The sequence below is a fragment of the Vipera ursinii genome (genome assembly GCF_947247035.1).
Source record: "Vipera ursinii genome assembly, chromosome: 1".
NCBI lineage: Eukaryota > Metazoa > Chordata > Lepidosauria > Squamata > Viperidae > Vipera > Vipera ursinii.
The window spans coordinates 335333922-335404137 of record NC_139512.1 but is presented as its reverse complement, the minus strand read 5'-3'; the positions used below and the strand labels follow the sequence as shown (position 1 = coordinate 335404137).

Here is a 70216-nt window from a genome sequence, read left to right as displayed (position 1 = left end):
TTGATCGCCTTGCAGTCCAAAGGACTTGCAGGAGTCTTCTCCAGCACCATAGTTCAAAGGCCTCACTTCTGTAGCACTCAGCCTTTCTTATGGTCCAACTTTCACAGCAATACATTGCAACTGGGAAGACCATAGCCTTGACTATACGCAGACCTATAATATATCTTCCTCCATTTCTAGATGACCACACCCAAGCTCTGCACACAGGAAATTATTGTCAAGAGTAGAAGTCCTACTTTATTCTTTTTCTAATGGAGAGTGGGTTCATTGTAGTAAAGAATATTTTGTAATTCAAACTGAAATCTGCTATAGTTCGGGGAAGACTTACTGTTTCCTCTGCTATCTGCTTGTGTGAATGAGGCTTGACAATGTGTGTGTGTATGTGTGTGTGTGTGTATGAGAGAGGGAGGGAGGGAGGGAGGGGAGAGAGAGAGAGAGAGAGAGAGAGAGAGGGAGAGAGAGAGAGAGAGAGAGAGAACATTCTAGGACAGAAAGCCTTGATTTGATATGTTTCTCCGGTTATAACCTCAAGATAGTCTACCTCATACATGCAAGCTAAATGGTACAACAAATATACCAGTTGTCTATTAATTGCTCTACTGGATCTTTCTTTCAGGATCTGGGCTGCTAGTGTCATAGTTGGCTGCCTTGGTGTGTAGACTGGCATACTTTATTACGAAAGATTTGTTGAATGTATCTCCCGCTGACTCTTCTGACTGCTGTTTTTGGCTTGCCCAGACAGAGTACTTTGCTCTGATTCCTTCACTCCCGGTGTGCAAGTTATCAACTCCACCCTGCCTCTGCTAATGGGCCTTTGTGCAAAAGACCAAAAATGTTTTTGGCTTGAAGGGGTTACAACTGGTTGCCAATATTTACCCTGCTTGGAAGCTTGCCAACTCTTGCTGGGTCAAGAAAACTTTCCTTGCTCAGTTCTGGACCTTGGACTCTGAGGTGACTAACTGAAGGTCAGAACACTGCATAGACTGAGCGTTTGTTGGAATTTGAAGTGAATGTCTCCTTGAACATTATATGCTGTGGCATTCTGTTCACTTGCATATTTGCATTTTCTTTTCTCTCCTCCAGATTGGCTATTCTTGAACACGCCAGCCTCAACAGGATCCTGGATGTAAAGTACTTGCTCGGTACTTTGGTGATGGACTGCTGTCTGCATTTCCAGCGGTGCTCAAAAGAGAGCCTGATGCTCCGACAGAATTCAGCTTAGCCATTCTACCCATGATGGGTGCTTCTACATTATGAACAAGAGTTATTAACAACACAGCTGGACTCTCCAACAGTTTCCACCAGCCACTACTTTTTCAAAAGTGTCAGCACTTGTACCATACCAACCATGAAGTTTACTGTGGCGGACTATGCTATTTTTGTGCTGCTGCTAGTCTTCTCTGTAGGGATAGGACTCTTCTATGCACTGACTGGTGGGAAGCAGCGCACTGTCCAAGAATTTCTACTGGCCAATCGTAGCATGACTTTCTTACCTCTGGCTCTTTCATTACTTGCCACTTTCCAGTCAGCTGTGGCCATTCTTGGCGTCCCCTCTGAAATATATCGCTTTGGGACTGAATACTGGTTCCTTGGTTGCTCCTATTTTCTGGGGCTTCTTATCCCAGCTCATATCTTCATCCCAATCTTCTATCGCCTGCGACTTACCAGTACATATGAGGTAAGTGCTGGACATAGACTCTGTGAACATAGCATATGAGAATTGGCAAGATCATGTTTAATATATTGTATTTTTTAGCTTTACAGAAACATAATATTTTTAAGAGTATTTCCCCAGGGGGAAAATGTTTGGAAAGGTAACATACAAGTAAAATGCATAAAAATACCTGCATAATGCATTAGAGTCATTGATAGCTTATTTTGTGTTTCCTGCTACAGTTGGAGGTGTTTAGGAGCTAGCTAATGCTTGTGGCTTAGTTGGCAACATCTACTGTTATAAATGTATTAATACAGAGTAAGGATACATCTATGGAGGTTTAGGCTTAACATGAAATATGGGGTGCAATTCTGTTGACGGGTATGTACTGCTTCCAGTTGCGCACCTCTGCTCTAACACTCATCCTTTTGCTGGGATGGCATTTAGAAATTCCCTGAAGGACCCGGCTGTGTGTCAGATCTGGGGATCCCATGGAGCTAGCAAAATGGTGGCATTGTCCATAAGTTATAGAGTGGCACTTCCTGCACTTTTATTTTTTTGGTTAATTGTTTTTATTTATATGAGTCTTATTGTTTTAACTTGTGAGTTGCCCAAAGTCATCTAAGTAAGATGGATGGCTAAATAAATACATAAATAAATAATAAGTGTAGCCATGTTTTAGAGCAGGGGTAGGCAACCTTGGCTCTTCTACGACTCGTGAACTTCAACTCCCAGAATTCCTGAGCCAGCAAGTGGCTCAGGAATTCTGGGAGTTGAAGTCCACAAGTCATAAAAGAGCCAAGGTTGCCTATCCCTGTTTTAGAGGTATTCTAAATATTCTAACCTAAAATGTTCTACCTTTATTGCGGCAGAAGTGATCGGATCTCAAAAATGGTCTATACTTACCTTTATTCAGCCTGGGGAAGGATGCCATGGGCTGTATGTCTAAAGATAAACTTACTTCCCTTCCCATCCTCACAAATATAGATACCCTTGCAGCCCATCCTATTATTCTATCCCAGCTCCCTCTCCCTGTAGGTAGGAAATATCAGAATATCAGAAGAAGCAAATTTGTAACTCGGGTTGGAAAACAAATATGGGGCAATAGCAGCTGCACCAAATGGCAAAAATTTAGCATAGACTAGGAGAAATGCCAGGAGATATACTTATATGCCCCCCCCGGAAGTTTGGCATTTGACCACTGATGCACGCCTGTGTTTTGGTCTTTTCCCACGAAGCCAAAGTCTTGACCAAGAATAATAATAATAAACCTTTATTGTCAAAGTACAACATGTGTACATTGAGATTAGCTGAGCCTCCCCCTGTGCTCTCTCCCCCCAACACACAGTGACAACAAACCCTCCATCCTACCACACCATGTGAACCAACTACACCACACACCTGCCTCCCAAGTCAATTCTGCATAAGATTATGTCCCATTTAAAAGCCTAACAGCCCACGGATAAAAGCTATTTTTCAGCCTGTTGGTACGGCTGGCTATATTCCTGTATCTTCTACCGGATGGTAGGAGAGTAAAGAGATACCATCCAGGGTGTGAGTCATCCCTGAGAATCTTCCTCACTCTTCCAAGGCAACGAGCCCTGGCGATGTCATCCAGTGGTGTCAGGGAACAGCCCACAATGTCTTGTGCTGTGCTCACTACCCTCTGTAATACTTTCCTGTCCGCGGCTGTCAGACCAGCATACCAAACCACAATACCATACGAGAGGACGCTCTCTATAGTAGACCGGTAAAAGAGGGTCATTAGCTGTTGTTCTACCCTGTTCTTCTGCAAGAGTTTATTAGGGTTGCATCTACCTGTCTTTCCACAATCCCATCATTTTGCCTGTTCTGTTTGTCCTCCTAGTACCTGGAGCTGCGTTTCAACAAGGTGGTGAGACTATGTGGAACAGTCACCTTCATCTTCCAGATGGTAAGTATAGAGATTATCTACATTGTTTTTCTGGTAATGAAAACAATATTTTCCTCCTTTTTAGATTTAGGTGCTAGACTTCCTGCTTTGGCTCTTTCCCCCTCATTTCTTATTTCTCTTTCTGCTTTGTAAATTCATTTGCCTCTCTAGCCAAGGGTGGGCTTCCTGCCCTATTCAACTGACACTCCTGCACATTTTTCGAGTCCAGATATCTAATTTTTTATTGCCTTGTGACATTTTTGGCTTCATCAAACTCTTTCTGGAGTACCAAGAACTCATCCTCTTCCTGTTATCTTTTGCTCCACAGTAGAGGGAGTATGTGGACTCAAATCTGCCTTGCTGTGAACATTATTTTGTTTGTTTATTTTATTTGTAGCCCACCTTCATTACTTTTACAAATTAACAGAGGAGGGTAACAAATAAAAGGAGCTGTGGTGGTGCAGTGGTTAGAATGCAGCATTGCAAGTTAACTGCCCACAGCCAGGAGTTTGATCCTGACCAACTCAAGGTTAACTCACTGTCCATCCTTCCAAGGTTAGCAAAATGAGGACCCAGACTGTTGGGGGCAATAGGCTGACTGTAAACCGCTCAGAGAATGCTGTAAAGCATTATGGGCTGGTATATATGACTAAGGGACGTAGTGGCTCAGTGGGTTAGGACGCTGAGCTTGTCGATCAGAAGGTCGGCAGTTTGGCGGGTCAAATCCCGAGTGCCGTGTAACAGAGTGAGCGCCTGTTACTCGTCCCAGCTTCTGCCAACCTAGCAGTTTGAAAGCACGTAAAAATGCAAGTAGAAAAATAGGGACCATTACGGTGGGAAGGTAGCAGGGTTCCATGCACCTTTGGCGTCTAGTCATGCCGGCCACATGACCACGGAGACGTCCTCGGACAAGCGCTGGCTCTTCAGCTTTGAAATGGAGATGAGCACCGGCCCCTAGAGTCGGAAACGACTAGCACGCATGTGCGGGGGAACCTTTACCTTTATATATGACTAAGTGCTATTGCTATTGCTAATTTGTAACTGTAGTGCAGCATATGTTTTTTTTAATCTCTCTTTTATGGCTTTTGAAGAAACTTCAAAGTATAATTTTTAAAAAATGACAAATATTTTCTGACATTTTGAGGTAGAGAGCAGATAAACATTACATAGTAAGTCCTATATAGCATAGTTGATAATTCCTGAACTCTCTCAGCAAAATTCACTTTCTCAGCCAAATAATTGCCTGGCTCTTGTGAAGGCAAAAAGTAAGACTATTTAATGGAAAAGTTGCATTAAAATCCATTACGTAATAATATATTTAAAATGGTCCCTGAGGTTTATTTTATTTTAATTCCATTTATATCCCGCCCTTCTCCGAAGACTCAGGGCAGCTTACAAGCTTAGCAGTAGCCTTCATTCTATGTATATGCCTGCTTATTAGGGCTTTCACACACACCCCAAGCGGCATTATTACAAAGTCAGCTTAATTGCCCCCAACAATCTGGGTCGTTTTTCCCTCTCCTGTTTCTAAATCTCAGGGGAAGATACACCTTGAATTTTATTTGAACAAAGAACTTGTGGAGGTATTGGAAGGAGAAGGCAATAGACATAGGTCTCCTTATTTGTCTTTCCTTCTACCTTACTCTGATGTGAGGATCATAGAGCCAGCTGTGGTCTAGCAACAGTGGTACTGATTTTGTCTCCATAGGTGATATACATGGGAGTGGTCCTTTATGCCCCAGCCTTGGCTCTCAATGCAGGTGAGTAAAGTGCCACATTCTTGAAGAACCAGCGGGAATTTAGGGTAGGAAGTTCTTCCGAGCTATGAATGAGGAACAAAGATCTGCTCAAAGAAAGCTAGAACTGGCTGACCCCAAAGCCTGGTTTGGCCTCAATGTGAACAGATGATGAACATTTCTCTCTTGCTAGGAAGAGGCCTTCAGCAATTAAGCCCTTCCCTGACAGTTCTTTCTTGGTTGCAGTGACCAAATTTGACATCTGGGCTTCAGTGCTGACCATAGGCTTAGTCTGTACCGTCTATACTGCCCTGGTGAGTACTCTCTTGAAAAAAAAAGGGATAGGACAGTTTCCCCCGTTATACCACCCGAACCCCAACTCCTTGCTATTTGTCCTTGTTGGAGATCCAGCTTTTGTGCTGTGAGGACTCCAGATTATTTTCATCTTGCTCCCCTTGTTGACAGCAGATTCTTTCTTTTTGTAGGGTGGACTGAAAGCTGTGATCTGGACAGACGTGTTCCAGACATTTGTCATGTTTGCAGGACAGGTGGCTGTGATTGTAGTGGGTACTGTTAAGGTTGGCGGCATGGATCGTGTTTGGAAGCTGGCTGCTGAGAAAGGCAAGATATCAGGCATTGAGTAAGTGAGGGACATGGTTTTTTTTTGCTGTCTACACAGTAGTTTCTGAAGATCTCCCTCTCAGAACTCACATTTGTGTTCCCATAACTGAAAGCAACTTACGGTAGTTCATGTGCACACGCATGCCTGATATTCCTATGACCCTTGACTTTTCTCTTCAATAGTCTGAATCCTGACCCTTATGAACGACACACTTTTTGGACTCTGGCTTTTGGAGGCGTATTCATGATGTTGGCTCTCTACGGGGTAAACCAGGCTCAAGTCCAACGGTATCTAAGCTCCCGTTCAGAGCGCCATGCTGTGTGGTGAGTGTGACACTTATGGGCTACTGGGAGGGTTGGGGAATTACAGTGATGGGTACCTCAAGATGCTCTACACTGATAATTTGCTTTGCTGAGTATGGAACCAGGAGTTGGGGTGGGGAGATGATACATTTAGCTAAGTGGAAGCAGATGGTTGAAATGTGTAACTAGTTAAATTAATACTGTCCCTTCTTTTCTTATTCTATTTAGGTCCTGCTATGCAGTGTTCCCCTGCCAGCAAATTGTGCTCTGCCTCAGCTGCCTTACTGGCTTAGTCATGTTTGCCTACTACCAAGACCATCAGTTGACACAGGAGCAGCTTAACGCTTCACCTGATCAGGTCAATCAAATTCTTACATGTGCAGAATTTGGAGCTAGCATGTGGGACAAGATTTACATTATTCTCTTACTCAAGCCTTCTTTTCTGCACTTGCTGAAGAGTATCTTCCTTCCATTCCCATATCCACACATGTGCATGCAGACCACCAGCCTAATGGGTAAGAGAAAATTTCTTGTTTCACAGAGATTGGCAGAAATCCATGCATGGTGAAAAGTGAATTTGTTCACCCTGAAATCTGATGATGTGTAATAGTGATATCTTCAGGTACTTTGCAATGCCCTTTCTCTTGTGTGCTATCCTGGAAACATTTTGCTTGCTTGCTTTGCATCACACAATGCCTGTGGCAGTCCTTTGCACCAATCTGATCCTCTGTCTTTTCATCTTTTTTTATCACCCCACATCCTCCTTTTTGCAGATGGTCCTCTACTTTGTGATGGATGTGCTTCAAGAAGTGCCTGGCTTGCCTGGTCTCTTTGTAGCTTGTCTCTTCAGTGGCTCCCTAAGGTAAATCCTTCTTTTTGGATGCAGGATCTGGGCTTGATGTAAGGGGGCCCTGGTTTACTTAGTCCTCCTAACTTTCCCAATCCTCTCATCTCAACAGCACCATCTCTTCAGCCTTCAATTCACTGGCAACAGTGACCATGGAAGACCTGATTCGCCCCTATGTGACCAACATTCCTGAGACACGGGCCACACTCTACTCCAAATTGTTAGGTGAGTGATGCCTGTCAAAGTTTGTGGTCAAATGCAGTCTTAGGGCATCGCCTATCTGCCAGCATTCAGTTTGGCTCTACTGTCTTGACATTTTCTCTTCCCAGCTCTGGGCTATGGTATTCTCTGCCTGGGCATGGCTTACATCTCCTCCATGATGGGTCCAGTGCTACAGGTAAGAAGTGATCATTAGACAGGAAAACATGTAGAGAAGAGGTTTCTCCCCCCGCAAAATATGTGGCATTATGAATTGTCCTCTTTACAAGGTAGACATGATCAGGAAAACTAGAACTATGCTTTACTAAGATAGGCTATTCGTGCAAGTCTGCCTGTGTTTTCTTCTCTCGTTATAATTCAGAAAGTCAGGAGGACGCCATTCTTTTTAAAATACTTTCTCCCCCCTACCCCCACCCCCTAACTCCTGCTTCTTCTGTACTTGTTGTTCTTCTGGGTGCCTTCTCCAAGGTCATCTCAATGACCTCAAAGCAGTTCATTGCTTTGAAGGTGTTACAGAAATATGGTTCTTTCCCTGGGATATGAGATTCCTTTGTGTGAATGAAGTAAGTTTTTTGTAATTATTGTTCACAGTCTGATAAAGGTTACATAATTGGCCATCTGCAAACTTCTCCATTATCAGTATGTATATACTTCATTGCAGTCAGTGACCACTCATACATGGCCAAAAGATATAAAACAATATGAAAACAATATTTTCATAGATACAAAAAATTAAAATTGACAGTGTTTTTCTTTGTGGTAGCTCTAAGAACTTGTAGCTCTAAGAAACATTTTTAGAGATGTTAAAGTTCCAATCTAATAATATAAAGCAAATTAAATTCTCAGAACAGGTGGAATCAGTGGTGGGATTCAGCCAGTTTGCACCACTTTGGCAGAACCGGTAGCTAATTTTTGGTTACCCAGGCCCAGAAGGGACTTCTGGAAGCAGCATCCACACCCTAGTTGTTCACATATTTGAATTCCACCACTGGGTGGAATATCTGTTAACGAATGATAAAATTAACTAACTCAACAGTAGACCCGTGCTTCTTTATGCTGCTGATGAATGTTAGTCTTAGAAATTTTCAGGCCCTGGCAGAGTATTACATGGAGGAAAAGTCCAGAATAACTACTCCAAAGCTAAAATCATGCTTTCTTCAAAGGGACTTAGGTGACCTAAATGTTTGTAACAGATGCACAATACTGTAGATCAGACATGTCAAACACAAGGCCCTGGGGGCCACATCCGGCCTGCGAAGTGCTTTCATGCGGCCGGCGAAGCCATCCTGGAAACAGTGAGGGAACGGCCCCCACCGCCTTGGCCCTGGCCCAGAGACCCTCCTCCTGCCAGAGACCCTCAGATCTGTCCCACTCCTGCCCAGGCCCCCATAGGCACCCTTGATGCGAACGATGCAGAGCTGGCCACGCCCACCCAGTAGGCCATACACACTGTAGCCATACCCACCCAGTAGGCCACGCCCACCCTGGCCATACCCACCCGGCCCCCTGAGGGCAACCGCAATGCTGATGCGGCCCTCAATGAAATTGAGTTTGACACCCCTGCTGTAGATCATCCAATAGTAGCGAATATCTGCAGCTTGAGTGTAGGATGAGGGTGAAGGTTCGTTCTCCGAGCTTGTCGGTTGGTTTCTGTTGTTACCAGGCTATACAACAACTTTAGTGGAGTTAGGGGATGTCAGTGTCAGTGTTCTTCTGTTGTAAGGGCTTCAGTTGTGGGTGGCAGCCACACACCCACATCTGGAGCCCTTATAAACGGAAAAACACTCAAACTGACATCCCCTAAACTCTGCTGAAGATGTTACCTAGCCTGGTAACGAAATATTCAGAAACCAACCCACAAGCTCGGAGAATGAACCTTCACCCTAACTGTAGATTATATAAATAATAATAATAATAATAATAATAATAATAATAATAATAATAATAATAATAATAATAATAATAATAATTATAATTAAGAAGAAGAAGTAGTTGGAAGGGACTTTGAAGGTCATCTATTCCAACCCCCTGCTCAGGCAGGAAACCCTATACCATTTCAGGCAAATGGCTGTCCAGTCTCTTCTTAAAAACTTCCAGTATTGGAGCATTCACCACTTATGGAGGCAGGTTGTTCCACTGGTTAATTGTTCTAACTGTCAGGAAGTTTCTCCTTAGTTCTAGCTTGCTTCTCTCCTTGACTAGTTTCCATCCGTTGCTTCTTGTCCTGCCCTCAGGTGCTTTGGAGAATAGCTTGACTCCCTCTTCTTTGTGGCAGCCCCTGAGATATTGGAACACTGCTATCATGTCACCCCTCACCCTTCTCTTCGTTAAACTACACATACCCAATTCCAGCAACCATTCCCTATATGTTTTAGCCTCCAGTCCCCCAATCATCTTTGTTGCTTTTCTCTGTACCCTTTTTAGAGTCACAACATCTTTTTTACATTGTGGTGACCAAAACTGGATGCAGTATTCCAGGTGTGGCCTTACCAAAGCATTGTAAAGTGGCATTAATCTTGATCTTGATTCTATCCCTCTGTTAATGCAGCCTAGCACTGTGTTGGCTTTTTTGGCAGCTGCAGCATACTGCTGGCTCATATTGAAGTGATTGTCTACTAGGACTCTGAGATCCCTCTCATGGTTACTACTATTGAGCAAGGTACCACCTATACTAGGGAGAAGGGCGGTATACAAATCAAATAAATAAATAACTAAATATTTCAATGTACATAATAATGCAGCCTTCAGAATCAAGCGTGAAGGAATTAAACATATTTCTAATAAGATCAACAATAATACTAAGATCATACTCTGGGCATTTTTTTCACACTAAAAGAGACAAGGGCGTGTCTGCTGCCTTTGAACTCTTTAAGATTAAATGCATTTCCAAGATGCTAATGTAGGTTTTCCTTGATTTAGGATTGTAGTTGAGCCCAGAAGTACAGTCATAAGTCATGGCAGTTACTAAGTGGGTCACCATGTGACTCTGCCTGATTTTGTGATTTTTTACGGTGGTCATTAAGTGAATGCCATGGTAGTTTAACACATCCATTATATCCAGTGGGTGTTTTTTTGCCCAAAACCAGAAGTAAATACTGGGAATTAGCAAAAACAAATTGCTGAAAATCATGCACATGTGACTGAGGGATACTTCAAATAGCCATAAATGTGAGCTGGTTGCTAAACACCCAAAATGTGATCATGTGACCACGGGGAGGAGTGTGTGTGTGTGTGTACACATGGCCATCAGAAGTTTGAAAACAGCTCATAAGTAGTTCTGGGGAGGTCTGTTATAACTTCAAAGGATCGCTAAGGAGATGGTTGTTAAGTGAAAACTACTTGTGCTGCTGTCCAGCATGTGCAGTATAATAATTTAAAGCTGATATATAATATCCACTCTAGATTTCTAAGTGTGCTATTTCAGGTACTTTTCTGTGTTCTGAAAATAGCAATTTCCTTAGAAATTAGAATGATATTTCTGAAATCAAGATTCTGTGTATGCCTACTTTTGGCTTAAACCTCACCTTTCAAGTGACTTCCCAGATGCTACAACCCTTTTTAAAAATTTTTCCTCTTTGTGGGAAACTAGAATGACAGCACAGCTTTCCTTGTCTAGCTGTGTTGGCCATGGAGATGTTAAGAGTTAGAGTCACAGTGTTGCAGCATGTGTTTGATATGCTCTTCAGGTAAATCAAGGTGATCTAGGTAATTGGCAGAATATAAACAAACCCTTCATGCCAACAAATTAACTGCTTATCATTACTTTTCCAATACACTGTAAAGCTCTCTCTCCCGGGTCCCCAATGCAATTTAGGAGTGAAGGTATAAAAATGTCCTTTTTGCAGAGCAAGCTTGCTCTTGTAATTTAAAGGAAGCTCCAGCCTGTGTGTTCCTTCTATAGCAACTTGCACCCTATCCCAATAAGCTATCTTTGTTAACATAATTCCAATTTTAATTAAAAAGACCTGCCTCCTCATTGGCTCATAAGAAGGTTGTAGAAATAAAATTAAAACATCTCCACCTTAATGTACATATGGATAAATTGGTTCCCTAGATAATGGGATTGTTGTAATCCCAATCTCTTCTTCTTCTTAAGAAAACTTGCAAAAGAGAACTGTGGAAACCATGTTTGGAAAGAATCGCTTCAGTTTTTAGGCACCTATCAAAGAGTGTGATACTTTTTTCTCTGTTGGCTTTCTTTGTTGGTGATATCATCTGCAGTGCAGAATCAAAATAAACTCTGGCTTCTTCATAAAGAGGATTTTATTGTAATGCAGTCCTACATCATTATCCCAGAAAGGAGAGAAGCATTTTAACCCTATCATCTGCTTTTTTTATAATATATTCTTCATTGATTTTCCTCTTGGGTGCTGATGGGCATTATCTTGTGAAAGTGACAAATCAATCTTCCTGGCCCCTTTTTTCTTCTCAGAACATAATTCTTGCCGCTCCTTCCCATCTTTCTTCTTTTCTTTTGCCTTCCTTTGTTACTTGCTTTTTTATTTCTTTTTCGTTCTCTTTTACTTTTAGTCTTGTTCTTCTTTGGCTCTCGCCCCTCTCTGAGTTGACATGAAGGACCAAGGGCTGAACAACTGGCCAGCTACTTGATGCTCTTCATCTTTTTCTTCCTCCTCTGTTGCCATTCCCTAAATTGCCCAACCACATCTTTACAATCTACTTTCTTGCAACTTTGGGAAACAACTACAGCAGCATGAGCCTATTGCCACAAAGCAAGTGCTTGCAAAATGTGTGGTTACTAAAGGTATGGAGGACTCTATCCCAAAGATACAACAGAAATGAAGCAAATTACATTGTTTTACATACTTTACACATTACATTACATACTTTTTCAGTGCAGTCACCACAAATTCATAACCTTTGTGCCCAGTATGCCAAATTGATATTTTACCTGGAGAATAATAATCCTGCCTTCTCTGCCTATATGGCTGACATTGTATAAAGATGATTTCCCAAAATTTGTTAGCCCTGACCCTTAATCCTAACCCCTAACCAGCCGGGCCACGCTTGACAGCTCTGAAAATTGAAGTTATATATTTGGAGGACACGTAACTTGGGGAAGGTTGCTGTATGGACCATAGATGACATCAAATGAATCATAATTAAATACAGCTCTCATAATTAAATATTAGTTGCCAGAGTTTTCAGGAGGTAATGAGGGAATTTTTCCTTCTTGATGCCCTAACAAAAACATTGTGCATTGAACAATTTTTCTTGCTCAGCCATTAGAACTGGAGTTTGTGGGCCAAACAGGATTTGCTTATTTTAACAAAGGTATAGCATTTTTGTGCTTCAGATACCTTATCATATATTTACTGAGGATAAATAATAAAGGGAAGAAATAGAGGTAGCTCAGTAATCTGCTTTTCGTGCAAGTCCCAGATTCAATAAGGAGCAACTGCAGGCAGCACTAGATAGACCAGTGATCTGATTCAGCAGAAGGCAGATTTTCATGGGAAAATCCCCTAATCAAACCCCTCCTTTTCCCCCCCTCTTCTAAGGCTGCCATCAGCATCTTTGGCATGGTGGGAGGACCATTGCTGGGACTATTCTGCCTGGGCATGTTCTTTCCTTGTGCCAACTCTGTGGTAAGTGTTGCTACCCCAGCGGCTGGGAAGATCCTCATACTATTCCCAATGTCAGATTCAGCACATACATGCACCCTTTGCCTGGCAATGCATCCGGTGGAGGATAGTGACAAGATAGGTTTCTAATGGTATTGCAAAGAAAACCAAGCTTACAAAAGTGCTGGCTTTGGTGTATATTGTGCACAAATAGTATACGCAGAAAACCTGTTTGGATGAAGTTAGTGTGTGATGCAAAGAAAAAAAGCTGAGTCAGCAATGGGGCAAGAGAAGACCAGTATTTATCTAGCTGGCTTCGATGAAATTGCCCTGTCTGAATGGAACTGCCCTGTCCTTACAGAGGACATTCACCTCCTGTCCCAGCTGCTGGTCACAGAGACAAGAGCCTAGAGCAGCTGTACAAAATTGAGCTTGTCTGGGAACATTCTGTTATTTTTGTTGTTGTTGTTTTCAGCTCCTGCAGGGAGAAAAGAGGACAGAAAATGAATGTCTTCTGCTATCTGATTTGATTATTTTATTTTCATTTTTAACTGTAAACAATAAACTGGGACTTGGTCAGCCTCCTCAAAGAAACTGGTGAAGATGGCTGCCCCCTATTTACCCAGGCCATTTTTAATTCTCTTGATCATCTGCCCCTGCTTCATAGGACTTATTTAGAGATTGGAGTAGATTCAGCCTGCCATGTTGGGTGAACCCAGCCAGTATATGTTCAGACCTTTTGGGGATAAGCCTTTCTTTGCATGTGGGAAAGCCCCTCATACTTTACTTCTTGTTTCTCTACAGGGTGCTGTAGTTGGATTAATTGCTGGGCTGGCCATGGCATTTTGGGTGGGCATTGGGAGCATGGTTATCAACTACCAGTCTGCGTCTCCTAATCCCACTGTTTTAGCAACTGATGGGAATCTGACTACTGCTGTCATGACAACATTGTTGACCTCAACAACAGCTCCAGAAAGGTAAAAACAAGGAAGATGTTCTGTGGTCCAACATCTTCTGGGCTGAACTAATAGGATGGGAACATGTTGCAAAATCCAACTTTCATACTCAGAATTCCTGTCAAGTAGGATTTGCCTGACTCCGACCTGGCAGAGATGGCGAAGATTTCGGCTTATTTGAAAGATCACTCGCAAGAACGTTATATTATGGAATGGAGAAAATGGATTGAATTTATCCAGAACAAGTATAGGGTCAAGAAGTTTCATGTAGCATTTGAATAAGTCTTCTTTCTTTTTTTTCTTTTTCTATTTTAGCTTTTCTATATATATTTAATATTACTAAGGTTTGTTTTATCCTATATAAGCTAGAGAGTGATGGATTTTAGAGTTTATGGTTTTTAGTATATGGTTGTTTATGATTGTTTTTTTATATATATATACCTTGTATTTAGCTCTGGGAAGTCGGGGGGGGGAGGGGGGAGAGGGAGGGGAGAGGGGAGGGGGAGGGGGGATTGTTAAAGATAAACTGTATGTTAAAACTTTTTAATAAAAAAGAAAGTAGGATTTGCCTGACTCCAAGAATCTTAGGTGGCTTACTGCAAAATTCTATGTCGTTTTGTTAGGATGGTAGTAGTAGAAGAAACCTTGCCTTGAGAAGCAAATGTTTAGGACATGTAGGGAGGAGATTCCTCTCCAAAGTGTTACTCAATTTCTTAAGTTTCATCAAAGGTCACAGCCTGAACTTTAAACTTACTTTCCTTTTGATGCTTTCTCCAGGAGAAAGTTCTCGCCTTGCCCTGCTTCTTTTCTAGAAATTACTTCAATTGTTGACTTATTCACAGTTCAGAACATTTTCCTATGTTTGTTTAACCTAAACACTGCTTCCACAAGATGTTTAGCTGCCCTGTGCATATGCAGTATCCATTGTATGACATGTTCCTCTTGGACTTTTAACAATGCTCCTATTCCTCCCATGAAAACATGTTCCCACAAGTGAATGCTTGAATTATTGGTAGGTTCAGATTAGCTCGGACCCTAAACTTATTTGCCTGTTACAAAAAATAACATGTTTTTTACTTCTCCAAGCAATGTTTCAACTCTTGAACGTGCTTCCAAATATTGGGTACTTCTTACTTCATTCTCTAGCTAATTCTTTCTAGTTCTTATCACCTCTTTCTCTCACAAGCCCATTTTTATCTTTTCAGTGGGTCTTTTTAATTATTTTCTTCTTTTATAACTTGGGCTGTCCATTTATAGATAATAATTAAGTACTGATATATGTAGCTCAGAGAGGATGCCTTGTGAGCAACGTAGTTCCTGGTTTCAAACCTTCTTTATTTATTTATAAAGCATAGGCAATGTAGAACCAGGATAATAAATTATCAATATGGAATTGCATTTAACAGAATAGCAGAAAAGAACAATGAAAAGTTTCTTTGGGGGGGGGTGGCTTGTATAAGTGAAAGTATCATGAATTGCAAAAATCTCTCTTACCACCATTATCATAATTACTGTCCATTTACCCTCAGGCTTGAGAGGCCAGGATCAAATGAGGAGATCTGGAAGATAATTGTATTGATCAAGCTATATGGAGGAGGGGAAGCCTTTGATTGCTTTTCTTGCAATATATAAGTGTTAATAATGGCCAATTTTATAAGATTATTATAAGAATTGGAACAAGTTATTAAAAGCCACAGTTGGACTAGATTAAAGAGTCATCTAATCCAACAGTTTGCTTTTCACAATAGCCAACTGAGAAAAATTCATAGATAAGATGGACCACTGCTTTTTCATGTATTTGCTCTGCAATAACTGGTTTCAAAACATTTCTCAACTGGAGACTGCATCTATCATTTTAGCTAACAGCCTGTGATAGATCCATTCTTGTTGAGCTTCTTTCTAATTTTTTGGTTAAATCTGTGATTTTTATTGAGCATGTTGTTTCTGCTCCCCTACTGCATTTCAAAACCTTCTTTGAGCTAATTGCTGCTAATGTTGGTTTCTGGAGATTAGTTCTTGAGGGACAGAAAACCAGGGGCTGCAATGAGACTGAAGTAATGCAGTGATTGGTATATAACTTAAAAGAAGCTCGTGGAACTGCCTGTTTGGGAATTTGCCTTTGTTCCACTAGTAGCCTGAGGAGATGTTTGAATGGAATAGCTCTTGAAATGTATGTCTTTGCATTTTTTTTAGGCTCACAGGGTTGCGGAAGTTTTACAATTTATCATACATGTGGTACAGCGCACACAACTCTACTACGGTTATTGTGGTAGGGCTGCTAGTCAGTCTTCTCACTGGTACGTAACATGTTTAAATACAGAGGATCTAGAAATACCATCCAGAACATAAAAGCCAAGCCCCAAGTGTGTATGGTGCATATACATGCAATTTGCATGGAGAGGCCATCAAGGGTAGGTCTTGTTGGGAAATTGAGCTTGGATACTCAAACATAGCTTTCCATTGTTTTACACATATCACTACATCTGCAGAATGGAGAACTTGAGAAGAGAGTGAGAATGTGTCCCTTTTTATTTCCATTGTAAACGCCATGAAAAGAAAGGATGCAAACGTCAGGAATAAATAAAATGAGTAAAATCAGGTTTTGATATTGGTATAGATGGGAGTCAAATGGTTGCAGTGCTAAGAGATGGCTGAAAAACCAAGGAAAATGGGTTTGGTCTTTCAGCCAGTACTTCTTGTTACTAGTCTATTCCCACAATTCCCACAAATTCTTATAATTGGTCATGCCACTGAATCTGCTGGGAATAGAAATCCAAAACATCAAAGGAAACTAGGTTGTCTCAATCTTGTCTTACAATGTTAGATTGCCTTGGGATAACATTCTATTTAGTCCTTAACCCAGTAATGTTAAGTTTCCTTTCTTTTACTCAGTAGGAGATGTAAATCTAAGTTCTGCAAAGAGTTGCTTTTCATTCCTGATGACATTACTATTGCTACTCCTGGACTCAGCAGGCAGAGGAACTGCCCTACAAGATTTCTGCTTCCCTTCCCTTCCTTTGCTAATGCCATCTTCTTTCCCTCACAGGCCCAACACGTGGAAAGGATGTAAATCCAAAAACGATTTTTCCAGTGCTGCCGCGATTACTTTGCTGTTTGCCTGCAAAGTACCATGAAATGCTCCGTTTTGGAGTACGTGACCCTGCAGAGGTGAGATTTAAGTTTATTAATCCAGAGGACAAGGAACAGTGGCCATTATGGAGGAGCAAATCTTAGTTCCATACTAGGAGAAATATCCTATCATTTAAGCACAATTTGGCAGTCAAAGCAAGGGAGAGCTTTCCTTTACTGAGAAAGCATTTAAGCAGAGGTTGGATGGCCATTAATGAGGATTCTGTAATTTCAGATGATGCATGGAAAACAGACTTGATTATAATTACACTAAGCGACCCAGGCGTTTGGTGTATTGATGGATACATTTGGAATTCTGAAAATGTACTGTGGGTGCTCCCACAAAATGGCTGTCAGTTGAGTTTCCTTACTAGGAAATAAAATAATTACAAAATATCAATTTATCAGAATGTGGGCTGTAGCAGTGACGTGCCTTGGGTGTCATCTCTTTTAGAGTCCTGAACACAATGAGGCGTTTTTCTTTTACATGACCCCGTTAGTGGACTGAAGGTTAAATAAAGCACTCATTGCAGAAAAGCTTTAGAGTTTGTCTCCCAGTAATGCTATTCTAAATGAAGCTGTTGGGAGATAATTAACTTTATTGAAAATAAATAATTTGGTACCCTGGAGAGATTCTCAGGCTTTTTCACTCATGAACTTTGTTAGTTTCACATTTTTAGACTTGTTCTTTAATACTGCCAAGCTTCCGTCTTTGCTCTCCCTGGCCTTCTATACTGTGCAGTACAGTGTCTTTTAGAACTACAGATACTCCTCAACTTTCGACCACAATTGACCTCAAATTTTCTGTTACTAAGTGAGATGGCCATTAAGTGAGTTTTGCCCCATTTTATGACCTTTCACGCCACAGTTCTTAAGCAAATCGTCACAGCTGTTAAATTAGTAACACGGTTGTTAAGTGAATCTGGCTTCCCCATTAATTTTGCTTGTCAAAAGGTTGCAAAAGGCAATCGATCACATGACCGCAGGACACTTCAACTATCATAACTATGAACCAAGTATCTGAATTTGGTCATATAACCATAGGGATACTGTAATGGTCATAAGTGTTAAAACGGTCATAAGTTACTTTATCAGCACTATTGTAACTTCAAATTGTCACTAAACTTATGGTTGTAAGTCAAAGAATATCTCTATAGTCTGATTTTGTTCTCTCTTAAATTGCTGCAATGAGGACAAGCAGAGATAATTTCCTGGGAGTTTCCTAAGGCAGCTTTTCTGAAAATAGCGGGGTTCTATCCAAAAACGAATCTTCCTTGGTAACTTGGACAACATCTCCTGTTCCTCACCTGGTTTCCCTTCTAGGCTGTCTCTTCTCCTGCATGCTGTAACGCCCTCCTATTCCTGCAGCCTTTCTGTACTGACCCATCCCAGCAAACTCTTCTCTTGAATCCTCAAGCAATTCCTATCTCCTCAGAGCCTCCTCCTTTCCAGCAAATCCTTTTCAACCCTGTGACCTCTTGACTCAGTGGCTGCATACCTCATTGGTCAGTCTCTGCCTCTCCTTAGCCTTGTTTCTTCATATTTGATCAATTCCTGCAATTTTTCTGTGCCAGGGATAGAATCTTCAGGATTTTTAAAATAGTTACGTATGAGTTGGAGGGTGGGGTGTGATGGTATAGTGGGAAAGTTGTGATACTAGTGTGTTAAAAAAAGCAGTGTTACACAAGCCTTGAGGATAGTTGACCTGTGGCTTCTTATTTTTTTTTAAAGGATGCTAGTTGCTCAGACCCAACCTTTTTGGGAGTGGAGAAAAGCAACAATGGTGTGGTAAATGGATTGCCAAAAGGCCTGCCTACCGGAGTCAACACTGAGAAAGCTGAAGCATTTGAAGGATTCTCCCGGGTAGATGGAACTCATACTTATGTCTTGCAGGAGACTACCCTGTGAACTATACGGAACAAAGAGACTAGTGGGGAGGCACAGCAGGGTTCTGTTTTGATCCAGGTGAGGAATCCCAGAATTCCTGGTACTAAAAACATTCCTTGTCATCTTGGCATATCATCTTCTGAATCCTGGGTTGGATGGTTGCCAGGCCAGTCAGTCTACCCCTTTTGGACAATGTTCTCTCCTGTTTGTGGAATGTTTTTTTTCCAGGCTTTTTCTGCTGCTCTTTCCATCTCACGTGCGTGTGCCAAATTCTCTGAGAGATAGCTAGGTACTTCTTCCCCCACTGGATACTTCATGTCCAATGAACCATGGTTTATTTTCATGGTTTGTTGACCCTACTATTATCCTTAAAGATCAAATCTCTTTTTTTCCACCTGTATTTATACCTTTTGTCAGGTGTAAAGTGGGGCTAACAGAAAAAGCCATTTTATCATGTAATAGGATCAAGCTGCTGTTGGGATCCCAGTCCCATCTTTCTCCCTTGAAATGTCTTGCAGCATCAGGCTACCAAAGGAAGGGCTGGATCTAGCCAACATAGGCTCTCCACAAGTCCAACCAGCAGGGACAGAGGAAAGCCTACATGGATCCATTCCTAACTCTAGCACTTGTGGGGGTATTTTGGGAGCATTGACATTCATATGTTCCTGGTGTCTGTTGTCACAAAGAATGTGACTCTTGTTCTCTTTAAGGCTTTGCCTAAAAGCCAGTTTGTTCTGTTTCTGTACTCTGTATTTTATGTTTGTGAGAAATGTCTATTTTCCTAATCCTTGTCTTTCTGACATTTGGCAGTTATTTTTGCTGTTAGTAAAAAATGGTTATTGTTTATGTTTGTTGCTTCATATTTGCAGTCTGCAAATCCACTTTGTCATCTCACTTGCCCCCAGCTTTCTCAATCCCCTTTTTCCATCTCGGGGAGGAGTCACTGTGCTTAATAAATACCACAAAAAAGGGCTACATCACACATATTTTATCTCCTGGTAAAAGATCTTTTTGAAGCTCTTCACTAAATTAGTAGCATCCATTGCAATGGTGAGAAGTTTCCTAGGCAGAATTTCTAAGAAAAGGCAAAGCAGTGAGAATTCTGGATGGATCCATTTGAAGGAGGAAGGACATTGAGAATGCTGCATCTTCCAGACACCATGCCTTCCACTGGGACTTCATTCACTGGTGCTAGCTAGTTGAAGAGTTGTCCTTCTGTCGACGCTTTGCATTGCTATGCACGTACCTCAGGACCACTTTATACACTAAACCCTAACAAAATCCAGTTGCTGTTTTTATATATAAAAACCCATATTATGGCTCAGTATGATGGACTAGTTCATTCACAGCATATTAAGACAACAGCTAAGTTCTCTTAGTCTAAGTTAGCACAATATAGAAACCTAGTTTTTGAATTATTTGGATAAGGTTGAATTGGCTATAGTGAAACTCCTTTAGGGTGAGAAACAGTGAAGATGCTTGGATAAATGTTATCTGTTCTAATGAAATGAAGTCAACAACTGATCTTTTTGTTGACCTATTGCTGTAGGCAGTGTGAAGATTATAACTGGATCCTGTACATGAGAGATTGTGTGCTCTAAAGTACTTCCAATAGGAGAGTGGTGGCAAACCTTAGAAATCGAGTGCCCAAAACCTGCACCGCCCCCTGGCCCCCCACCTGCTCTGCTGCCTGCCTCTGCTCCACCCCCTCCTCCAACCTGCCCACTCGCAGGGCTACCCATCGCCTCCATGACCCACTGATCATCCAGACGGTCCTGTAGCACCATGGCAGACATGCCCTCCACCCGCACCCAGCAGCATCATCTGCGCGCTTCAGGGCGTGAAGGTGGAGTCTTGTCCCTGCTGCCTGGCTGCCATGTTCTTGGCTGTGCTGCTCCGCACAGGCCATGCTCGACTCTCCAGGGGGGCTTCTGATGAGGCGGCCGTGGGGGGAGGTGGGGCTGGGGCAATGGCCCACGTGCCCATAGAGAGGACTCTGAATGCCGCCTCTGGCATGCGTGCCATAGGTTCGCCACCACTGCAATAGGATATTTCAGACTTCTGTATCGGTACCTAGAGGACTTGAAGCTGCTAATACTTGTTCTTCATTATCAAATGCTCCTCAAAAGTTTAGATTCAGTGTTTCAGCTTCTGTAGATCCTGGCTGATTTTGGAAAGCTACCTGGAGTCAGACCTGTTTAATACTTCAGTGGAATGCCATCAGGACTGTAGATTAAATTGAGAAGAAACTTGCCAGAAAAGAGAATTCTATTCTGTATTCTTTCCAGGAAACTTACACAAACACATCCATAGAATCACCTAAAAGTCAAACTCCAGTCAAATGAGACTTTACTTTTAGATTCACAAAAGCAGAAAGAAGCAGAGGGTGATGAATTGTTTCACAGTAAATGTCTGGATCAGCTTTCCTCAAACAATTCCTTTTCTTTCCTTCCAGCACAGCCATTGAAATTAATCAGTGTGATAAGACACTGTGTAGGTGTTTGTTGAAACAGTTCTTCCTATATCAAGATACGCAAGAACGGTTTGGTACGAATAACCTACAGGAATATTCCTGTGACCAGGAATATTTTGATGTTAGAAAAAAGTTCCAAAAGATCAATCTTAAGCAAGGGAGATTTATTGGAATATTGTGAATAGAATAGAAGAATAGAATAGAATAGAATAGAATAGAATAGAATAGAATAGAATAGAATAGAATAGAATTCGTTGTCACTTTAAATGTACACTAATCAGCATACATTAAAATGAAAATTTGTTGCATTCAGGTCTCAAAAAATACCATTATGCATATATCCATATACATACACATGTATATGACACAGACAAACATCACAGTCTAGTTCGAATGTATGCATATACATGGCAAAAAAAAAGAGAATCCTGCGAATTTTCAAGAACAAAGTTGTTACAGAATCTAGTAGTTCTGCTATAAATACTTTGAAACCTCCTCCCAGAGGGGAGCAACAGAAATCTTGAATTCAGCAAAGCATTTGAAAAAGTGCCCCATGGCATTCACATTAGTTTACTGGTTGGATGGTATTAGGGGCATTTGCCAGAGGAAATGATTTTCTGAGTCTTCAGAGTGGTCTCCAGATTACCTAGGAAAAAGGTGGATAAGACCTAGCTGGGAGCTGAGAGAAACGCAGCAATGGTTGCTCTGGAGTTCAGTCTGAGTGCCATGGCTCTCTCGGAGCTTGTCATTCTGGACGGTAGCCATCTTGCTTCCCACATGTGACAGTGGGACTTGAACACAGAGGAGTGCTTATCGTTTTTATTTAACTTCCCATTTGCCACAGCAGAAGAATTTTTATTTGGATTGGAAAGGATTTCTGAACTGTGGGATTGAGTGGGTTATGTTGAGTGTTTTGGGGCCAGGTGGTGATGGAAGTGATGGTGTTTGCTGTCCTTCTGGCTAGGTACTAACAGCATGTTAATGTACTTAATTTTGTGTTGGTTGAAGTCACCCAATCGATTCAGATGGCTTCAACCCTCATAGCCTTTGTGGGTTATTAAAACCTGGCTTTCCCCCTGGGCAATAGGCCAGGAAGTTAAGTGACCCTGTTTTGAGGGGTTATTCATGTTGATATGTGTGCTGCCCCAGGGGAAAAAAAAGAATGAGGGAGTTGGAAGTTCAGACAGGAGATTCCCAAATGCAATTGGGAATAGTTAATCCTAAAAAGATTGAGAAGAAATAAAATAGATAGTACACATCAAGTAACAAGACCATTTGGTCATTGTGAGATTTATTTTATTTATTTATTAGCTGCCCAACTCCGGCTGCATTCAGCACTTCAATTTAGATTCTTGCCAGAAGCAGAATACTATATTTAGTGGCCTAAAATAATGTTTCTGACTTATTCTATTCCAGGCTTCAACTATAGAAGCAATTTAATCTATCTAGCAAAGCTTCAGGATTCTAGCCTGCCCCTGTAGAATTCTTTCTTCTTCACTTACTCCACAATCCCATGGGCAGTAAGAGTGACTTGACAAATCTATGAGAAAATAAAAGGTGATTAATCCTTTAAAATAACCTTAGAATGCGAGGATGGAACATTGAAATATAGCAGGTATGGCATACATGTCAAACACAAGGCCCGGGGGCCGGATTCGGCCCACGAAGTGGTTTCATGCGGCCCGCGAAGCCATCCTGGAAACAGTGAGAGAACGGCCCCCACTGCCTTGGCCCTGGCCCAGAGACCCTCCTTCTGCCAGAGACCCTCAGATCTGTCCCACTCCTGCCCAGGCCCCCATAGGCACCCTTGATGCGAATGATGCAGAGCTGGCCATGCCCACCCAGTAGGCCATATGCACTCTAGCCACGCCCACCCAGTAGACCACGCCCACCCTGGCCATACCCACCTGGGCCCTTGAGGGCAACCGCAATGCTGATGTGGCCCTCAGTGAAATTGAGTTTGACACCCCTGAGGTATGGGCTTCCCCTCCCTACAAAAAGTTTTGTCTGCATTTCGGTGAGGTTAGTGTTGCAACAGGCTCTAGTCTAGTCCAGCCCAAGATGGATTTATGAATATAAGTTTGGCTGCAGCTCCTTTCCCAAAGATGCTCCATTATTAATTCTTCATTCTTTTTTCCGCACATTTGAATAGTGAAAAGCCTTTGTCCCTTGCAGATATTTCTTACCTTCTTAGTCACTAAGAAAGAGAAGAAAGAACAGAGTTGTAAACTGATATTCAGAAGCCCCACCAGGTTTAATCAGGGAGTCCAGGATTTTTTTTTTAACAAGCAGATTTCATTTCACAGCCTGACAAAGTTTGAAAAACTTTGTAGGGGAGAATTTTATGTAGGTCTGTTAATATGATTTACATTAAATGAACTGTATTTTTATACTATGTAGGAATTGAAATTCTTTGAGCTATTCTACATGTTCTCAAATCAGCATTTTTGTAAACATGAGAAATAAATACTGAAATAAACAACACATTTTATAATTATAGTATGCATTATAAAGTCATTGAAAAAGGCAAAATAATTTTAGTAAAATAAAACACAATATCTTCAACAAATCTAAAATTGCTGTATATTACACAAATCTGGGGAAATTATTTGCCTGGAACTAAAAACAGACACATGGATTCAACCTTTGAAGACAGTATTTCATTGAAAAGCTTCCATTTCCAAAAGCTCTCTAGTAATCTAGATTTGCATACAAGGGCTTCAGTAATTATCACAGGATGGTGAATACTAGGAATACGTATGTGGAAACTACTGTTCATTTAGGATACATAATCTTAACTATATAGAGTTTTCAATTTTTTTAAAAAAAAATCAACACTTTTAATTGAATTCTGAAATGGACTAATAACCAATAAAGATGAAGAAAGAGTTTTACAGTGTCTGACCTTGCAGGAAACAAAAAAAAAATCTGTTTTCACACATAGGGAAAAAAAAGCCCAGAAATCATCAAATAAGGCAATCAGCATAGTTTCTTTTAATGAAACTTTTTAATTTGAGGTTGTTATGTCCCTTTAGAGAATTGAAATTGCTGTGTGAAATAATAAGATTTAATAGCCATTAGGAATAAATAACCCACTGATAATGCTGAATACACATATAAAACGCATCCAACTGTTGGATGTGAACAACCACGGATGTTTTCTTACAACAGATCAGGCTGTTGTATATCTAAAGGGATTCTGTGCCAGATTCCATCAAAATAAATTTAGTTGCTATTCATTTCCCCATCACATTCTTATAACTGATGAACAGATGGATAGAAAAAACAATCAGTAGTGTGTTTGCATCTTGATTCTCCAGTAGATTTTATTCATTCACATTATTCCTATCACATCATCCATTTGGATGATGACAGCAAAGCTATTCAGAGGCAAATCATTCCAGGCATGTGGGCTAATCACCAAACTACATGACCAATCAGATTTACCAGATACATGATACATATAAGCTGTCTAGTATCTTAACCCCTCATATTCAATAACAGAAGAAACTTCAGAGACTTGAAACGGATGAATCAGTTGTTTCATTACAGAAATGAAAAAAGTCATATTGATCCAGAAGTGGTGAATGCTCCAACACTGGAAGTTTTTAAGAAGAGACTGGACAGCCATTTGTCTGAAATGGTGTAAGGTTTCCTGCCTAAGCAGGGGGTTGGACTAGAAGACCTCCAAGGTCCCTTCCAACTTATTACTATTATTATTATTAGATGTATGGTACCTAAAATGCAGGAAGCTATCCATATATGCCCATATGTCAGCAGATGCTTGGTTATTCTTTTTAAACTATTTATATAATAATTTTGTCTGGCTTGAGAAGCAATGATTTCTGCTTCTTAATATCAGCCCTTCCATGGCTGGATACTTACTGAGGCCACCCAGCTGAAGTTCACCAAGGGAACTGTTGAGGCCAAAGCAATTTTTAAGGAAAGATCTCCAAAAAAAAAGGCTGGATCCCCATGGGCCATTTCTGCACAAGATAAACTAATTGCAGAGCAGAAGCAGGATCCCAACAATCCAGTAACATCATGTACTTGGGGAAGGGAGCTGCTTTTGTATTGAGAAGGGACAGATGGCTATGTGTAGAAACCAATTTATTTGGTTTAGTGGTTAAGACACTAGGGTAGAAAACAGGAGACCAAGTTCATCCTGTCTTGGCCATGAAAACGAGCTGGGTGATTTTGGGAAAGGCAAGATATAAATAACATTCCATATGCATTGGGGTATAGCTATGCTGGCCATTTGCTCACAGAATGTGTCTTCAGACAATGCTGGCTCCCTTGACCAAGAAACAGAGATGAGCACCGAGCCTTTGAGGTGGACACAATTGGACAGGGAAACCTTTAGGTCAAAAATTGGTAATTTCTTCTCAGAAATTACAGCGTCACACTGCATACACTCATTTCTCAATTAAATTTGGGAATAAATTAGTATAGTTGCTAGTATCCCACAACGATAAAGCTTCTCTTTTAAGCTGTCCATAATCAAATTATGATTAAATATTTTCCTTTCCCCCCTCACTTTATAGCCCCGCATAAATAACAATATATGCCTCATTTAGTGACTCAAAGTATTGGAACAGGACTAGGGAGATTCAGGTTTGAGTCCATCCTCCGTCATGGAAAATCACTGGGTGATTTTCATTCACTTGTAGTATGAATCCCATTTTGTGCTCTGAGAAGGAAGTCAGGATATAAATCAAATATAGATAAAAGGTAAAGGTTCCCCCGCACATGCGTGCTAGTCGTTTCCAACTCTAGGGGCCGGTGCTCATCTCCGTTTCAAAGCTGAAGAGCCAGCGCTTGTCCGAGGACGTCTCCATGGTCATGTGGCTGGCATGACTAGACGCCAAAGGCGCACGGAACGCTGTTACCTTCCCACCAGAGTGGTTCCTATTTTTCTACTTGCATTTTTATGTGCTTTCGAACTGCTAGGTTGGCAGAAGCTGGGACGAGTAACAGGCACTCACTGTTACGCGGCACCCGGGATTCGACCCGCCAAACTGCCGACCTTCTGATCGACAAGGTCAGCGTCCTAACCCACTGAGCCACCACATCCCTAAATCAAATATATGGACCTCTTATTCCAACTGAACTTGGGCCCTGCTGATACCTTGGAGGCTGTTGGCGATTCTGACTTTTGGTTATCTACTGGGGTTTTGGAGCTCTCTGTGGGAGAGCTTCCTTGGGCTCTTAGGATGGTGTCTCCTCGGAGTGTATCGTTTTTTAAAAAAATTCAATAGCTACATCTTTCTAAGGTCCAAAACCAAGAAAGTTTACAGTCTAAAACAGAACAGTCATAATAACATCAGAAAGACTGCATGGAAACACTGCGGAATATGCTCCAAGATTCATTATATAAACCTACGGCCATGCAACAGAAAACATGCGTCTCTCAAATTCTACTTATGAGAACCTTTCCTAGTATAGATGCATTTTACAAAATGCACGATCCGCACGCACAGAAATTAGCATAGCGATAACTCCAGTAATCGCCCCTTCACTTTAAGACGTTTTAAGCCTCGCCTAGGGAAGAAAATGGAGCACAGCTCACTAACATGCTTCCGCCTCTTAAACAACGTGATTTGCCCGGCTTCCGCCCTAACTACAGACGCCAAGCGGCGGCGGCGGCGACGTGGATGTTCTTTTGAGTCTTATGCGACCGAAGGTTTTTCTCGCCGGCCGGTCCTTCTTGTGCCGACGTGTGCTGAGAGTTCTGCGCCTGCGCTCTGTCAAGGAGGCCGGATCTGCGCATGCCTAGTCGAGATCAAAGCGCTGTTGCACAGAGTTACGCTAGAGAGGAGGGGGAGTCGAGGAAAGAACAACCTAGTGCGGAATTGGCATGAGCTGACCTTTGACCCCGCTGATCCCGGCTTTGCTGATCCAGACATGCCCCCTCGTCGGCCGCCCGAGCTCTACCGGGCTCCGTTCCCGCTCTATGCCCTGCGCGTACACCGTGAAGCTGGACTGGCACTGATCGCGGGGGGAGGCGGCGCCGCCAAGACGGGGATCACGAATGGCTTGGTATGGAAGCTCAGGGAGTAGGGTACACCCATCCCTCGCTCTGCTCTCGGATTCGCCTTCTGTGCGTTGGCCGGGAGCTCTCCTCCTGCCCCTAGAGCTGTACCCATCACCCGGCTAGGGAGATGGGGAGGATGGTGGTGTTTGCGGCAACTGTCAGAACAAGGTTTGTGCAGCATTGGATGAAGCTGCTTTTGGAAGTGCACAGGTGTAAAATGTCCATGAAGAAAATCACGAACCCGGATCGTTAAGCTGGCCTCCTTGGGGGCCGGGGGGGGGCATTAGGCTCCAAAGGAAAACTTGAAAAGGACCAGGTTTGGGAAAAAAGAATGGCTATGCAGGAACTGTGGTTGGCCTTTCAGGCAAGCACCAAACCATATTTGAAGAAGGGGGGAAATTGTGCCCTCTATGCACATATTCATTGGTACAATGGTAAGGCAGGGCAAATCTTGTCATCCCTGGCAAGATTTGCTCTTGGGCAGATAAGGCCATTTTGCAGGTATTTTTGGTGCTTTATCCTTCCTTTTTCCTATTTTGTTCCCCAAGCATTTCTTGCAGCTGGACTGGAGAGAAGGAAAGTTATCTGCCTCACTGCTACATGCTCATGACACAGAGACCCGGGCCACCATGACTATGGCACTAGCAGGAAATTTTATTGCTGCAGGGCAGGATGCTACTTGCCACATCCTGAGTTTCCAGCTCTTTAAATCCGGGCAGAAAACAGGTGGCAGCAGCGGTGATAGTGCTAAAGCAGGTGAGAACCTAACATTTATTTAGCTACAGAATTGAATTCCTAATACACTAAAGCCCAGAATAATAGCAGTCTACAAATAAATGTAAAAGTGGAAACAGCAATAGTTAAAAAATTTGCTAATACTGAAAATGGACAAGATCTGCAGAAGAGACAGGAAACTTGGGGTGTTTCCTCAGACAGGTTTGTGGAATATTTCCTTATGTGCCATTATGCCCTTAGGTGCCGGTGATAAAAATCTACGGAGACGCAAGCCCCCCATTCCCAGTGAGAAGAGCAATGGCAGTACACGCACAGAGATGACAGAGGTGGCAGTGGAAACTTTGCACCGTGTCCAAACAGACACCAGCCCAGATAAACTCCAGAAGGCTGTGTGCTTCAGTGATGATCACACCCTCCTGGCTACCGGTGGCGTGGATGGTTTCCTACGAGTCTGGGAGGTACACCTGTTTGAAGAGACGGAGAAATGGTCTATTGTGTGTTGGGGAGCAAGGTTTTGGTCTGGTGCTACAATGGTGGATTGCAAAGCACTTCTTTCGTAGATTGGGAGTGTGTACATGGAGGTGATGGTAAATATTTTGTTTCTTACATCGTTCACAGTTTCCCAGCATGAAGAAAACACTTGAATTCCAGGCACACAATGGTGAGATAGAGGATATAGCACTGAGTCCTGATAACAAGGTGAGAAGGCTGAAGGTATTTTTTTTTAATTATTTCTACTGCTTGTTAAGGGAAGTGATCTAAGATGCCAATGGAGAAAGGCAACACTGCACATTTTTCCCAGATTATATTCTAGCAGGAGGAGGGAGCAAGAGGGGAGAAGGATTTGGGAAGTGCAGGTGAGAAGCAGAACTGAAGATGGCCTAGGAAGAGGGACAGAAATAATTTCTGGAGATAGATGTGGTAGGCATTATCAGGACGTAGATAATTTACACAAATAAGTACAACAGTTTTTAAAAACCTATTTCTTTTTAAAGTTATTTAATAAAAACTAATTTATTTCTTTGCTATAAAACCCCCACATTTTGCCATTACCTTCAAGTCAGAAAGGCTTTCTAAATTCTAAGGAGTTTAGTAGTGGTAGTGGAATAATAGGATAATTAGCAAAAAGATTGCCACAAGAAGGGAGCATATTGAAATCCTCCCCTGCATCCAAAATAAAAAAAAATTAAAAAAATCTTACCTTTCTCCAGTTTGCCCAAAGGCACCCAGCCAGCTTTTATGCTGATGTGAATCCAGGCAATCATAGTTTAGTGGTCAAACAAATAATGGCTTAGTGTTATACATGAATAGTCTTTTCTTGAAAGAGTAATGTGAAAGACAGTATGAAGGAATAGTATATCTTTCTTATCTAGGCTAGTCGAATAGCCTCAGAGTACAGTGTCATTGAATTATGTAGCTGCCTCTGGTAGTCCATAGTATTTTCTGTACTTTCTGGAGTAAGGAAAGGCTAACAAAGAAAAGACACAGGGGAAAAAAAGGCACCGAAAGCAAGAAAATGCAGTATTTCCATAACGACTAGGCAGCATTTAAAGTCTTTGGAGCAACCTTTCCATTATACAGAACTATTTCTGGAATCAAAAGAATAGAATAACAGAATTGGAACCTTGGAGGTCTTCTAGTCCAACCCCCTGCTCAGGCAGGAAACCCTATACCATTTCAGACAAATGTCCAGTCTCTTCTTAAAAACTTCCAGTGTTGGAGCATTCACCACTTCCAGAGGCAGGTGGTTCTTCTGATTAATTATTCTGTCAGGAAATTTCTCCTTAGTTCTAAGTTGCTTCTCTCCTTCATTACATTAGGATTACCACAGATCTGTCACAAACCCCCTGCTGCTTTGTATGAAATGTGCATACCATTAAAAACTGAGAAGGGATTTCAAATCCAAAAGGGACCAGTACAGTACCAGATTGTTGCTTGCTTGCTGGTTTTGTTAGTTCCCAGAAGGAAAGAAAACAATCAGAGACAAATAAATATGTGAGAACACAGAGCCCCTATTGAAGACTCACGGCAAAGAACAGTCTGACTATAATGGTCGTTATTATGTAAAAGACTTGAAGAAGCACAGTGGAATAGTTGGAACTCCTTTATCTTTATTCGGGCAAAGACTGGCTTTCATTGTTTTTATGGACAAGAGGTAGTAATGGTGGGGACCATGGCTGCTCATATTGCATCTTTCCAGGTGGTGACAGTGGGACGGGACTTCCAGTGTTGTGTGTGGCAACGAGATCAGATGGTGACGGGTCTGCGTTGGAATGAAAATCTTCCAGGCATTCCAGACAAGACCTACCGCTACCAGTCTTGCAAGTAAGGGGAATACCAAGACAGTTGGTCTGGACCATACATGTTTACTTTCTATTTGGATGCTGCTTCCTTCTTCCACAGGTTTGGTTCAGTTGAAGACCAAGCCAAGGCATTGCGATTGTACACAGTGCAGATCCCCTACAAGCGTGAACGACGTCCGCTTCCCTGCTACATCACCAAGTGGGATGGACATAGTTTCTTGCCCCTGCTCACTCGTCCCTGTGGCAATGAGGTCATCTCATGCCTCTCTGTAAGGTGAGACGATTTTCCCGTGTTCCACCTTCACAGAAGAGAGAGGAACCCTGGTTCTGTTTGCATAACACCCTTAACCCAAGGATGACTAAACAATGGTTTTCTGCGGCTTTTACACTATATTTAACTACAGTATACAGACTATATTCACTGTATATTTGCACAACATGCTAAGCTATATGTTGTAAAATGGTGGTGTTAGGTGCGTGCCTGAATAGGAGCTGCAGCTCCTTAATAGCAAATTATAGCCTCTCAGATCCATTTCTCCTCTTAATATCCAATGGGATTAATGGGAAAGTACTTTGCAGACATCTTAGTTTTGGTATTTCAAGGTTGGAGCCTGTTTGGCCTTCAGAGGAAATGCTAGTCCTCTAAAACGGGTCCCCAACCCCCGGTCCGTGGACCAGTATCAGGCTGCGCCATGGCAGCAACCGGTCCGCACAAACAAGCAAAGCCCCATGTGTGAGATGTAGGTAGCACACAAAACCACGCCCCCTCTGGTCCGCGGAAAACCTCTCTCCACAAAACCAGTCCCTGGTGCCCAAAAGGTTGGGGACCTCTGCTCTAAAACACATTTATCTCTCTATTGGTCTGTATGAATGTTATGGGGAATGCACATGGCTCTCTTTCTATGCTTTCAGTGAGACAGGCACATTCCTGGGTTTGGGCACTGTCACAGGCTCGGTTGCCATCTTCGTCGCCTTTTCTTTGCAGGTATGAGTTTACCCCTCCAAGATTGTGTATACTTATGCTCAGCTAGCTGGGCCAGCTCCAGCACACACAAAAGCCTGGTCAAGGCACAAGCCATTGTTGGAGTGAGGGGTGAGGATGTTGATACTTATGTTTCAAACTCATGGTTGGCATAGGGCTGTTCTGTGTACAGTTGCAAGACCTTGCAGCAGGCTCTATAAGTAAGGCCAAGGGAAAGGGGAGGATTACCTTGACTCCTGAGAGGGTTAAAACCAAAATGGGGTTGAATGCCTCCTGAATCATTGGCACGTTGCCTCCAGTTCTGTGTTCGTTTCTACTTCCCCAGAGGCTGTACTACGTGCGAGAAGCACATGGCATCGTGGTCACTGCTGTGTCCTTCCTGCCCGAGACTCCGGAACTGCTCAAGAGCAATGAGGCAGCCCTGCTGAGTGTGGCAGTTGACAGCCGCTGCCGCCTGCACCAGATTGCCTGCCGGCGTATGTTCAAAGCTGGGACGGTGGATTTAAATGTGGGATGGGATTCCTGTCTTGCCAATATGGGGTCTCCTACAAACTCTTGGTGATTCAATGCTCTTTTCTTTCCCAGGGAGTTTCCCCATCTGGCTCCTGCTGCTCTTCTGTGCTGGGCTGATTGTGGGCACAGTCCTGTTACTGCAGCTGGCCTTCCCAGGGTTCCTCTAACCTTTCTTCGTGGTGAGATTCCTGGAAAGCTTGGACCTTCTCTGCCCTTCCTGTAAGGGACACATCTTCTCCTTTCTAACCTGAGAAACTGAGAGAAGATTCGGAAGCCAGGGCAACGATTGCCCTAGTGAAGTGAGTGGTCAGGAGGACTTGGCCAAGCTGGAGGCTGGGCCTCACATCGATCAGGTTTTGGCCTTGAGCAATTCTTACCTAACCCCATCACACTGAATAGGGATGGAGGAACTATACTCCTCCATTTTTGACTGATCTGTGAGAAACATTCCAGCTTTATTTGCTCTGAGCAGAGATTTCCTGTTTAAGCTCAGGACTTAAACCTTGAATTATTAAACACAATGATGGAGCAGAACCTTTCCTTCCTTCCTGCCTGTCTGCCTTGTTGGTTACTTCTCCATTTCCTTTCGGCTTGGGCAGAGCCAGAGGTCATAATTGTAGAGGGGTTCTTTGGGGCCAGAAATGAAGGAGGTTGCAGCTGCTCCACGGACACTGACCAAGACACTGTCATTTGGAATAGCTCTGGTGTCCCGTGTCTAACAGCAATGAAGCTATTTTTTTTTATTTTTCTGCCATGGCTATGTAAGAGAAAGGGATAGAGAGGATAAGGGATTTTGGGATTCCCTTTCCTCTTGAGAGCATCTATAGCTTGACTGCAGGAATTACTCTAATACTCTAAATGTATACACAGAGAAAGCAAGGACGCTTATGCCTGTGTTCATGCAAATGCACACCCCGTTTACAGCTTGATTATGTCAGCAAACCGTAACTGTTCTCATGAAAAAAAAAAAGATTTTCAGCAATTAACAGTCCCTCCTCACATCTGGCTTCAAGCATTCTCCAGTATGGATTTCTCCGTGAAGTGAAAATTTCTTTCCCCTCTTTTATTAGGTTGATTACTTATTTTGTGACTTGGGAAGTATGTGAACAATATCATACGTTCAATTATTTTAAATTCCCAGAGTTTTATTAGGGTCACCACTTTTTCAAAGAAGTAAAAAATCGTGATTGCTGATATGGTATGCTGGCATTTGCCAGTCAGAAAAATGAAAGTGGTCACAATCTGAAAAGAATGCTAGGGCAGGTGGTTCTGCATCCTGCATCAATGCTTGTTTTTATCAGGGAAGCAAGAGGGGGAATAAATCTTCCTTGATAGTCCAGGTACAATGTCTCAGTTGAGTGAGCCAGTAACTGAGAAGATGAAATGAACAGAAACTTGAAGTTTCCTGTCCTTAACTGTAGAGAAGGCCTTGGCTCTAGTAGTGCATTTTTTTGGAGTAGCCTTTGGGGGTCCAGCCATAGGTGATCTGTTGCTACATGACCTTCATATATATTATTTTTGGACATCTTAACATGCTTAACTAAAGAAGGTCCCCGTCCCCTGGTCTGTGGACCAGCACCAGGCTGCAGTATGAGAAACCACGCCCCCTCCAATCCATGGGAAAAAAAACCTCTCTCCACGGAACCGGTCCCTGGTGCCCAAAAGGTTAGGGCCCACTGCGATGGTTGCATTACCGTATCATGTGAAATATTTTAGATTTTTTTTGTTGTGCTCAACGTATTTGGCTAGATAACGGTTCAGTATAGTGCAAAAGCAGAAGGTTGCTTAATTCAGTCATTGGGACAAGCACGCTATACAACCACAACAGTGAATTCAAGAATGAGTTTTTGACTTCTATATGCTTGGTGATGTTCAGTTAGTTAATTCTTCCATAGCAAATACATTTCTGCATCATGCTTTATGGGGGGGGGAAAGTAGGGCTATTGGGGGAATCTGGACTTGGCAAGATCATAGAGTCTTTCAGACCATTTGAAAGGTTCCACTGCTCAGTGCCCTAGTTTACACATTGCACTATACACCTTCATTGTTTTTCTCTTAGTCTGAAACCAGGCATTCGTAGCTTGGTAAACTACAGTTCAGCAATATATTATCTAGAGCAATGTGAACTCTGCAATTAAGTCTACCTTTGCCCTGATATCTAGTTTGGCTTTGAATGATAATGGTGGTTTGAAATTTCTTTTTTAAAAAAATCAGAGGCTACTGAAAACGTAACATTGTCTGTTATGCAGTCGAGTAATCTACCAGGTCTTTGTCTGCTAACATGATTTCCAGAGTTTTAGGAGGCATATCTTTCATTGGCCCAATATTTAACAGTTGAATCTATGTACATATATCCAGGCTATAACCATTCTTGTTTGCAACCATATTTCCATATGTATTGTGAAATAGTAGCATTATTTTACTGTCCATAGGGTTTTCATGGCAAAGATACTGGAGTGGGTTGCCATTTCCTTCTCCAGTGGATCACGTTTTGTCAGAACTCTCGACTATGACCTGTCCGTCTTGGGTAGCCCTGCACGGCATAGCTCATAGCTTCATTGAATTACGCAAGCCCCTTCGCCACGACAAGGCAGTAATCCATGAAGGAAACAATAGAATAGGGAGGACCAGAGATCTTTTCAAGAAAATTGGAGAGATGAAGGGAACGTTTCATGCAAAAATGGGCATGATAAAGGACCAAAATGGCAGGGACCTAACAGAGGCAGAAGAGATTAAGAAGAGGTGGCAAAATTACACAGAAGAACTATACAAGAATGAGCTTAACGTCCCTGATAATCACAATGAGGTGGTCACTGACCTCGAGCCAGACATCCTAGAATGTGAAGTGAAGTGGGCCTTAGGAAAGCTGAGCAACAACAAAGCTAGTGGAGGTGACAGTATTCCAGCTGAGCTATTCAAAATCTTAAAAGACAGTGCAGTAAAAGTGCTACACTCAATTTGCCAGCAAATTTGGAAAACTCAACAGTGGCCACAGGATTGGAAAAGATCAGTTTACATTCCAATTCCAAAGAAAGGCAGTGCCAAAGAATGTTCAAACTATCGCACCATTGCACTCATTTCTCATGCTAGTAAAGTCATGCTTAAAATCCTACAAGCTAGACTTCAGCAGTATGTGGATCGAGAACTACCAGAAGTACAGGCAGGATTTCGAAGAGGCAGAGGAACTAGAGATCAAATTGCCAACATACGCTGGATCATGGAGAAAGCTAGGGAGTTCCAGAAAAACATCTACTTCTGCTTCATTGACTATGCTAAAGCCTTTGATTGTGTGGATCATAACAAACTGTGGCAAGTTCTTAAAGAGATGGGAGTACCAGACCATCTTATTTGTCTCTTGAGAAACCTATATGCGGGTCAAGAAGCAACAGTGAGAACTGGACACGGAACCACTGATTGGTTCAAAATTGGGAAAGGAGTCCGGCAAGGCTGTATACTGTCGCCCTGCCTATTTAACTTATATGCAGAGCACATCATGAGAAAGGCAGGGCTAGATGAATCAAAAGTTGGAATTAAGATTGCCGGAAGAAATATCAACAACCTAAGATACGCAGATGATACCACTCTAATGGCAGAAAGTGAAGAAGAACTAAAGAGCCTCTTGTTGCGGGTGAAGAAGGAGAGTGCAAAACTTGGGTTGAAACTTAACATTAAGAAAACCAAGATCATGGCATCTGGCCCTCTCAATTCCTGGCAAATAGATGGGGAAGAAATGGAAGTAGTGACAGATTTTATTTTCCTGGGCTCCAAGATCACTGCAGATGGGGACTGTAGCCAAGAAATTAAAAGACGCTTGCTCCTGGGGAGAAAAGCCATGGCAAATCTAGACAGCACACTAAAAAGCAGAGACATCACCCTGTCAACAAAAGTGCGTATAGTCAAGGCTATGGTCTTCCCAGTTGCAATGTATGGCAGTGAAAGTTGGACCATAAGAAAGGCTGAGCGCCAAAGAATTGAGGCCTTTGAACTGTGGTGCTGGAGAAGACTCCTGCGAGTCCCTTGGACTGCAAGGCGATCAAACCGGTCAGTCCTAGAGGAGATCAATCCTGACTGCTCTTTAGAAGGCCAGATCCTGAAGCTAAAACTCAAATACTTTGGCCACCTAATGAGAAGGAAGGACTCAGTGGAGAAGAGCCTAATGCTGGGAAAGATCGAGGGCAATAGAAGAAGGGGACGACAGAGAATGAGGTGGCTGGATGGAGTCACTGAAGCAGTAGGCATGAGCTTAAATGGACTCCAGAAGATGGTAGAGGACAGGAAGGCCTGGAGGAACGTTGTCCATAGGGTCGCGATGGGTCGGACACGACTTCGCAGCTAACAACAACACAGCATTATTTTTCTGTTCTTCCCTTTCCTGAGTCTCCAACATGGTAGCTGACAGCAGGGGAAACAGTAACTTCTCTTATTTTTTCTAAATAACCAGCTTTTATGATTTCATTCTACTTGTGTCATCTTTTCAATTATATAATAATGAAATAGCCTAGCTTTGCAGCTTATTGGGAAAAAATATGTACTTTTACTGACTATGAATTGATTTGCTCTAGATAGTAATAGCAATAGCACTTAGACTTCACAGTGCTTTACAGCCCTCTCTAAGTGATTTACAGCATATTTTCCCCAATAATCTGGATCCTCATTTTACCAACCTCGGAAGGATGGAAGGCCGAGACAACCTTGAGCCAGTGAGACTTGAACTGCCAAACTGCTTGCAGCCAGCAATCAGCAGAAGTAGCTGCAGTACTGCATTTTAACCACTGCGCCACCTTGGCTTTACAATAACAAACGTTATTGTAGAACAGGGGTGTCAAACTGCCGGCCTGCGGGCCAGATGCATCGTAGCAAAACTGCTCCCACCCCATTGCAGGCAATGGCAAAAAAGTTACAATACGTCGAGACATGTCATGTGACGTTGCGAGTTTGACATCCCTGTTGTAGAATACGGCAGCAAATAAACTGGCTGATCTTGACAAATTCAATTGGTACGTGGACGAGGCCTCTCCAGGAAACTGCAGTTGTTGGCTAGACCAGGAAATTGGAAAATCATGCCAGAAGAGGGCAGTGACAAACCATTCCCAAGCTTGACCAAGAGAACTATTTTTACCAGAATCAAAATAATGGCCCCTTTCCTAAGGCCTCCTCTCTTGGGGAAGATTGGTTCAGGTTTCATGCAATGGAAGTACTGTAGCTGATTTTTCAGGGGGGAAAAAGACTACACACTATTAACTGTTTCCCAAGGCACAATCAGAAACAGTTCTAGAAGATGGAATTAAAGTATCTAACTAGAAGTTACTTTCCCAACTGCAGCAGAGGCTGATATAGGAGAAATTCAGACTGAAAATGAGAAAGGGAATTGTAGGATGAAGTGTCTGGTCATCTCCTTTTTTGCAGAGTGTATTCTAAGATATGGCCTCAGGTACAGTATACAAGCCACTATTTTACCTGTGGTTTGCCTATTTTTTTAGCCAAATATTTTCATAGAGAAAAGCACACAAAACTCTTCTCCACAAGAAAATCCAGGACGGAGGATTTAAAACAATAGGGCACAGCTGATGTCTTCATATATGGAACAAACGGCCATATGCCAAAATGCTAGGAAAACAATCCTGTATTCTGCTGATCCTCATTACAGCATCTTCACCTGGTTGCCATTCATAGCAGCAGATTCTGGCTAGGAGTCCTTTGGGAAAGGAAATGGATACCCTAGGAGGACAGAAAGGATGTTGCACACGATGGTGCCATTAGTTTTGCCTGTGAGGGGTTCCATCTCTCTTAAGCGAGATCATATTCACCCTCCTGTATGGTGGACGTCTTGGCTCTTGATCATGTGCTGGCCATCTTTGTATATAAGTTCTGTCCAAGCTGTTGGCTTCCCATGGTTACTGTTACAGCTGCCAGCTCCTCCTGATGTTTGAAAACAGCATCCATAAACTGAGTAAAGACACGGTCCATGTAACTCTGATGGCGAGGTAGGAGCCCTTCTAGGAACCCAATATGGCCACCTCGTTCAGTCACTAAGAGGGCGAGGGTGGACACATGCTGTGCTGTCTCTGTAGGAATAGCTGGAAGAAGACAGAACAAATCAGAGGAGGCTCCTAGTGCCTTTTCTCTAGAGGCAGGAAAAGTATAGGACTCACCATGCTGAGGAGAGAAAGGGTCATCTGAAGCATTCAGACACAACACTGGCACTTCTATGTGACACACCTTCTGGGAAGGACTGGCTTCCTGGTAATATTCGTGGCATGACTTGTAACCAAAGACCACAGATGTATAGCGCTCATCAAACTCCCGAATGCTGCGAGCCTGGGAGAGCAAGCCCAGGGGTGGGGGAGGAGAGAGAGCACATAAGGGTCAAGGCATGGAGCTGAGCTTGGGCCTGGAAAAGGTTGGGAGGGCGGAGTGATGGTACCTTCAGCACATGGTTCACATCCAATCTTCCTTCAATGACCTTTCTATGCCTAGAAGGAAAAGAGTGTTATGATGAGAGACTAGATTTTTCTGGAAGATAGTCGTGATACCTACCTGAGTTGGCAGAACGCCTAATTAAGTTTTCAATCCTGGGCTAGTCAAGGTCCCATTATAACATACACTCACCGCTTGATCAGGTTGCACAGGTTGGCTGTGAGGTACTGGTTGAAGAGGAGTTGGTTGAGAGGCTGCTCAAGGGAATGGATTGTCTCAAATGCGTCCCAACTCACTGAGCAAGTCATGGCAGCTACCACTCCAGCCTCCTGGCCCTTTTGCCCCAGATAGTTGAGAACCAGGATCCTGTCAAAAGAGAGTCTGAGTGGCTTTGGGCTGGGTTGGGGACAAATGGATAGTTTTGATTAACCTTAAATGATTAATCAAAAGACAGCGGGGAGCCAAGAAAATGCCTACTTGAAGCTCTGCCTTCTCATTCCATTCAGGAATCATAAATGCTACACTTTCCTAAAGGAATTCCCATCCTGGAATCTATTAAAAGAACATGTTTTGCTGGATCAAAAGTTCAAGGTAGCTTTCAAGTGACATAGAACTCTTCACAAATGAAAGATTCAAGCCAAAAACTGTTCTTCCCTAGACAGTTTCAAATTATTATCTTCTGAAATGGAGCCTTTCCAGCAGAGGATGTGAGATAAAAATGAAATCCTGAGAGATTATTTGGACTGAGAGCTACTTTTAAAGCAGCTATCTGTACCAAGCTCCCACTGGACAGCTTCCCTCAACCTGATGCCCTTCAGAAGTTTGCATTCTCCACAAGCTTCCCAACCAGCTTGGCTGCAAGTACACAACCACCTCTTTTGATTTCCTGGCTGTTAATTTAAAAACATTTGAGTCTTAGCTCCTTACTGGTGCAAAAAGAAGCATAAAAAGATTCAACTGAATCTATTTATAATGGGGAAAAACAAGACAGATTTAAAATATTTAAATGGCCTAGAAATGTCAAATGATGGCATCTTCAGAAGTGTATTTGGTTGCTTTTTCAAAATGTCATAGCTTTTGTGTAAGCAAGTTAGGGTCAGTGGTAAAGTAGATCTGCAACACCAAAACTTGCCTTTTGGCCAAGCAAGTTGTATCTGTGGTTTTCATCTCCAGCTAAAAAAGCTGGCTATGTATACTGAAATGCTACCCAGATGCCCCCTTAAATAGTTAACTAAGAGTAAATGCTTCCCTGAATATAGAAAATGTTTTTACCCAAAGAGGTATCTGTTCCGTAAGAAGATAGTAGAAATCTGCAATATCAAAGGCAAGTTCCTATTTTGCATTACTATGTTCTAGACAAAGTGTTTGGTGTTGCTGACTCATATCCACTGCCAGCATGACTGAGCAAACAGACTTCCGGGTTGCCTTTCACCTAGATTTATCAATTAGGGACAGTATCCTATCTCAAACACTTTGCTTTAGCTCTGTAATTGGTTCCAGTATGAAAGAACAGGGTGAAACATTTCTTCTGTGAGGCTGTTTTCTGGAGCTGTTTCACCGGCTGTTATTAGCCTCTTGGACTCTGAGATAAACAGTAGTCCATCAGCGGTTAGGAAGGAAAAAACAGTCTCCATGGAGACTTTCATCAACAGTATTTCCACACAGAGTATCTACATAAAGAGTAGGCAGTCTATGACCTACACAAGTATTTATATCTGCTTTATTCCTCAAAAGCTCCTCAAAGACAATAACATTATGGAAAGATTAAGGGATAAAATGCCTCTGGTTTGGAACCGATTTTGCTCTTCAACTTGCATAATAAAATCCCCAAATTGATCATTCCTGCTCCATTGTCATTAAGTTATCAACCACAAAGGTTGCACATCTGTCCTATAACTGCAGTCTGGTTCCCAGACTACATGGGGTAAGGAAAGGCCTTTGAAAAAGCTAACAAAAAAATAATAATCAGGTTGCTGGGCTCAATCAGTAGGAAAGTAGGGTGTGAGTGTACTGAATAATACAAGGGAGAATAAAACTGTCATTTTCTTTGGGAACATTATTGCAATAAATGACTATGCTTTATAGCTTTTTTTAAAAAATGAACTTTGTTCTACATTGCTTCTTACCTAAATAAAGTGCTTACAGCAGTTTATAAAGATGATGAAATCAGGAAATAAGAAGCGCTACTGAAGTCATTCTCTTGTCTACACTTCACAATTTATGATGCATTTTGTTCTATAAGGCTTCTCACTTAAAAAAGGGGCTTACAGCAATTTATAAGGCTAATGAAATCCAGGAGATAACAGTGTTGAAGTCATACATTTGCACACACCTTGCAAACAAGGTATTCTGCAAATTATGGGTAAGAGTATAATCAAACAGCATTGTCCCAAAATGAAAAAACTAAAGCTACCATCAGAAGGTTGGAAAAAGATTTTTTTTAATGTCTGTAGGGAAAGTCATATTTTGTAGAAGTTGGTGCCTTATATGAGCCTTCAGCTAGGTTGAAGATACAGTAGAATCAAAGTGTTTGTGCTGTAAACCATTTTAAGGTTATTGGCTTTTGGCTTTGTTGAAAGGGGGTTGAGTTAGAGAGTTTAAATTAGGTGTAACAGATCTTCATGAACTCATGGTACCCCTTATTTTAGCAAACTCAGGAACTCAGGCTACTGAAAACTGCTGCTAAATATTGGTAATGCAATCTAGGCATGTTTAAGTTCACAAAATGGGTGAAACCACATAAAAATCTGATGAATGCTAACCCTGACGTGTGTGTGTGTGTGTGTGTGTGTGTGTGTGTGTGTGTGTGTGTATCTTATGTGACAGTTGCGGCTGAAGAACATGTCATTGATAGGAAGAAATTGAAAATATTAAATACACTGGTATATTTATGAAGAAGAAAATCATCATGATGATGATGGTGATGATGATGGAGATATTATCATCTCTAGTCCAATATTTTAAGTGATTTGATTTTCTATCTTTAATTAAAAGAATCTATGATAATGCGAAATACAAAACCAGACTGCCTCTTCCTGGTATGCTCCTTGGTGTCAGAAAATTATGCTTCCCCATTTTCCCTTCTTTTGCCCAACCTAAGTCTCACCCGCCAAGAGAAATGCCAACTGCCATCAATGGTGCACAAGGGAACCGGCGCTTGATGTGGTCCACCACCAGCTCCAAGTCCTCAGTATTGGTGGCACAGAAAGCCCGGTGCGTCTGAAAATAAGGGAGACCAAAACAGTTCTGAACAGCAGCAAAGAGCTGCCTCTTCTAAAAGTGAGGGGTGTGTGTGTGTGTGTATGGATCACCTGTAACAGACAAGTCCTCCTTTCCCATGTAATTAAAAAGCATTTGTACATATCTCAGCTGCCTATACACAGAGAGAGAGAGAGATTTGTGCTACACTGCAATAGCTCTTACCAGCAGCTCTTCTCCTCTGCACCCTCGATTATTAAACACAACAGCCCTGGAAAGGATAATGGTAAATTTCCATAAGAAGACATCATTTTCATTTTGATACAAGCCTATACTTGTGAGCCCTCAAACAAAACAGAACTCCCAAATGAATGTGACACTAGATCCAAAGTGAAATAAATCCAGTTCTCTAAATTTCAAAACATTGGGTGTGTTTTATGGAGTTTCTCACCTGTAGCCATGGCTCTGAGTGCTGTTTACCAAATGCAGAATATAAGTCTCTCGGCTGTTGCCTGTCAAGCCTGGCAAAAACAGGACAATGGGACAATTTTCTGGGTCAGGATGGGTCCCATTGGCAGGATCAGCCCAATCCAGGAGCAACTGCCCTCCATCTGCAGTTTGTAGTAATTCACTGAATGAGATGTAAAAAGACAAGGCAAATTGTCCACTGTCTCAACCTAACACTGCAATTCCCCCCCCCACACACACACACACTAGTGGACTCACCTGTGGTAGGAAACCAATGGGCAGGATTTGATAAAGACACGAACGATGGTCTGAAGTCGACCCTCAAAGCACCATGGTGTAGGGTAGAATGTCTCTTTCACAATGGGGCAATACTTCTCCAAGAAGGACTGGAAAGGCTGACAAGCCACCAGTAGTGGGCGCTGCAAAAGGAACAAATGGAACTATAGAACAAACATGTCAAACACAAGGCCTGGGGGCCAGATCTGGCCCGCGAAGTGCTTTCATGCGGCCCGCGAAGCCATCCTGGAAACAGTGAGGGAACGGCCCCCACTGCCTTGGCCCTGGCCCAGAGACCCTCCTTCTGCCAGAGACCCTCAGATCTGTCCCACTCCTGCTCAGGCCCCCATAGGCACCCTTGATGCGAACGATGTAGAGCTGGCCACGCCCACCCAGTAGGCCATACGCACTCTAGCCACGCCCACCCAGTAGGCCACGCCCACCCTGGCCATACCCACCCGGCCCCCTGAGGGCAACCGCAATGCTGATGCGGCCCTCAATGAAATTGAGTTTGACACCCCTGCTATAGAACTTGAAAAAGAAATCAAACTCAAGATCTCTTCCACTACCCCTCAGTAGGACCACTCCTCCAGTTACCTGTGGAGAAGATGAATCACCCTGAGGCAATAAGGAAGGAAAGCATTTGCAAGTTAGAGGAAAGTCCCTCCCCTCACACAGAAACAAACACACACACACACACACACACACACACACACAAGCTTCTCTCAATACCCCAAGAAGCTAATAAAAGGGTTGTTTTAATTATAAGATATAAAAGAGCTTCAAAAGGTACAGTAGAAAGCAACCAAATTTATCAAAAGGCTGAACTGCCTTTCTCATGAAGAAAGTCTAGAATGGCTGGGACTCCTTAGCTTTGAAAAACACAGTTGGGAGTGGGGGGGGGATGAATAAACCAGATAAAAATAATGGATAAGGATACATTTTTCTTCCTCTCTCAGAATGCTAGGACCAAAAACCATCTAATGAGGCTGAGTGGGAAAAGATTTAGAACAGATAAAAGGAAGCACTTCTTCACCCGGCACATAACGGAGTTGTGAAATTCATTAGCACAGGATTTGGCGATGACTACTAAAAAATACAGTCAGTAAAAACAAGACCAGGAGCTGACTGTGGCTCAGACCATGAGCTTCTCATTGCAAAGTTTAGGCTTAAACTGAAGAAAGTAGGGAAAAGCATTAGGCCACTCAGGTATGAATTAAATCATATCCCTGTTGAATATACAGTAGAGGTGACAAAACAGATTTAAGGAATTAGATCTGATAGACAGAGTGCCTGAAGAACTATGGACGGAGGTTCGCAACATTGTACAACAGGTAGCAACTAAAACCATCCCAAAGAAAAAGAAATGCAAGAAAGCAAAATGGCTGTCTGAGGAAACTTTGCAAATAGCTGAGGAAAGGAGGGAAGCGAAAGGCAAGGGAGAAAAAGAAAGATACGCTCAATTGAATGCAGAATTCTAGAGAATAGCTAGAAGAGATAAGAATGCCTTCTTAAATGAACAGTGCAAAGAAATAGAAGAAAACAATAGAATAGGGTGGACTAGAGATCTCTTCAAGAAAATTGGAGAGATGAAGTGAACGTTTCATGCAAAAATGGGCATGATAAAGGACCAAAATGGCAGGGACCTAACGAGAGGCAGAACAGATTAAGAAGAGGTAGCAAAATTACACAGAAGAACTATACAAGAATGAGCTTAACATCCCTGATAATCACAATGAGGTGGTCACTGACCTCGAGCCAGACATCCTAGAATGTGAAGTGAAGTGGGCCTTAGAAAAGCTGAGCAACAACAAAGCTAGTGGAGGTGACAGTATTCCAGCTGAGCTATTCAAAATCTTAAAAGACGATGCAGTAAAAGTGCTACACTCAATTTGCCAGCAAATTTGGAAAACTCAACAGTGGCCACAGGATTGGAAAAGATCAGTTTACATTCCAATTCCAAAGAAAGGCAGTGCCAAAGAATGTTCAAACTATCGCACCATTGCACTCATTTCTCATGCTAATAAAGTTAAGCTTAAAATCCTACAAGCTAGACTCCAGCAGTATGTGGATCGAGAACTACCAGAAGTACAGGCAGGATTTCGAAGAGGCAGAGGAACTAGAGATCAAATTGCCAACATACGCTGGATCATGGAGAAAGCTAGGGAGTTCCAGAAAAACATCTGCTTCATTGACATGCTAAAGCCTTTGATTGTGTGGATCATAACAAACTGTGGCAAGTTCTTAAAGAGATGGGCGTACCAGACCATCTTATTTGTCTCTTGAGAAACCTATATGTGGGCCAAGAAGCAACAGTGAGAACTGGACACGGAACCACTGATTGGTTCAAAATTGGGAAAGGAGTCCGGCAAGGCTGTATACTGTCGCCCTGCCTATTTAACTTATATGCAGAGGACATCATGAGATGAATCAAAGTTAGAATCAAAAGTTAGAATTAAGATTGCCGCAAGAAATATCAACAACCTAAGATATTGAGATGATAACACTCTAATGGCAGAAAGTGAAGAAGAACTAAAGAGCCTCTTGTTGCAGGTGAAGAAGCAGAGTGCAAAACTTGGGTTGAAACTTAACATTAAGAAAACCAAGATCATGGCATCTGGCCCTCTCAACTCCTGGCAAATAGATGGGGAAGAAATGGAGATAGTGACAGATTTTATTTTCCTAGGCTCCAAGATCACTGTAGATGGGGACTGTAGCCAAGAAATTAAAAGACGTTTGCTCCTGGGGAGGAAAGCCATGGCAAATCTAGACAGCACACTAAAAAGCAGAGACATCACCCTGTCAGCAAAAGTGTGTATAGTCAAGGCTATGGTCTTCCCAGTTGCAATGTATGGCAGTGAAAGTTGGACCATAAAAAAGGCTGAGTGCCAAAGAATTGAGGCCTTTTGAACTATGGTGCTGGAGAAGACTCCTGCGAGTCCCTTGGACTGCAAGGCAATCAAACCGGTCAGTCCTAGAAGAGATCAACCCTGACTGCTTTTTAGAAGGTCAGATCCTGAAGCTAAAACTCAAATACTTTGGCCACCTAATGAGAAGGAAGGACTCACTGGAGAAGAGCCTCATGCTGGGAAAGTTTGAGGGCAATAGAAGAAGGGGACGACAGAGAATGAGGTGGCTGGATGGAGTCACTGAAGCAGTAGGCGTGAGCTTAAATGGACTCCAGAAGATGGTAGAGGACAGGAAGGCCTGGAGGAACGTTGTCCATAGGGTCGTGATGGGTCAGACATGACTTCGCAGCTAACAACAACAACAACAACAACAACTAATGGATGGTTTTCCAGGCTGACTGAGTAAATTCATGGAGGGAAGCCTGAAGACTCCTTAGATCATAAGACTTAATGTTATCTCAGGATTGGGAGTTGCCTGCCCCTAATCTGTAGCTGCAAACAAATGTATGGCTGAGAGAGGTATATCGGTCTCCTTGGCTTGTCAGCATCCTAGAGGCAACTGTTGGTCACTGTGGAAAACAAGCTACTGGATGATGAACATTGGCCTGATCCATCTGGTTTGTTCTTACACAATACATTTATACAATACAGGTATGTGTAGGCAGGCAGGCTAGCAAATCAAGATTACAGTGGGAATAGTGACACAGGAATTATTTTTGAAGTTAATTGTTCTGTCAGGTTTCTGGGAGGGGGAAGTAGGAGGTAAGTTGATCGCTCTGAAGTATATTATTATGCCCTAATTTTGCAATCCTAGAACCAAAGCAATGAAGGCATAGCCCAGATTTTGCAGAGGCCAGAATCTGTAATAGGATCCAAGGATCTGCTTCTCAGCAGGCAACTTGTTTGTCCTTATATGGTAAACAACTTCTGTTTCTTAAAATTCAGCCTGTAATGTAAATTTCAACTAAATGTATAATCCTGTAAAATGCATGAGTTTCCCCCTGGATATCAAAAACCAGGATTGTGAGTTCTAATCCCACCATATGCATGAATAACTGCCTGGGTGATTTGGGGCCAGTCACTCTTTCTCAACTCACTGGGAGTGGCTGTGGGGAAAATAGGAGAAAGTTGTTGTTGTTGTTGCGAAGTCGTGTTCAACCCATCGCGACCCATGGACAACGTTCCTCCAGGCCTTCCTGTCCTCTACTATCTTCTAGAGCCCATTTATGCTCACGCCTACTGCTTCAGTGACTCCATCCAGCCACCTCATTCTCTGTCTACACCTTCTTCTCTTGCCCTCAAACTTTCCTAGCATGAGGCTCTTCTCCAGTGAGTCCTTCCTTCTCATTAGGTGGCCAAAGTATTTGAGTTTTAGCTTCAGGATCTGGCCTTCTAAAGAGCAGTCAGGGTTGATATCCTCTAGGACTGACCGGTTTGATCGCCTTGCAGTCCAAGGGACTCGCAGGAGTCTTCTTCAGCACCATAGTTCAAAGGCCTCAATTCTTTGGCGCTCAGCCTTTCTTATGGTCCAACTTTCACTGCCATGCATTGCAACTGGGAAGACCATAGCCTTGACTATACGCACTTTTGTTGGCAGGGTGATGTCTCTGCTTTTTAGTGTGTTGTCTAGATTTGCCATGGCTTTCCTTCCCAGGAGCAAGCATCTTTTAATTTCTTGGCTGCAGTCCCCATCTGCAGTGATCTTGGAGCCCAGGAAAATAAAATCTGTCACTACCTCCATTTCTTCCCCATCTATTTGCCAGGAATTGAGAGGGCCGGATGCCATGATCTTGGTTTTCTTAATGTTAAGTTTCAACCCAACTTTTGCACTCTGCTTCTTCACCTGCAACAAGAGGCTCTTTAGTTCCTCTTCACTTTCTGCCATTAGAGTGGCATCATCTCCATATCTTAGGTTGTTGATATTTCTCCTGGCAATCTTAATTTCGAGGAGAAAGTAGTATTATGTATGTTTGATACCTGGAGTTATTTGTAAAAATAATACAGGCAAGCTATAAATAAATAACTCAAGCCTAGCAAGATAGTTTTGAATGGGGTTGTATTACCCCAGACAGACCTGCTGTGCAATCTGGAGGTCTTATTGGACTTTTGGCTCCTGCTCAAAAAGCAGGTGGCAGCTGTGGCTAGGAAGGCTTTTCCAGACCTTTGCGTGGTATCCCAATTGTGCCCATACCTGGACCATCAGGCTCTGCTCACAGTAACCTTGTAACTTCTCATTTAGACTACTGTAACATGTTCTGCGTGGGCTGCTCCTGAAGAGCATTCAGCAGCTGGTGCAGAATGCGGCTGGTCAGGTAGTAAATGGTGACAGATATATTGCACATTTAACATCACTTCTGTGTGAGCCTCATTGATTAACGGTGGGTTTCCAGGTGCAACTCAAGATGCATGGCATACCAGAAGTACAGGCAGGATTTCGAAGAGGCAGAGGAACTAGAGATCAAATTGCCAACATACGCTGGATCATGGAGAAAGCTAGGGAGTTCCAGAAAAACATCTACTTCTGCTTCATTGACATGCTAAAGCCTTTGATTGTGTGGATCATAACAAACTGTGGCAAGTCCTTAAAGAGATGGGCATACCAGACCATCTTATTTGTCTCTTGAGAAACCTATATGCGGGCCAAGAAGCAACAGTGAGAACTGGACACGGAACCACTGATTGGTTCAAAATTGGGAAAGGAGTCCGGCAAGGCTGTATACTGTCGCCCTGCCTATTTAACTTATATGCAGAGGACATCATGAGAAAGGCAGGGCTAGATGAATCAAAAGTTGGAATTAAGATTGCCGGAAGAAACATCAACAACCTAAGATATGCAGATGATACCACTCTAATGGCAGAAAGTGAAGAAGAACTAAAGAGCCTCTTGTTGCGGGTGAAGAAGGAGAGTGCAAAGGTTGGGTTGAAACTTAACATTAAGAAAACCAAGATCATGGCATCCGGCCCTCTCAACTCCTGGCAAATAGATGGGGAAGAAATGGAGGTCGTGACAGATTTTATTTTCCTGGGCTCCAAGATCACTGTAGATGGGGACTGTAGCCAAGAAATTAAGACGTTTGCTCCTGGGGAGGAAAGCCATGGCAAATCTAGACAGCACACTAAAAAGCAGAGACATCACTCTGTCAACAAAAGTGCGTATAGTCAATGCTATGGTCTTCCCAGTTGAAATGTATGGCAGTGAAAGTTGGACCATAAAAAATGCTCGCCAAAGAATTGAGGCCTTTGAACTCTGGTGCTGGAGAAGACTCCTGCGAGTCCCTTGGACTGCAAGGCAATCAAACTGGTCAGTCCTAGAGGAGATCAACCCTGACTGCTCTTTAGAAGGCCAGATCCTGAAGCTAAAACTCAAATACTTTGGCCACCTAATGAGAAGGAAGGACTCACTGGAGAAGAGCCTCATGCTGGGAAAGTTTGAGGGCAATAGAAGAAGGGGACGACAGAGAATGAGGTGGCTGGATGGAGTCACTGAAGCAGTAGGTGTGAGCTTAGATGGACTCCAGAAGATGGTAGAGGAGAGGAAGGCCTGGAGGAACGTTGCCCATGGGTTGCGATGGGTTGGACACGACTTCGCAGCTAACAACAACAACAAATTGTTTTTATGGTTTTAAAAAAGTTTTTAGTGTCTTAATATATGTTTTCAATTGTACCCTTGAGCAGCTATAGAAATTGAATAAACAAACAATAGTTCATGGCAGGGTTGAATATACAAAATTCTATTTAGCCTTTCCAATGGAGACTATAGGGTGTCTTGGCTTTTGATGGAGTATGCTGCCTTCAGTTGTACAAAGTAAAAGCAGAATATAAATTTAAATGAACTATTTATAATGTGAATTAGCCAAGCAGCAAAGGCATCTGCACAGTAATACTTGACCGCCAAAGGAAACATATCTCCACCCACCAGAAGGGCCTAAATACAAACAAACTAAATACCTGAAGAGCTTTTGGCTAGAGGTGTGATAAAAATCAACCAAAAAACAGCTTGTATATTCCTGAATGAGAAGGAGATGCATATTTCATACAAAAAAGAAAACAACATAGAGGCAGGTTTTATGATGGCCCAGTGGCGTAGCGTGGGTTGTCAGCACCCGGGGCAAGGCAACCGGAAGCGGAAATAGAGGGGCGGGCGGGCGGTGACATCACGGCACTGCTGAAAAGATGCACCCCGCAGCGGCGTAGACTTTCCAAGAAGAGTCGCGCGCATGCGGGATGCTTCCGGGTCCCTCTCGAGGGCGGCTGGGCGGGGCTCTGACCTGCAAGAGCCGCTGCATTCAAGCTCGCACGTGAGCCCCGCTAAATAAAGCCACGCATGCGCACGAAGCTAGGCCGGCCGGCCAGCGGGTCCGTCTTCGCTCGGCCAAACCTGCCAGGGTGCCTGCGGGGTGCTTGCGGTTGGCCTGAGCCTGGGCGGAGAGTTGGCCGCTTCTATTTATTTTATTCAGTTTATGTGGCCGCCCATCTCACCTGCCGGACTCATTTCGCTTTGCAAGAAAGAGCAGCTCGAGAGCGGAGCCAAGCCAACTCTGTGCAGCCCTTGGGGCTCCCTGAGCAGCTCAGTGCGAGCGCGCCCCCCCAGATGTTGCGCCCGGTGCGGCCGGCCCCCCCTGCACCCCCCACGCTACGCCACTGTGATGGCCAGAACATACCAACACTTGACAACTAAAATGAAGGAAACAGGAGTGGGCAGGGAAAAGCAAGGAAGAAGGTGAGGAGTTTCTGTCCCTAATTAGTCCTGTAGCAAGAGCAGAAATAGCAATGTATAAGTGCAGAATACTTCAACTGTATAAGTGCAGAATACTTCAACTGAGTGCTTTTCTGGCAATCCTCCACAGGGGCACCCTTGCTAGTAAGTCAGTAGAAAGAAGGGAAACCGGGCTCAGAGAAAGAACGTTGCTTTAGGGGCCAATAGAAAGATAGGAAAACATTGTGTGAAGTTGGCCACCAAAGTCGCTATGCCCCCTTTCGTGGGTTCCATTTTTGGAGTTTGGTGGGAACCCTCTGATATATATCAGGGAAAGTAAGTGTCGTTTTTATTTTCCATCGCCCCGAAGAAAGAGACTCAGAAGCCGCTCCGCTCATCGCTTCGTAAATAGGCTATGGTTTTCCTGCCTCCCCTAACCCATCCCTAAGCGTACCTAAAGACGCTGCAGTACCGGTGCTTAAGACTGACCTTGGGGACGCGCGCCCAATAGTAGAGGAGCCAACCGGTGCTGCAGCCCAGCAATAACGACAGTCCCAGCATCGTCTTGGCTATGTCCTCCCTCGTCGGCGGAATCAGGCTCAGGCCGGCGGCCAGGCAACGAACGGACAGCTGCGGCAAACAAAGCGAATACAAGTCAAGACACAGCCCTGAAAGACAGGCCCCGCCCCCTTGTTGATGAGCAGGCGCCTTTGCTCCCGTCAGCCGCAGCGGCCATCTTTGTGACGGGCATTCCCATTCATCCTACCAGGCGTTGGACAAAAAAGGCTGGAAGTCGGATCTCCTGTGTCAGAGATCAGGGTTCAAGTGTTCGTAGAGCACCCTTGTGCTTCTGCCGCCCTTCGTGCCATTTCATTCTGTCTCCTTTTTTTCTGGGGAGGGAAGGGAAAAGTCCGCGGCGAACTTTCCTCAGCCCTTCCTTATAACGGGCTGACTTTATTTAATCTTCATCCATTACCATCCCGATCGTGTCCGCGCCCGTCTTTCTTTGCACGAAAATTAGTGTAGGAGACGGGCCAAATTCCTTAATATGGGCAGTTGGTGGAAGAATGAGCAGAGACTAATGAGCAAAAAAATAAAAAAACCCTGAGACAAATAAGGGAAGAAGGAGCAGAGGAGAAAGAAAGCCTTAGGTTAATACTAATAATTAATAATTAATAATAATAATAATAATAATAATAATAATAATAATAATAATAATAATAATAATAATAATAATAATAATAATAATGAGAAGGAGAAGGAGGAAGGGACCTTAGAGGTCATCTAGTCCAACCCCCTGCTAAGGCAGGAAACCCTATACCATTTAAGACAAGTGGCTGTCCAGTCTCTTCTTAAAAACCTCCAGTGTTGGAGCATTCACCACTTCTGGAGGCAGGTTGTTCCACTGGTTAATTGTTCTAACTGTCATGAGATATGTAACTTTGGTTTAGGCTGTGGCAGAGCTCTCAAAGCTAAGGCCTCTGACTTTTGCCCTACTTCCCCTTAGCTCACAGACTAGCAAGTAAGTAGCTGTATTTTTATCTTGACCCAGACATATGCATCCTGTTTTTATCTTCCAAGGCTGACATTTATCACATGTATACTCCCTTTCGCTGACAACTCCTTTTTCTTTTGTTGTTTAAGTGTACGTGGCTTATTTCACTTCTCTATATGACATTACTTATATTACCATATATTATTCCTCCCTCTGTAACACCTATAATATGACATATGAATACCAGATGAATGTAACTGTATAAATTTATGTTGATGTGGATCTTTCGGGGTCCAGACCCTTTCATGCCAAGTGCAGTCTGGACCTGCGCAAATAAACTTCCTACATTGAAGAGCTTGGCCTGGTCTCTTGCCAATATTTTTCTATTTCAGTCAGGAAGTTTCTCCTTAGTTCTAGGTTGCTTCTCTCCTTGACTAGTTTCCATCCGTTGCTTCTTGTCCTGCTTTCAGGTGCTTTGGAGAATAGCTTGGCTCCCTCTTCTTTGTGGCAGCCCCTGAGATATTGGAACACTGCTATCATGTCACCCCTCACCCTTCTCTTCGTTAAACTACACATACCCAATTCCAACAACCGTTCCCTATATGTTTTAGCCTCCAGTCCCCCAATCATCTTTGTTGCTCTTCTCTGTACTCTTTCTAGAGTCTCGACATCTTTTTTACATCGTGGTGACCAAAACTGGATGCAGTATTCCAGGTGTGGCCTTACCAAGGCATTGTAAAGTGGTATTAGTACTTTACACGATCTTGATTCTATCCCTGTTAATGCAGCCTAGCACTGTGTTGGCTTTTTGGGCAGCTGCAGCACACTGCTGTCTCATATTGAGGTGATTGTCCACTAGGACTCCGAGATCTCTCTCACAGTTACTACTATCGAGCAAGGTACCACCTATACTATACCTGTGCATTTGATTTTTCCTGCCTAAATGTAGAACCTTACTTTTTTCACAATTGAATTTCATTTTGTTAGATAGTGCCCAGTGTTACTTAAAAAAACAACGGTATATATTTTAAGAAAGCATTCAATTGACAAGGCCGTCTTCAAGCTATTGGCAGCAGGGAAAATAGAAGAGGAAAGATAAAACGAGGATTTTTTATGGTATGATACCACTTCTAAGAAAATAAAGAGAACTTCTGAAAATGAATAAAACACTCATCATGTTTGCCAGGTGAAGCTTGGACTTCCACACTAATATAAGAATAGAAGATCAAACCTTTGTTTTCATTGTTACTAATCCATAATTAAAGCAATGTAATTGTGCCCCATTTCATCCAATACAACTATGTTGTAACAGGAAACGTAGGCTGACACTGGTGGTTAGACATCATACTGAAGTCAGTTAAAGCATTTGCACCTCCTAATTCTGGTTACATTAAACTAAATTAAGCATGGGAATGTAGTGTTTATGCAACCCCCCACCTAAATATATTTGCTAATTAAATTAAGTGGCTGTGGGAATCAAGCCACTGACTGAGTTCAAATACTAATTGTGATTTTATTTTTTGGGGGCTAGACTTAATTTAATTTTATTTTAATTTTATATTGTATTGTTTTTAAATTTTGCCTTGTAAACCGCCCTGAGTCCTTCGGGAGTAGGGCGGTATATAAAGAAAATAAATAAATAAATAAATAAATAAATATTAATTAATTAAAGACTGAAGGATGAGATCCCTCTTAGCCTGTGGCCATCAAAAATCAGAATTTTGATAGCATCTTTTCTGAATAATATGTTTGATTAAAAAGCACAAGCTTCTGTGATCTGATAAAGGAATGAAATGATTCCATTCCTTTGATATTCTGATGATGTACCTGATGAAGTGACTGCAATCCGTGAAAGTTTATGCCATTTAGTAAAGTTTGTTAGTTGGAAAAGATTTTATCACACTTCTTCTGATTGGGTGTTACTAAATTAACCTATTGTCTGGAATCACAGTATGTGGAATAGTAAATTAAATGTGCTGGATTCACACAATTTGTGTAGTCATGTATGTACAAACACTAATTAAGGTTTAAACTAATCAAGCTGGTATATTATGAAATGCACCTGATTAAGCATGCTGGGCAAGCTCGATCACTAAGAGAATGATGTACTTCAATCTCCTTAGCCAAGACAGATTCAGAATTTTGCCTCTTAACTGTTACTGGCTGGGTTCAGCCAAAATGTGAGATTTCTTGTTTCTAATGTGGTGCACTGGTGTGTTGAAACAAACATAGTAATTGTAGTTTATAAATCCAAATAAATATGGGTTATTCCGTTTACCAGTGTTAAATAAATAGCTTAATGTGAACATGATTATCAACTATTTGCAGAACCATACAACAAATGTTGGTGGAACATTTAAACTTGATAGTTGTAGTATGGGAGAAGTGTCAGCCAATTCTATAAGATTAGTGAAAAATTCTGCCTTTATTACCTACCATAAAGCAGATTATTCTTTCTAACGTTTCTAAACAGATATTTCTAAGAAATTAATCAGCCCCCAAATAGTTATTTTTTTTTGACAATTGCATTTCAAATTGCAAACAAAACCTCCTGTTTATTTCATTGTAGGAATGAAATTCAATCTTGGAATTTATCTGGCAAATCACTTTGTCATGAAGCTTCCTAAATGTAGATAATGTTTAACCATCTGCCAAAATATGCTTAATTATTACTGCCTATGTGCCATCAAGTCAGTTTATTGCCTACTTTATATATTCATTTAGATTTAAATGACTGAACAAACATTTCTAATTCCTAAAATAAATAAGTATTAGAAAAATGCCACTACATATGTTTTACAATTTGAACATAGCTGTAAAATTAAAAGTCCAATTGTTATTTAAGTTTAAAATATTTAAACATTCTGTTATTTACATCTGGCCAACTTTGAGGAAAAGAATTAAGAAGGTAATACTATCCCACTGTAGCTAGATGGCAGCACATTATAAACATAGGTTTATCTTAAAAGTAGAATTGAATGGGGTAGCCTTTTAAAAGAATGAAGAAATCTCAGAATTGCAGGCTAATTGAGAAGGGGGGGGGAAAGCAATGACAAACCACTTTACAGTATTGCCAAGAAAGCCCTGTAGACAGTCCATGAAATCACCAGGAATGATTTGAAGTAGACATACCTTTTATTGAATCTGAACTGCCAGATAGCTGTTGGCTTGCTGAATTGTTGCAAATAAAAGGAGCTCTGGGAAGTGGCAACAGGGCGATAGCCATAATTTTATAGGGGACAAAGCATGAGTAACATGCTCTCTTCCTACATCATAGGATGGTCTACTTGCAGGATCACTTCCTCCCCATTTTTTTCTTTCAAGCACTTTAGAAGTTTGTAAAGGAATGTAATGCAAACCTAAACTATAGTTAGATAGATATAAATGCATTGAACTATAGCTTAGGTTTGCATTATATTCCTTTACAAATATATCTATATATATTTGTAAAGGAATGTAATGTAGTTTAATATATAGAGACTGAATTATATATAGGATATTTCAATATCTCTCTACTCAATATATATATATATATATATGTTTTCTGAGGTTTTCGCGGGTGTTTGTATTTGGATCTTTGGTCATTCGGGTTTTTTCCCGCGTAGAGTTGAAGGTGTAGGAGCAACGTTTCGACGGAATCCCATCCGTCATCCTCAGGCTGGTGGCTTCAGCTTCCTTCTTCTTATATATATATATATATAAGGTAAAGGTTCCCCCGCACATGCGTGCTAGTCGTTTCCGACTCTAGGGGCTGGTACTCATCTCCGTTTCAAAGCCGAAGAGCCAGCGCTTCTCCGAGGACATGTGGCTGGCATGACTAGACGCCAAAGGCACACGGAATGCTGTTACCTTCTCACTGTAGTGGTCCCTATTTTTCTACTTGCATTTTTACATGCTTTCAAACTGCTAGGTTGGCAGAAGCCGGGACGAGTAACAGGCACTCACTCTGTTACGCGGCACTCGGGATTCGACCTGCCAAACTTCTGATCAACAAGCTCAGCGTCCTAACCCACTGAGCCACCGCGTCCCTCAAAAAAATATAAACATTGAGCTATAGTTTAGGTTTGTGTTACATTCCTTTACAAATTTTCTAAGGATACAGATATGGGATAGGAATATGGTTATGTGTAGGGATTCTGAACATGAGCCAGCCCTAACAGTACTATTAATTACTCAAAAATGAAGCTTCCTTTCTTAATTTCATCCACCCCCTCGTGGCTCCTTGAGTTCAAAAGCAGATGATGGGAGTCTTCCGTGGGAGAGGAACTGCCAAAAGGAATGTTTATCAGTGCTCCTTCTGTAGAGCAGGGACACCCAGGAGTGACGCGATGCTCTCAGGAGCTCTGTGGAACTGGAAGGAAGACGCTACCCGCCGTTTACTCCTCCTCCCATCCAGGAATCACGACGAGATACTTCTGAAGGCCCTTTGGGAAGAGCGATTCCCTTTGGGATGCCCAGCGCTTTGGAAGACCACCCCCAGTGACCGGCTAGCAAAGAGCGCGGGGAGCAAGAAAGCAAACTGCCCTAGAGCAGCGTTTCCCAACCTTAGGAACTTGAAGATGCGTGGACTTCAACTCCCAGAATTCCCCAGCCAGCATAGCTGGCTGGGGAATTCTGGGAGTTGAAGTCCACGCATCTTCAAGTTCCTAAGGTTGGGAAACGCTGCCCTAGAGGAATACTAGAACTCAGAAGGGGGAGAGAGGCGGGAATGAACGTGTCAGCCAGCACCCGCCTTTCCGCCACGTGGCCCCGAGACTGCGGCCGATGGGCACCAACCGGCGCCGCGAAGCGACTGCGCCAGGAGAAGAAAGAGAAGGCCTCTCTCTACGCCCCCCCCGCCACTCCCGCCCAAGCCCCCCACGCGGATCCGCGCCGCCTGGAGAATTTGGTAACCGGAGGAGGAGATCCATGCTCCACGGCGTTGCTCCCTGGTGCTGTGCTACGCCCTGCCCCGCAGAGGGTGAGGGCTGCCCTGCAGAATGGGTGTGCAACGGGCAGGGGGAGGGAGGATGGCCTCGCCGGACTCGCCGGCCCAAAGTCCTTGAGGGCAGGAACGGAAGCAAGAGTTGCTGGGCGGTAGGTTTTTCCTCGCTGGCTGCGTTCCCTGCAGCTGGAGCCCTAGCAGTGGGGAAAGATAGGGAAGACTGTGCCACGTCCACCTGCAGGTCAGACCTCTATGCCTTTTAACCGTTCTCTATATTTTAAAGCAAAACGTTTGAGAAATTAGTGGAGTAAAGGATGGGCTCCGATGCAAACCCTCCCTCTCTGGTGGGTTAGTTTTCTATTTGCAATGAATGATGGGAGAGAGCATACTGAGAAATGTGTTTCCCCTTAGCTGCAGCCGAAAGTGGTAAAAATCTGTACTACCACTGCACCCCGTCTTCTGACAGGTAATGTGTGGGAGCAGCATGAAAGGGGTGAGGTGACCTGGAATGTAGAATAACGTGTGGGAAGGAAGAATAAAATACTGCTTCCCTGCTTGATTCAGGTTAGTAAAAGGCACTAAGGATGGGCTGATTGTGCTTAAAGGCAGCATAGCTGCGCTTGGTGGCAAATTGGACCAAACCGACTTTTCTTCCAGATGGATGGCTCATGATACTGTCTGTCTTCTCTGGCTGGAAACTTTCCTTTTGCTAGCCCACAGTGTGCAACAGGAACCCCAAGTGTTCATGGGGTACCGTAGCCATCTCTGTCATTGCAGGTAGCTGTGTTCATTCCAGAGAGATATTTCTACTTCCAGTGACCTGCAGAACGTGAACTGAAGTGTCTCGCCCCTGCCCACCAGCACCAGAATGAAGGCGCTATTTCTAGCAGTTTGGTTCTTCGTTGTGCCAACCAGCTGGGCTGCACCAAAGAACAGCAGTGGCAGGTACACCCTAGTTGAAAGGGATGAGGGTTTCTGTGACCACAGAGTCGGGCAGGAAACTATCTCCTAAAGGAGCCTTCAGAGCTGAGAATGGGTCAGCAATCCATGTCCCACTCAGCAGAGGGGATTAAACGCCTTTGTACCTGCCTCACTCTTTTTATGTCTTCTAGGCCTGAGATCCTCCACGATTCCATGGATCAACCCATCCTAAATCCCCTGCACCCAAGCCAAGTTTCTCTTAAGTAAGTGCATGTCATCCAACAGATGTACCTTTCCCAAAATTCAGCCCTTTTGCTACATATGGTAGGTTGAGATCTAAGAGGTCCAAAATTTGGAAGAGGGATGGCTGATTGTCTTTCTATCCCCTTCTATCCCAGGACATTCCCATTCCATTCTATCTCCAAAAAATAACGGAAAGATTCCATCTCCACATTCAAGTAATTTATGTATTCCAGCTAAACTTGGGGACTTTAGATCTGGTTTGCCTTGGCCTCGGCCTATCAACATATTAATGTTCATAATCAACCAGGCATATACTAGCTGGATTTAAATGACTCACTAGCCTAGACAAAAATGGGAGCTTGGAGCTTACGGTTTAGCAAGTTGTAGGGCCTCAACCATTATCTTAGATATTAAACAAGAACACATTATTTATTTATTTGAGCATAGAATGGGGTATGAACACAGCAACTTCATTTTGTTCCTTCAGATTTAGGATTTAGTATGTTGGCGGAACTCGGGGATTAAACACTTACCTGAACATTTGAAGAGTGTCCTTTCCACACCATTGAGGCTGGGCATGTGTCCCAACAAAAAGGATTGGAGGCCTGAATGACTTTGACTGCCCATCTTCTCACTCGTTGATTTTGAGAGCTACAGCATTCTCCGTTGCAATGGTTGTTATCTTGTCCTCTGAAAGTTCGACAACATATCTGTGCTGTGGCTTGTTCCACCATGGCAACATAATGGACAACGGCTTGGTCTGTTCTAGGGTGCTCCAAGACTATCTGGAGAACATTGGACAGTTGAATGGGGATGCTGCTACCATGACAAGGGAACAGGGTAAGAAGTTTACTACTTAATGCATGTTGAGAGGGCAAAGTGAGGGCAACTGATAGCTCCTTGCTCTAGGAAACAAGAGACTAGGTTTAAGCACACATTCAAAAATAGGGGTTCAGGAACATGCCAGCAATGCAAGGGTTTGCTTAGTTCTGTAGTCCTTTTGAAGTTGGAAAAGATATTCCAACAAAGTATACAGGATTATCTGAGTAAACAACAGCAACACGTAAGAAAAACAACATAAGTTCTGAGTCCACAACAACTATTTTTACAGATTGAGAGAAACATTGTCAGAGCAAATAAAGCAAAACAAATTATATAAGCTACCTATCTTTCACCGAAAACATCACCTTTTGAAATCAGACGGCTCAGCTGCAGAGAAGGTGCCGCTTCTTTTAGCAATTTGTCTCCTTCAAATTATCCTGCTTGAAGGCAGAGCTTTTTTTGAGTCAGTAGTTATTTTTCAACCTTCTTTGAAGTTAACTCCTCAAGTTTCATTAAAATGCAAAGGATAATCACCATTTTCCTCTAAAAATTATCTTTTTGATCACAGCAAGCCTGGCCCTGATAGACAATAAAAAGATGGTCGCTTCTTATGCAATAGTTTAAGATGTTAACTGATTCGACGTGGCCATCTCTGATATTTTGCTTTCACTTTTTAATCTTGTGGTCAGTCTGCAAAGCCTATTATTATGTAGTAAACCTGGAGCCTAACATAAATCCCCAGCTTGCCCCATATGTAATTAAATGGCTGAGGTTGTGCTGGGTGGTTTCTCTTTCTTTCGTCCTCTAGACAGAAGAAAATCAATCCAGTTTGGGTTTTTTTGGATCTCCTTTACATGATTTGCAAAGTACTGGAGACAGTTCAGGGTTTTTTAGAGTTCTCTTTCCTACGCTTGTTCTCCCAAATAGAACCAGAATACTTTAAAAGAATCTCCCCCACCTAGCTCTCTTTGGAAATGTATCATTGGCTAATAAATGTTAGACATGAAGCAAATTATGCTAGGCACCGATTTTCTGTGGCAGAGAATTCAGCAAACTCAGTGCAGAAGAAGGACACAGTTTCTCTCAAGCAATCAGAGATGTTATTGGACATGGACAAGACGAAATGCTCTCGTAATGGATTATAGGTTTGTTTCTGTTGGTGGTGCTGATATGGATATAAATGCTACCTTTCAGGATGGATTCATTCTGTTATTCTAAATTTGGAAATTGTTGCTTGTGATATTTATAACAGCCTGCCTTGCTCCTGTTATACCAATTAAGCAGCAGACAGACAGGCATGGAATACTTCCAGGCATAAATTCCACTCGTGAACCAGCGAGCCCAACTTTGCTTAGCATTAAAAAATGCTTTTAGACCTCATGGCGGGAGTATAAGAAACTGAAAATGTAGTGAACATCTATTTTTTAAAGCCTCAGCAGATACTAACAGGAAATGAGCCAAGCCTGGGCCAGCACGTGTTTTACCAAGTGTCAGGGCAGTGATCAGGTGCCAGGCAATTGGGTTTTAGGATCCAGACACAATAAGGACACCAGTAAATAAAGGGATTTTAAGCTTCATAAGCTCAAGCAAACAGATTTGAAATCATAATATAAAAAGCATACATACCAAGGGAGATGAAACCCAAATCTCTTACAAACAGAACTATGAGATAGGCAGCAAATACATTTGATATAAAAAAAATTATCAGGAGCTCCTTAATAACAGCAGCAGAGATACCATGAGGGCTGCTAGTTTCCACGGTACCCAATGCTAGGTTCTTGCAGAAGCTCCCAATGAACAACAAACCCCAAGGTTTTTATCAGTACTTGGCATCATGACTTCATGGCCCTGCTATGGTTGTGAAAATGCAAGGCCTGACCTTGGCTGGGTGGCACATAACCCTGGGATGGGAACTGAAATTCTGAAATTTTCGCAGGTTTGCAGCTATGTGAAGATTCTGTCTTTTATTCAGCAAGCAAGAGTGAAAAACAACCAGCTTAGCTCAGAATGAACTCTAAAACGTCTAGATTTTTCTTAATATGGAGAAATCAAAATATGTTGCTAAACAGTGGTTTTCAAATTACTCAAGGCAATCTGGGATTGCACTGTGGGAGAGGAAACTAGACTCCTTCGCCACTCCGCCTCCCAGTAATCAAGAAAAGTGGGATTTGGTGGGAATATTGTTTAGGAAAAACATCAGCATTCATAGAATCATTGAGTTGGAAGAGTCTCTAAAGTCACAGAATCCAAACCCCTTGCTCCATGCAGGAATTCAAATGAAAGCATTCATAACAGATGGCTGTCCAATCTCACTGAAGAGTCCCCTCAGGTCTCTGTTGTCAAATGCTCTTACGACAGCATTAAGAAGCTTTTGCTGACATTCATTGGGAGTCTGCTGTAATGGGCTGTGAGAATATCCTTGAGGAACAGGAGGAAGAGCCACAACCAAGACAACAATAAAAGAAATGTAATCTAAGAAAACATCTCAGAATTGACCTTTCTTAGTTCTCTTATAAATAATGGCAGGGTGGGAGGGGCACTTTAAGGCTTGCAAGATTGTGTTACAGGTAGTCCTTGACTTATGACCACAATTGGGACCAGAATTTCCATTCCGAACTAAAGCAGTTGTTAAGTGAGTTGTGCCCAATTTTGCAATCTTTTCGCTACAGTTAAGCAAATCACTGAACCGCGCAGTCATTAAATGAATCTACTTCTCCCCATTGACTTTGTTGTTGGAAGCTGGCTGGGAAGGCCACAAAAGATGATCATATGACCCCAGGATGTTGCAACCATCGTAAATACATGCTAGTTGTCAAGTGCCCAAATGTTGATCGCATGTCCATGGGGATGTTGTGACAGTTGTAAGTCAGCCCCTTTGTTCAGTGCCTTTGTAACTTTGACTAGTCCCTAAACAAAAAGTTTTGTAAGTCAAGGACTACCTGTACTATAAGCCTCTAATAAAAGTAGCACTAATTTTCTAGTCTGATCTGCTACGATTTGCTTTGCTTTAGCTTAAATCCATTATTCCACATCCTGCGCTCTGATACAGTGGAGAATAGCTCCCATCAGTCGCTTCCAGTAGGAGCTGTGTTGGCCTCTGCTATTTTTTAGTTCACTATGCATTCCTTCTCTATTCCAATTCTTTCTAGCGCTCTTGCTTCTCTTTGCTCTTCATGATTATGACAAAAGTGGGCACTTGGATGGTCTGGAATTCATGAGGCTGCTGAGTGAATTGGTGTCCCAACAGGCAAAAGGACAGCCTGCACCAGATATGGTAGGCATATGTTATTCCTCAGTCTGAGATAAGGTTGGCACCTTTGCCAACTCTTTAATGATAATTTTATTAAACTTTTATTAAAGAAATAAAAACTAATGCAAAACAAAAGAAAAAGAAAAAATGGGAAATGTAAAAAAGAAGAAAATAGAAACAAAATTATAAATGTAAGAATATAGAAGAGAAAAAGAAAAATATATACTGTATAAAGAAATGATTTCCTCCATAACAAGTATAAACAATTTTAGTAAGTTATCGCTTTCTTTTAAGATACAATAATTGGCATCGTTCCATACTGATATCTTACCTATAAACAAATCCTGAAAACCTCCTTATTCATTCCTGGTCCACAAACATCCAAGAAGGGTTACCAGAGTTGTTTTTTTGGTTATCTATTTTTTACTTTGATCAAATAAATCCACTTTATGTTCCTTTCTTTTACTTTTAACAATCAAGATCTTTAATCGTTCAAATAATGTCCTAGAACTTGATTTCTTACCATTTTTTTCTTTGTCACTTCTCACAAAATCTTCCAAAACTTTAATAGGTTTCTTTTGTAAATCCAATATAATAAAGTTATCCAAGTCATACTTTTGGTTTCTAATCTGTTTATTCCTTTTAATCATTAAGGTATCAGCTGGTGTCATCTGCATTTCCAGTGCAGCATCTTTTTCTATATCATTTTTGTAGCCTCTCATCTTCAAATCCACTTTCAAATCAGTCTCAATCTTATCTGGTAAAACTTGTTCCTCTTGAATAACATCCTTAAAAGACAGTATATAATGGTACATACTCTTAGAAGTAACTTTTGGATCCATTGTTCCTCAATGTCCCTCACTATGTCTAGTGTCAAGGTACTGCTCAATTCTAAATTAGTTCATTAAATGTAAATGTTCTTCTTTAATTATAATCTTTAGTTCCTTCTGGGTCCCTCCGTAGTGTCCAATCTTCAAAGTCCCATCCTATTGGGCTTTTTAGAATTCAGAATAACAGCATTTTCCCATGGGAAGGCTAGTTATAATTAATTTCAAAATCTTATTTCAAATCTGAACCCTTAGTCCATTTGTAGCTTTCTGAAATCAATGTTCTAATAACCCTTTTTCTGTTTATTCCACATTGTTTAAATTTTAAGCTTGTATTTAAAACTTTTGTGAAAGATTGAAGGAAACTCACCTTGTGCTATAAAACATGCCAGTCCATAGATTCCTAATAGCTGAAGAGCAGTTAAGCAATTTCCAAAAATTATTAAGAAATAAGACTTAGTGGACTTTGTGTCCATATAAGCCATATTACAGCTGTGAACTTGATTGAAATCCCTCAACCACTCAACTCACAAGTATAAAACTTCAGTTCCTATAGTCTACTCATGAGGAGCAGCTGTCACGATTGCAAGTAGGCAATCTTACAATCTCTCCTTTATTCAGAGACTTCACTGGCCAGAATTTGTTGCTTGGCCACCGATCTCCACTGCAATGCCATCCCACTTCTATTGGGATGACTAGTTCACCATGGATCTTCACCGGAAGTCCCCACATTTTTGCCAACTCTTGAGTAACACAAGAGTTGCCTCTAGCTGTCCTCACTCTTTTCTGATTGAGCCTTATCTGAATGTCTGTATTCAGTAGATTTTTCCCCTGTTCAGTTGTGTCTGTTCTCAGAGACTGCTTGGACAAGTAGTTTTCTTGGCAAAGTTTTTCAGTAATGATTTGCCAGTGCTTCCTTCCGAGGGCTGAGTGAAAATCACTCACCCAGAAATCAGATTTCCAGCCTGATCCTTTAACCACTACACCAAACTGGCTCTTTCTCAATAGATAATAAGCTCCAAAGAGTGTACACTGTTTCTATTCTAAAAGTATCTTGTTGGCCATGGTAGGAAAAGGGAGCTAAACTAGATTTGGCCTGATCCAGCTCAGTTTTTTAAAATCTTTCTTCTATCTATAGAATATGTCAGTTATATTGTTGCTTATCTTAAGTTTGTGTTGATAATTGGAAGGCTTTCTTGATTACCTCTGCTATTCTCCTTTCAGGTAGTGCCAATGGTGGACAGTATCCTGGAGACTCAGGACTTCAACTGGGATGGACTATTGGAGCCTTCAGAGTTGTTTCTTCCTCCCCGGCAGGGAGAGAAACCAAACTTCCTTACTTCTGTCAGTGAAGAAGATGGCCCAGTCCTGTGGGCACTTCCTAAGCCAAATGAACCAGCCATTGGCCTCCCAAGTCCCTCTGACCAACAAAGCAATGGAGGCTCCCCACCTGCACCAGCAGTTCAGGAGCAAGACATGCTGGGTGACCAATTGTGGAGCCTGGAGAAGCATGGGGGAGAGCTCGGCCAGGAAACCGCAGGAGACCCAGATCACCAAGGGGAAGAGATGCCTTCTGCTCCAGGAGATTGAAATATATCCTGTGCATAACCTTAGGTGATTGGCTAAGAAATGAGGACTGAAGGCCTGCAGGTCAATTTCAGAAACGGAATGCAGATAGTCACCCCTTTCCCAACATTTCCTTCTGTGCAATCTGCTCTGGGTTCTCAACTCTTCTCTACCAAAGCAAAACAGAATAGGATTCCCTGTTCAGTCAGCTCTGCACTCTGTTATCTAAAGAGATTTCTTTTCCAGCTTTCAAGGGGTGCATATCCCAAATCTAAAACTTGAGAAATAGAAGTCACTAAAAAGATATCCCTAGCCTAGCACAATGGCTCCCCTTTCTCCTCAATCAGACATGGAAGCCTCTTCCCTCCCTCCCCCAGCATACAGGACCACAACCTTTCTAGGAGGTGATGCTACCTAGGTAGGAAGGATTTCTCTAAACTGAAAAGCCTGTCTCAGCAGGCTTCACAGAGCAGGCTCCCGATTCTGAAGGGTCTACTTAGAATCTCTTACTCTGCCTTCCTCAAGTAAGGAGCTGTAGCAGAGGGACAGGACAGCAATTACCGCTGTAATTTCCCAGTCTGGCCAAGGATCTAGCTGTGCGTTTCAGATGATCATTCTGGTCATTCTCTCAGCAGGTTCCTTTGGGGAAAAGCTTACGCAACACTGCGAAAGGCATCGCATAAATCTTTTGCCAAGGCATTTATATTACCTATATAATTTAAATGACCTCCCATCTCACAAAAGTGACTCTGAAATTAAAACAAAAACCACAAGCCATGATTTCCATGGTTAAACCAGTACACCCCAATCACCAAAGAAAACACATCCACAACAGCAGAGCTCGCGTAACCACATGGTCCAAAGCCTGGGGAAACAGCCAGAAATGCGTATGCTTCTCCTGTACTTCTGCTTCTCCAAATCTGCCAATAAATCATCTTTAAACTGAATATGTTTCTGGACCATATAGGAAGAGCAACAAATTACCAGGAATCTTAGTGGCTTAGAGAGGCAAGGAGGAGCTTCCCTTACAAGGTACAGGAGCCGATAATCACAGTATCTGGCAAAGAGGAAAACTTCAAGGACTGTCGCATCATATTAATTGACTGGGCAACTAGCTGTTTGTACCGTATTCTTCCTCACATGATGTCTTCAGCCAGAAGATAAGTAGGCTCACTAGTGGGCAGGGGTGTTCTGGCCATTGTTAGGTGGCATGGATTAGTATTCTCCTTTTCTCTGTTACTCTACTGAAGTCTTAAACCGCTCCCAGCCTTGATATACCGAATAGCAACAAGTGCATCAGCAGTATTTTAATTCCATGTCCTCTCTCCTCTCATTACTTCTGGCACTCCTGGATCTGGCTGGCTGAGGCACAGCCCATCCTTTTCCTTTGAGGCCAGCCTGTGTACACACACACACACTACACCCCTTGAGTAGAATTCCTTGCATAATGAACCAGGAGCAATCAACTTCAAGTATTTTATTTATCTTTACATGGTCATACAGCGAAATCTCTTTTCCTCCTGGCAAGAGACAGGAGCATCTGAGCCAGCTCAGCCAGACTGCATATGGAATGTGTGGCAGGCAGCCTGACATGTCTTCCCACCCGCAGGAGATGCCAGAGGAGCAGTGCCAGTGCCACTAGCAAATAGAACACAACTGTGAGAAATACAGTATTAGTCCATGGTCCAGTGAAATCCAGCAGGTACAGTTTTCAGCAGGTTGCTCACACGATTCCATCATAGCCGTGAACCCCACACTTCCGGCCTGCTACCTGGCATCCGTAGGTTAATGCTGCAGAGAGTGTTTTTCCTGCCACAGGAAGTGAGAAATCAGTTTAACTTTAGGGCAGATGGGCATACAAGAGATGGAGGAATAATGGCCAGGAGTTTCCTCACCATTCAGATCTCCTTCTTGATGCTATTAGATAGTGGTTTGTTGTGCAACTTAAAAAGTATTCTGTCCAAGACACAGAAGCAATTGTAAAGGGTTCTGCCGCTCATGCTATATCCACAAGAAAAGGAGAAGCATCCAGAACTTACCCTTGCTTAGAGCCAGGATCACAGCAGCATTGAATGTGTCTCCAGCCCCCAGAGTGTCCACAACAGTTTCAGGGGAGAATGCGTCTGAATGCACCAGCAGCCCATCTGGTCCCATTGCGTCAGCTCCATACTCGGCCCAAGCACAGACCAAAGTAGCTCTAGAAATGGACCGACAAGGTAGGTGGTTCGCTATGGGATGAGTGAGAATCCCAAAATACAGAAGGATAAGGAATATAGAAACTAACCTATGTAGTGTTTTGGATTCATCAAATGAATAAATCTAAATTACTACATAAGCAGGCAGATGCATGAATGTATTCCTTGTCTGCAATATTCTAAACTGTATGATCTCGGGGAAAAAGTAAAGATGCTTCCAAGTGTTGCAGAAAGTTGGTATATTTTCACACCTGTCTGCTTCATGGTATTTTGGTGGGACTGATTCCAAAGCATTGGACCAGCACTAATAAATATTTCCCTCCCCATTACTTCCATACAAAACATTCCCTATTCCAGCTATTTGGGACCTCATCAGCAAATCTGAAGGAGTGTTTGTTACTGCTAGAGACTTTGCCATATAACTGGGGAGGCTGAATCTTGATTGTCCACCCATTCCAATAATGTACCCGGGCAAGAAGCTGAATCTATGTGAGCTTTCCTTTCAGCTCTCAATAGGGAAGTCTGTGCAACTCAGCCTTTGGCCTAAACAGAAAGAAAGATAGAAGACCTTAAGGGAACACTAGATACGAAGGCATGATATAAATCCAATCATTAAAGTATTAAAAGAAGTGTGCTTCTGACAGGATTGCTAACTAAAGCTGCTGCAAAAGATAGCACCCTAGATTGTCTATCACGTGCAACAAGCATTTAATCTGATTTGGGCATATCAGCTTGTAGCACCAATTCAACCATGATCAGTACAGTTCTGGTTTAGCATGGTATGAAGCCACCCCTATTCCAGTTTATTCAGCAAGACCCAGTCATATGTGGTTTGGCACAGTCTATGTGTGACTCCAGTCTGAATTTAGCTGCTAAGAAATATCTAAAGCTGCTGGAAAAGAAGATCATCTTCTCCAAAACATTAAATGACTTGTGATTTGGGCTCTCTGGTTTCTTACAGTTGGTGAAGTTGGTTGAGATGACCTCTAAAGGGCTTCCACTTTTGCCTCTGAGATTCTCTTCATTCTGCTATTCCATTTCATACCAACCCCAATAACTGGTGAAGGATCCAGGTTTGTCCCCATGTTTTGGTTCCCTCCTACCCTGGCTTCAAACGATCATAGAGCCCTTTCACAGCCTCAGGAGCCGAGTAGAATCCAAATGTCTTGGCCACATCTTTGCTGACAAAGACCTAGAAGAAGAGAACCACAATAAAGTCACCACTTTTTAGCTGGGCCTTATTACATAGTATCTCTGGGTGACCAGATGCCTCAGAGTGCTATGTGTGAAGGGAATGACTGTCAGTCTCAAGAGCATGGGGGGTGGGGTGTATTCTAGCTAGACTTAGAAAATTTCACCTCACAGCTGTAGAAATCCCCCAAGAATATTGCTGTTTACTTCTCTGTGCACATGAAACATATGTAGAAAATCTCTGGAAATGTGTGACTGAAACAGTACTATTGATTCAGAAAGTGAACTTAGAATACTTAATAATTATACAAGGGATGCCAATACATCTTCGGTAGCTTCCTCCTTCAGGAGGAGAAGGAGGCAAAATCTCTCAGATCTTCCCTATGTGAAGAACGTAACTGAAGGGCAGGTTGTTCTTCCATCACTGTGCTTTCTTTCTTGACCAGCTGTGCTTCCCGCCGACATCAACCTATATCACCCCTTCACCCTTGACCCCTTACCACATCTCCATAGCAAAACAGCTGGTACAGTTCTGGCCTGGTCTTTTCCACCTCCACAGATGTGGTCACTCGCTCAGATGGTGGGCAGGTTTGGTTATACTTTTCCACCTGCTGCAGCATTTTAACCTGTTCCGAAGCATTCCTCCCCTGGGAGAAAATGCTACTGTTAGTAACACAATCTGAGATGTCTGTATGTGACGTTATTCCTGGAATTACTGAAAGCCTTTGTGACCTTAGATGCCTCACCACTTTCACTGGTTGAGCCATGTGCACCTGCTACTCCCAAAATTGATACCCAGCCACTTATGGTTTGGATAGTGGACTCTGGTGTGTTTGATGATCCAAGAAACTCTAGCGAGTAGGGAATACTTTCTTCCTCAGTAGTGAATAGGCATGGTTGGTATGTATTTTGAAAGTTTTGCATTAAATGTTCAGCCTATTGCTAGGTTCATTTCACGTTTCTAGTTTGTTATTATAGGCTGTGTTAACATAAAATACTTAACTTGGTTACCTCATTAACCTATTTTCTGTCACACAATGCACTGAACTATAAAAACAGGGTAGGTTCATACATGATAATTTACAGAACAATTTTATAAATCATCACATTGTGGAAACCCATTCTATGTGGTAAACTTACGGTTTAATCCTAACCAACTGTAATCATTTGTCCAATATATTACTCTTGGTTAGGATTAGACCAGACATGTCAAACACAAGTCCCGGGGGCCGGATCCGACCCATGAAGTGGTTTCATGTGGCCCGCGAAGCCATCCTGGAAACAGGGAGGGAACGGCCCCCACTGCCTTGGCCCTGGCCCAGAGACCCTCCTTCTGCCAGAGACCCTCAGATCTGTCCCACTCCTGCCCAGGCCCCCATAGGCACCCTTGATGCGAACGATGTAGAGCTGGCCACGCCCACCCAGTAGGCCATACGCACTCTAGCCACGCCCACCCAGGCCCTATCCACCCGGCCCCTTGAGGGCAACCGCTATGCTGATGCGGCCCTCAATGAAATTGAGTTTGACACCCCTGGATTACACCATTTATTTTAATTTGTTAAAAATAGATATGAACACAGCCATAGTCTCTGCTTTTCCTTGTTCTATTGTTGAGTTACTGGCTTCACTGGGTATTTGAATTTTAGTTATAATTATTATCTGTTTTATATTAAAACATCTCACTCAAATTTTATTTCAGAGGTACCATTATACTGACCCAAAAAAATAAAAATGGCATGCAGAAGATAGAAAGTAGGGTTAGAAAGGAAGAGGGGAAGATTGGCCCAAATAAAGAAGTAGAGCATGCCACCCACAGACAAATGCTTAGGGAGGATGGCACAATTCAATTTGCTGCTGACAATTCCCTGCCATCAAGCATCACCTGTCTATGTGTAAAAGAGTGCCCACATATTGTGGAAGGATAGTAAATCTGACCACCACCACTTCATCATATGAACAATGGACACCAACCCCCTTTCCAGTCAAGGCCTTACCTCCCAATGGATCCATTTGTATTGAGACAGGTCAACTTTTTCAAAATCAGCAGCTGTCACATCTGGCAGATTGCTGCAATTGGGAGAAGGGGAAGTGGGAATAGAGGAAGAAAAAAGTTTAATTAATGCAAGAAACTGATTTCTCTTCCATCTTAAATCAGTGAAACAGGAAGCAAATGCATACATCCTTACAATTCAATAAAACAGGAAACAAAACACCTGTTGGCTTCTTAAGCTCAAAGTGCTCTACCTGGTGTAGCATCCTGTTTTCTTAGCACCAAACCAAATCTAGCAAATCCAAAGGGGACACGAACAGTTTCTTATTGCTAATCCCAAGTTTCCAATGAATAAACATATTTCCTCTGAACATGGTGGCTCAGTTATATACAGAACTGATTTTGCAAGCTTAAAGTTAATTTCACCTCCTACTGGGAGCAATTCCAAAGTACTTTGAAGCTGCTTGCAGCTACACATCCAAAGGCTTTAGGCAGCATAGGCAGCCATCCCACGTAAGAATGTCTCTACAGCTTCATTCCTTTTCCCAAAATTTGATAAAAAGCACATATGAAGAAATCTCTTGGTAAATGTATCATGTACGATTGATATGGAATTTATTTACTTTAGAAATGTACCTAGGCATCTAACTGAACCATAATAAACTATGATATGCCAACCTCTTTTTTTGTTTCCATGATAACAATCTGAACTTGGAGCCATCACTTGACATTAAATTGTAATGTACTGAGAAAAAAGAAAGCAGACAGTATATACACATAAAGTGTGAAATATATTATAGAAAACAATGATGGCCATCAGTCTGTACAGTGTTAAAAAATTACAAAATTACAAAATAAACATGAGAAAAAAGACTAATCTCAACTGCTTACTAAGTCTGCAATAAATAAAGAGCCTTGGTGGAGCAGTGGGCTAATGCCTCC

At 42.5% G+C, this 70216-nt stretch overlaps 5 protein-coding genes across 11 annotated transcripts in view; 3 read left to right on the top strand and 2 right to left on the bottom strand.

Moving 5' to 3' along the window:
• Positions 1-19690, top strand: part of SLC5A6 (solute carrier family 5 member 6) — a 25929-nt gene extending 6239 nt beyond the window's left edge. For all 3 annotated transcript variants that reach the window (XM_083348302.1, XM_083348303.1, XM_083348304.1), the window contains exons 2-16: positions 1084-1678; positions 3522-3587; positions 5275-5326; positions 5549-5616; positions 5788-5942; positions 6107-6247; positions 6455-6584; positions 7000-7088; positions 7186-7298; positions 7403-7470; positions 12812-12898; positions 13679-13851; positions 16024-16127; positions 16877-16998; positions 18691-19690. In XM_083348302.1, the coding sequence (XP_083204428.1) occupies positions 1349-1678; positions 3522-3587; positions 5275-5326; positions 5549-5616; positions 5788-5942; positions 6107-6247; positions 6455-6584; positions 7000-7088; positions 7186-7298; positions 7403-7470; positions 12812-12898; positions 13679-13851; positions 16024-16127; positions 16877-16998; positions 18691-18867 (1875 nt within the window). In that variant the 5' untranslated portion in view covers positions 1084-1348 and the 3' untranslated portion in view covers positions 18868-19690. The remainder of the gene's footprint in view (positions 1-1083; positions 1679-3521; positions 3588-5274; positions 5327-5548; positions 5617-5787; positions 5943-6106; positions 6248-6454; positions 6585-6999; positions 7089-7185; positions 7299-7402; positions 7471-12811; positions 12899-13678; positions 13852-16023; positions 16128-16876; positions 16999-18690) is intronic.
• Positions 19691-27074: 7384 nt separating this feature from the next.
• Positions 27075-32445, top strand: PREB (prolactin regulatory element binding). The gene is made up of 9 exons (XM_083350770.1): positions 27075-27358; positions 27902-28109; positions 28329-28546; positions 28707-28787; positions 30289-30413; positions 30492-30665; positions 31304-31376; positions 31699-31849; positions 31959-32445. The coding sequence occupies exons 1-9, from the start codon at positions 27224-27226 to the stop codon at positions 32051-32053; spliced, it is 1260 nt and encodes a 419-aa protein (XP_083206896.1). The 5' UTR covers positions 27075-27223; the 3' UTR covers positions 32054-32445.
• A 5046-nt stretch (positions 32446-37491) lies between these two features.
• Positions 37492-50475, bottom strand: ABHD1 (abhydrolase domain containing 1). Its single transcript, XM_083353907.1, has 9 exons — positions 50340-50475; positions 42228-42388; positions 41953-42132; positions 41727-41772; positions 41410-41522; positions 38496-38669; positions 38311-38359; positions 38039-38204; positions 37492-37963 (listed from the first exon to the last, which is right to left on the bottom strand). Exons 1-9 carry the CDS (start codon positions 50409-50411, stop codon positions 37725-37727), a joined length of 1200 nt encoding a protein of 399 aa, XP_083210033.1. The 5' UTR covers positions 50412-50475; the 3' UTR covers positions 37492-37724.
• A 6574-nt stretch (positions 50476-57049) lies between these two features.
• On the top strand, positions 57050-63922 carry CGREF1 (cell growth regulator with EF-hand domain 1; the record flags this gene model as incomplete). The annotated part of the gene is made up of 5 exons (XM_083348578.1): positions 57050-57214; positions 57382-57453; positions 58203-58273; positions 61405-61529; positions 63557-63922. The coding sequence occupies exons 1-5, from the start codon at positions 57138-57140 to the stop codon at positions 63920-63922; spliced, it is 711 nt and encodes a 236-aa protein (XP_083204704.1). The 5' UTR covers positions 57050-57137.
• A 1438-nt stretch (positions 63923-65360) lies between these two features.
• KHK (ketohexokinase) overlaps positions 65361-70216 on the bottom strand; it is an 18210-nt gene continuing 13354 nt past the window's right edge. For 3 of the 5 annotated variants that reach the window (XM_083371998.1, XM_083371994.1, XM_083371995.1), the window contains 5 exons: positions 69279-69351; positions 67785-67931; positions 67197-67285; positions 65938-66095; positions 65361-65707 (listed from right to left, as the gene is read on the bottom strand). In XM_083371998.1, coding sequence (XP_083228124.1) covers positions 65622-65707; positions 65938-66095; positions 67197-67285; positions 67785-67931; positions 69279-69351 — 553 coding nt within the window. In that variant the 3' untranslated portion in view covers positions 65361-65621. The remainder of the gene's footprint in view (positions 65708-65937; positions 66096-67196; positions 67286-67784; positions 67932-69278; positions 69352-70216) is intronic. The other 2 variants (XM_083371996.1, XM_083371997.1) reach the window with 1 other exon arrangement.

What these genes read in the sequence shown, in the direction of transcription:
- PREB (XM_083350770.1), top strand. Translation starts at nt 27,224, where the DNA reads ATGCCCCCTCGTCGGCCGCCCGAGCTCTACCGGGCTCCGTTCCCGCTC. An exon ending in ATCTCATGCCTCTCTGTAAG is followed by an intron (nt 30,666 to 31,303) that starts GTGAGACGATTT and finishes CTATGCTTTCAG; the next exon opens with TGAGACAGGCACATTCCTGG. An exon ending in TCGTCGCCTTTTCTTTGCAG is followed by an intron (nt 31,377 to 31,698) that starts GTATGAGTTTAC and finishes CTACTTCCCCAG; the next exon opens with AGGCTGTACTACGTGCGAGA.
- ABHD1 (XM_083353907.1), bottom strand. Translation starts at nt 50,411, where the DNA reads ATGCTGGGACTGTCGTTATTGCTGGGCTGCAGCACCGGTTGGCTCCTC. An exon ending in ATTGGGCGCGCGTCCCCAAG is followed by an intron (nt 42,389 to 50,339) that starts GTCAGTCTTAAG and finishes TTCCTTTTGCAG; the next exon opens with CGCCCACTACTGGTGGCTTG. An exon ending in ACTCAGAGCCATGGCTACAG is followed by an intron (nt 41,773 to 41,952) that starts GTGAGAAACTCC and finishes TATCCTTTCCAG; the next exon opens with GGCTGTTGTGTTTAATAATC.